The sequence below is a fragment of the Papaver somniferum genome, unplaced genomic scaffold (assembly GCF_003573695.1).
Source record: "Papaver somniferum cultivar HN1 unplaced genomic scaffold, ASM357369v1 unplaced-scaffold_117, whole genome shotgun sequence".
Classification (NCBI taxonomy): domain Eukaryota; kingdom Viridiplantae; phylum Streptophyta; class Magnoliopsida; order Ranunculales; family Papaveraceae; genus Papaver; species Papaver somniferum.
This window is the reverse complement of record NW_020620714.1, coordinates 11,172,360-11,244,448: the sequence shown is the minus strand read 5'-3', so window position 1 is coordinate 11,244,448 and position 72,089 is coordinate 11,172,360. Positions and strand designations below refer to the sequence as shown.

The 72,089-nt window shown below is 37.9% G+C and overlaps 5 protein-coding genes and 1 pseudogene across 5 annotated transcripts; 3 read left to right on the top strand and 3 right to left on the bottom strand.

Annotated features, from left to right (window-relative positions):
• The first annotated feature begins 20,466 nt into the window (after nucleotides 1-20,466).
• On the top strand, nucleotides 20,467-21,273 carry LOC113329863. The gene is made up of 2 exons (XM_026576686.1): nucleotides 20,467-20,569; nucleotides 20,669-21,273. The coding sequence occupies exons 1-2, from the start codon at nucleotides 20,467-20,469 to the stop codon at nucleotides 21,271-21,273; spliced, it is 708 nt and encodes a 235-aa protein (XP_026432471.1).
• Nucleotides 21,274-22,503: 1,230 nt separating this feature from the next.
• On the top strand, nucleotides 22,504-25,339 carry LOC113329517 (gamma-secretase subunit APH1-like). The gene is made up of 6 exons (XM_026576382.1): nucleotides 22,504-22,676; nucleotides 23,013-23,168; nucleotides 23,739-23,824; nucleotides 24,357-24,482; nucleotides 24,666-24,793; nucleotides 25,023-25,339. Exons 1-6 carry the CDS (start codon nucleotides 22,564-22,566, stop codon nucleotides 25,161-25,163), a joined length of 750 nt encoding a protein of 249 aa, XP_026432167.1. The 5' UTR covers nucleotides 22,504-22,563; the 3' UTR covers nucleotides 25,164-25,339.
• Nucleotides 25,340-27,192: 1,853 nt separating this feature from the next.
• Nucleotides 27,193-28,844, top strand: LOC113329862 (probable LRR receptor-like serine/threonine-protein kinase At4g36180). Its single transcript, XM_026576685.1, has 2 exons — nucleotides 27,193-27,496; nucleotides 27,661-28,844. Exons 1-2 carry the CDS (start codon nucleotides 27,193-27,195, stop codon nucleotides 28,842-28,844), a joined length of 1,488 nt encoding a protein of 495 aa, XP_026432470.1.
• Nucleotides 28,845-29,416: 572 nt separating this feature from the next.
• Nucleotides 29,417-34,800, bottom strand: LOC113329498 (annotated as a pseudogene).
• Nucleotides 32,343-33,551, bottom strand: LOC113329860 (pentatricopeptide repeat-containing protein At1g20230-like). Its single transcript, XM_026576684.1, has one exon. It carries the CDS (start codon nucleotides 33,549-33,551, stop codon nucleotides 32,343-32,345), a length of 1,209 nt encoding a protein of 402 aa, XP_026432469.1.
• LOC113329859 (pentatricopeptide repeat-containing protein At1g20230-like) lies at nucleotides 33,558-34,306 on the bottom strand. Its single transcript, XM_026576683.1, has 2 exons — nucleotides 33,949-34,306; nucleotides 33,558-33,838 (listed from the first exon to the last, which is right to left on the bottom strand). Exons 1-2 carry the CDS (start codon nucleotides 34,304-34,306, stop codon nucleotides 33,558-33,560), a joined length of 639 nt encoding a protein of 212 aa, XP_026432468.1.
• Nucleotides 34,801-72,089: the final 37,289 nt, after the last annotated feature.

The window sequence follows — 72,089 nt, the reverse complement described above, 5'->3', positions numbered from 1 at the left end:
AAATTATACATATAAAAAGAAAACGGCGATCCATTCCATGGAAGTTTCTTGTTCTTGGGGACACCAGAACAAGAAACACACAAAAAAAAAGTTATACAAAAAATGACCCTAAGACTGGTAATCAACGAAGATCAACTTTCTATACGAAACACATAACTCTGCTTAAGCTCTCCCCCCAGGGGACTCGACGGGACCAGCGACATCCATCTTCTGAGACGAAGGTACACTCCCACCCGAAGAAGGATCATAGGAATACTGAAAGGGCCCAGGCATAGGACGACGAGTGTAGTTCTTCACGATGCCATGCTCCTTCAAAAGAGATTGCTCTATCGTAGTTAAAGTCTTATTGACTACCTCAGCAAGTTGGCAGCGATCCTTATGCGCGATGACAATGGCTTTGAGCTCGGATTGAGATAACGAAGACTTCAGCTGACTAATTTCATTTACTGCCTCTTTTGCTGCAACATCCCGAGAACCAGCTAGCGCTTCAAAATATTTGGTTTCACCTTGCTGCTTCACTAAGTCAGATTGAGCCTCTTTAAGCTTTTCATTTGCAAGGCTAAGCTGTCCCTAGAGCTCTGCAATAAAGGAAAACAAAAATGATTAACATAATGGAATTATGAAGCTATCCACGATCGGACAAGCATATAACTTCGACTTTATCCGAAGCTATCTAAAATTCATAAATTACAGCGTCCCGATCTTCGCCAAGATAGTCGAACTCATCATAAATTTTCTCATAATCCATTTGAAGAATTTTTAGAGAGAACTGGCACTCATCCAACTCTACCTTCTTCATAGAATCTAAATGATGAAGGCGGTTAACTTCACTAGACATCTCCTCGATCCCTTTGGTTAAACGATATAAGTTCACTTCAACATCTTTTTCTGATTCCACCAGACGAGCAACATCGGCACGATAGGCAGACAAAGCATTACTAAGAGCATGTGACTCTGCCCTGGCATCGTCTCTTTCTCGAACAAGCCGCTGTATATACTCCCGAACATCAGGGTCATGGGATGATCGTGCTTGACGAAGCTCTAATTCAAGGTCCACCACTTTAGCTGATAAGCGAGAAGCCTCATCCCGAGCATCATGGAAAGGATCTCGAGTCCATTCTAAAGTACCTTTAAAATGATCACGAGCCGACGATAGAATGTTTCGCATTTTAAATAGCAGGTCCTCCTGTTCCTTATGCTTTACCAAAAACTTGTTATGTTGAACAACATGACCATTCCACTTGTCAGCTTCCTTTATGATCTTTGTAACTAATTCCTTAATTCGAGAAGCTTGGCGAGTCCTCTCACCACGGAGCCATGACAGTTCCCTGGGATCGACCGCTGGAGACATGGTCGGCTGACTCAGAATGAACATTAAAAAGACGAAGAATAAGACAGGATGAAGAAACAAACCTTTAGACGATGTGCCAGCAGATCACGCCTCTGCACGAGCCTTATCCAATTCATCCTTAAGAGAAGCCACCTCTTGACAAAGCCCATCCTCGGTAGCAGAGAGTTGCTGCTTCGCTTTCAACTGCTCCTCCAACTTCAGTATCTCCTTATCCTTAGCACCAATGAGTGCTTCAGCGGAATTCATCTCCTCTTCTCTGTGACGAAGCTTCCCTTCTAACTTGAGGGCCTTCACTTTGAAGAACTGATACAGGGTATGATTGCAATGTTCAATCCTGACCATCTATTTTTTCAAAGGGGCAGATGAAGACCATTAGAAAAACACATCGAATAAGAAATTATAAAAAGAATTTACGATGACCTACCTCAAGAACACGCTTTTGGGGATACCCATACTGATACCCATCAACTATGGCCATCATATCAGCAATGGTAGAAGGCAGGTCAACCAAAAGACTAGACGAAGTAGCTCCCAAATTCTTCTCCCACATCTCCGCAACATCATCCTGAGAAGACAACTGCATTCTTCGACGATTAAAGGCGTCGGAATCCTTCTCACCAGGAACTATAGGGGCAGGATTCGGCACACACATTAGACCCATCTTCATCAACCATTCAAGGGTTACATCGTCTCCGTCGTGCATCACGGTCTTCTCAAAACTTGCAGAAGATTCATCAGCGGTGGTATCATCGCCTACGATGGATCATCGTTTCTCAGAAGCCTTCTTGCCACCGTCCTCTTTAGCAGCAAGCTTTTCGGCATCATCCCCATCAGAACTTTCATTGTCAGTCATCTTTTCTTCTTCGCCTTCGGAAACAACATCCCATTCGTAATTTGGGGAAATAAGGGAAAATTCCGAAGCTATTACCATAACATCGTCCATATCTACTTGACCCCCAGTAGAATAGATTTTACCAAAAGAAAACTCCTGGTTGGGGTTCGATGATTGAAGATCAGGATCTTCATCTTCGGCGGTAGGATTACTTAGTGGGACCTCAAAAGTGAGTTTCTTTCCGTCGTTCTTCCCACCGCCGCTCTTCTCACCCTCATCTCCATTTCCCTCTTGGCCTGGAGTAGAAGTATCAATACGCTCTTCGTCATCGGAAAGCTCCTCCCCGGAATGCTCAGCTTCATTCAAGGGGCTATTAATTTCAGGAATATCCTTCTCTACCTCCTCATCACCAACATTAGAGGACTGAACGGCCCCGATCCTCTTCTTCCTCGAAACCTGAAACCAACATAACATCAATGTCTGGTTCTAGGGGAAGATACACATAAAACTACATTATAATAAATCATACCTTGACAGTAACAGCAGCCTTCGTTAGAAGAACCGCATCGTAAACCTCCTCTTCGTCAACCTCAGCGACATCAATGGCATACTCAAAGCTCATGCCAGCAAAATTCAGCTGCCAAGGACAGAAATCACCATAGTGTTATGGAGGGTCTTCACGAGGCTGACTATCAGCAACAGGACGCCATCCATGCTGACCAGGCACCCAACCATATGCCCAAGGACCAATAATCTCGATGACGGTGGCGTGCCATTCGTAATCATGATCACGCTTGAGGCGCTCGCTTTTAGGAAAAGGCTTAGGCTTTTCAGAACCTTCGGTGCCAGGAACAAACCGAAGCTTCGAATCACTTACCTCATAGGGAAGAAGAACCTCACCAGGGGCACCAGGAAGACTACGAATACCTACGCTCCAAGGCTTTCGGTTTCTACCATTGACATAGTCTCCAAAGGAAGCATTAAAGTTCTCAGGAGTATACCATTCCCTCTCTGCAGGGTTAGGAGTATAACAGGTCATCATCGTTTCTCCTTTACTCCGAAGATAGCACTCTTTAAACGAAGATAATTTCCTCTCATCTGAACCACTGAACGACAATGTGAAGCCGGACCCTCACGATGAGATAGAAAATCGTAGTACAAGGAATCTTCTGATTTATACAAAGGCAGCATCAAGCCAGCTTCGAAGGCACCCACAGTAGTCAACAAATGGTTGGCATCATACTTATAATTCACGATCATGTCATAAGTAAGATCATCATCGGGAGCGTAAAATTTTACGTCGAAGGCTTCAAGACCATGCTTCGTCTTAAAGAACTCAAGATCAATGTGACTATAAGTAACCTTATTTTTCTTCCCAGGCACAACGTCGCTTCGAATAACTGGAACATATTCAGAAGGATAGGAGCGGCTTCATCAGAAGGATTCTTCGAGAACTCATCTTCGAAGCTTTCCTCTTGGCCGCTGCATTCATGGACAAATCAGCCTTCGGAACGCTAGCCTTCGGCGGAGCATCTTTCGACGAAGACTCTTTCCCCGAGGCCGTAGCAGGAGAAGTCTTGGGTCTCTGGGAAGACGTTGTAGAATGAGGAGCTATAGAACGAAGAGGCTGAATATTTAACGGCTCTGAACGTGTAGGAGGTGGATTCGGCAGATAAAGTTTGATGGAATATCGAGAAACCTTAGATGGATCTCCCTTTTTCGAGAAGGAACCCTAGAACCCGACGAAGATGAGATCCTATGAGAACGCGGATCTGTCTGAGGAGACTTAAACGGACCACCCTTCGGTGAAGATTTATCAGAGCTTCTAGGAGGATGAGGAGGAGGAGATCTTTAAGGGCTCAATGGAGGTGTCCTGTAAGGGACACGCGGACAATCACTCATACCTGCAACAGTCAAGAAAAACGAAGATTTCAAGATAAGGGAAACGAAGGTTCCCCCATTAATGGAGCCTGAATACGAGAAATCAAACTCATCACCATGGAGAAATTTCTCTGAGAAACTTTCGCTATCAAAACCTAGAAAAAAGCAATGACTGACCTAGAATTTGTGAAGAAGAACTAGGGTCAAGGGGTCAAGTATATATACTTTCATATGAATTAGTTCTTCATCACAAACCCTAAGATCATCAGAAAAAGATCAGAAATCTTAAAAAGATTAATAGAAACAAATAAATCACCTGAGTCAGAAGTAAAACAAGGACACGAAGATGATCAACTGTACTAGGACAGCGACAACAACAGAGTTCGGACTTTGGAGATCTTGTCAGGAACATTTCGAAGAAGAGTTGAGAGCTAGAGAACAAAAGAAGAAGATGAACAAAAGAGGAAGATGAATAAGGAAGAGATAAGAACTGACAAGGGAATGAAAGAGAAGAATAAAATTTATTTCACCAGGTAATTACCTAGTATTTATAGCAAGAAGTGTGAAACCATCCTACCTCCCAAGGAGAAGTTATTGCGAAAGTGGGAAGCGTGCCCTAAGAAGTATGAGGAGTTACTGCAAGAAGACCAAGAGAGATGAAGACATTTTTCTTCAAATTTTGACAAACCTCATAATAAGAAGAAAAGGGCAAATTGTAAGTACATAATCTGGCACTAACCACGTGTCATGAAGAATACGCGTGTGTGGTCTAGAAACAAGGGGAACGGAAGAAAGGGATACCACGACACACCATAACTAACCTAAAAGGTAGCCATTTATTATCTCGAGGGAGATCCGCATCGAATGGATGGGAGCAAAGCTAGCTGACACGCACATCAAAAGCTGTCAAGAGTGTGCAGACAACCCCAACCACCCGCATTAAATGTCCTAGACTTAGGACACGTATCGAACATCTTGTGGAGAAGGAGGAGGTTCGTCTTCATTAGAAGACGAAAAGGTCGTCGGAATGGCAGAGAAATCGAGAAGATAAAGATATCAGTCTCCTAAGTGGGGGACCCATCTGTAAACTCTATAAAAACCCTCCTCCATTATGAGAGAAGGGAGTCGACCAATTGGTAACTAGAGAAAGAAAAAAGATAGGTAATTAGGGTAAGTAAGTATACAAAAATGTGAGAATCCCACCTTCGTTTTCTACTCAGAATCTTCGAACTAGCCATGTAACCTTCATATCATAGTGAAACAACTATCCCCATGGATGTAAGCCTTAGTGCTGAACCACGTAAATAATTGTCTCATTTACTTTCCTGCACTTACTCTACGTATTACGTCTATGTTGCTCATATTTGGAACTATATCCACGTCTCCTCACTGATACGAGACGATGAAGAGCCTAAAGGCTCTGAGTCTTCTTTATGAACTTGCATAATCAACCATATTTCTGTCTCCATCTGCATTTTTGTTACAATGCGAATACTGTTTGTGGACACAATAATACCATCGTTATTTTAGTGTTCACAGGTGTGCAACTATGTACACTGCAAAGTACATAAATTCAACGTCTCATATATGGACTAAATTGACATCGTCTCTGCTTGGACATGGTTCACAGCTGCTAAACCACGTATTGCGAACCATGTCCTTGTAGTTGATCTTCAAGGTAACAGACTGCTTTTGCAATAAAAGTTTTAATTTCTTTGTTGCGACGTCCAGGATGTAACTTCATAAATATCACAGGAGCTTGAATTGCCGATGCAGTGCATTCCACATATCTGTACAGAAATAACACCATTAATACCAAGTACACAACTAACCAAAATGTAAATAGAGAAGTTAACTAAGATAAATATTCTTAATCATGCTCCACAAAAATGTCATAAAAGAACTCAGTTGGATTGAGAACCTCCAACCACTCATGTGATGTTTCCGGCTCCCATGCTGCCAAGCCACCTTTTGGACCCTATAACCCGTGCATAATAGATGAAAAATAGAAGCGAAAAGCTTCCTCTAAAAATTATTTTTCAATGAAATAAGTATAACAAAGAAAGGCAAACAACAAAATAAGAGTATAATGCTTTTCATAACCCTGAACCGTTTCGACTAGTATGTACAGACCTACCCATATTGACTAAGCATAACATGGAAACTCAGATGGATTTGAACCATCAATCCCCACAAACCTTGTGATAGGCTTGGGTTCTCTACCATTTTAAGCTTATGAGTCCCTAAATTTAATTCCTAAAACCAAAATAGAAAACAATTGATGTCAAAGGTGCATAAGGTATACAGTTCTATACACATTCACAATCAGCAGGCGTACAACTATGTACACGGTAATAATCAACGAGTGTACAACTACATACACTTTAATAATCAACATGTGTATAACCATGCACTCAATAAGTATGAACATGTTATAAATATGTGAATACTAACAGAATAAAATAAAATAAAATGAATGTTTTATAGATGAACTTTAGAACATGGGTTAAATGGTTAAAGTCGGTCTAGTAAACCTTTCATTAGGAACCTTTCCGTACACAATACATTCCATATGTGTTAAATAAAATGCAAACTTACCCGAATAATGTCAGAAGTAGGGAGGAAATCCACTCTGTAACTTACAAGAAGGGCAGTCTTTCATGATAAAGCTCCAATTCTGAAGTCCTGAAAAACCCAAAGTTAGTGCTCCCTAGCATGAGTCAAAGGATACATAGACATAATAATTGCAAGTACAAGGAAATCGTGACATCGCATCGAATACACTTATTCAAAGACCGAGGGTGCCAGATTCAGGGATAAACAGTCCACGGCATTATATGAAATAGTAAAAGTGCTCCCACTTAGCATATTATCTTGTAATGACACATCCAGGTCCTTGCTCCCCCCTTGTCTTTGACTTCGCCACTATTATGCTTGTCTTGTAATTTAAACATAATCATAATACCTATTTTTCCTTACTGCGCTTTTCCTTGTCAGCTGCTCCATCATTTATTTTTTTTCTCACTCTCAGCTTCCCAAGCCTCCTATTCCTCACGAATGATCTCAAGTTGCCTCTTTAAAGCAACAACCTCTTGATATGCTACTTCAATTCTATTACTGTAAAATGAAATAAAAGAGAGGGTTGGTGACTATATCCCTATTAAAACAAGATACACAATGATCAACATGTGTACAACTATGTACACATTTAAAATCTATGTGTACAATTATGTATACACTAAGAATCAATATGTGTACAACTATGTACACATTAACAATCAACATTTGTATAGTTATGTATATATTAATATTCAGCACATCAACATTCAGATGTGTATAATGGTGTATACATTAATATTCAGCATTTCCATGTATAAGGATTCTAAAAGTTTAACCAACAAACCTGAATAAGTACCATTTGTACCTTGGATGGACCAAGATTGTACACCAAGACGCTTGCTTAGACACCCTTAATTAGTTGTATTTCATACCCTAACTGCTGCTACTGCATTAGGATCAACTTGTGTACAATTATGTACACATTGAGAATCAAGATACGTATAACATGAAAAGAGGGTATGAATTATCTACGGGCCTACGAATTAGGTATGCGTCAAGAGATACATATACATAAAAATTGTAATTACAAGAGAATTTCGATATCCAATTAAATGCACTTACTCAAGGCTAACAGTCCCTTCTCAGCATAGTTCTTGGCATGGTCAATTAAAAGATAACTATAGTACTTGTTTTTTCATAACGCGCTTTTCCTTATTAGAAGCTCCACCATTTACTTTTCTCTCACTCTCAGCTTTCCAAGTCTCCTCTACCACACGAATGAGGTCGTCTTGCCTCTTCAAAGAAAAAACCTCTTGATATGGTACTTCAATTCTATTACTGTGAAATGTAAAGCAAGGCAAATAATGATCAACAAGTGTACAATTATATACACATTAAGAACCAACATGGGCACAATTAGTACACATTAAGAACCAACATGTGTACAACTACGTACACATACAAAGAATAAACAGAAATGACCCAAATGATCCAATCGCAAATATGTTTCAATAGAAGTAGACGTCCCTTCACCATTATCATTAAATTCCAGTACCATAAAAACATATTTCTCAAATGGAAGAAAATAATTAGTGTACATAATTAACATAAAGCTCCCAAGATAACACCTCTTCCATTTTATGTGCATCTTACTGAAAACATCAGCGAAGACATATAATGGACTTCTACTTGTGTCCATATCTACGTAAACCATATGAAGTGTCTGAAATGCCATAGCAAGTGTGCTCCAAAATGGAGATATCTCGAGTGATACATGTTTAACAAAATACTTCCATTAAGAACTGACATTCAATGAGTAACTACTGCAATACTCAATTCTACAATCCATAGCTACTACCTGATTGATAATAAAACCTACCAATACTCAAATACTACAGTAATTAACTATAACTGATGTACAAGCATATACACCTCTGTACTAAGCACAAACAACACAGTGCACTTTTATGTGCACCGTGTAAAACTGGTGTACAAGAAAATACACCTATCTCATATGGCCTAGTAGTTTAGAAGTTTTTACAGCAGAGTGGAGCTTCTCCAACATTTGTTTAGCAAATTTGAACGGATCATATTCAAAACCTAAGCCATATAAATCCTTCTTTAGATTTAGTACAAACACATGCAAGGAAGAAAATGATAAGTACCCATATCCACTTGAACTCTATACTCCGTCGACGACTCGTGATGTTTACAACAATGGTGATTTTCAACGCCAAAGACATGAGGATTACTGAAAAATTTACAAACAGTATTGAAGAAAATTCCAGATATTAGTGAGTATCCTGTGAAAAATTGAAAACCACTTGAATCAACAAAATAAATGTTAGTAAGCAGTTTGTCGATTGTTGTTATTCGGTTTTGTGTGAGTTTTAATTATCTTCTATCTATGGGTGAATAGCTTGAACTGCCTGTGTTCATATTAATTTATTCAGTTTTTCTATCAGTGTGTTCATATGTGACACACTGACAAATAATTATAGGATACCAAATTGCAATATTTGAACTAATATTCATAATTAGAGTACAGTGTCACTAAATTAAAAGAGAATAATAAAGTACGAAGCATGAACTGCCACATTGAGAAATTAGCCAATTACAAGTAACTACTGGTCCATACCAGTTTGTAATGGTCTATCAGATCAGTTCCAACTATACTGATACAATACACTAATTTGGTTGTAATATAAGTGTACATTGTTGTACACATGTGACAGAAAAAATGACCATCTTATCTCATTTTAAACTGCCAAATATAGTGAAGGTTCAAAATATCAAAGATATGTTACCTCAATTTTCTCCTGCTCCATTTCAATAGTTTCTTTGTTGGAGTTCTCACGCTGCAAGGATAGACATCTTTTTCATTTCCTTGTACAATTGAGCAAAATTGTATTAGTTGAAATTCTTGCATCCGAATTTTCCATAGAAAATTACTGAACGGGGAGGAAGATAAAATCATAAAAACTACAAGATATGGTTCCACATATTCTGACAAACAGTATACACTGCAATTAACCTAGTACCACCATATATTTTCCCAACAAATCACAAAAATGAAACTGAAATTAACCTAGCACCACTATATATGTCCATAGCTTATGGAATTCTCAATTACCATCATTCCATAGTTGTACACATTTATCAGAAATGAGTAGATTACAGCCAGAGAAAAGAGAGGGGAAAATAAGGAGAAGAAAACCTTAGCTTAATCTAATATTTGAGCTTAACCAAGGACCGATTAGAAAACTTTAACATTGATGATGGGACCATTCCAGTGTGCAATAATGTCACCTGATTCCCCAGTTGTAACGACATAATACACAAATTTATTATGCAGTAGGCTTTCTATTGCATCTTTCATGTGCCCAACCAAGAGATAAGTTCGATACTGCAGAACACATTTTGAGTGGAAACGCAAGGACTGATACTACAGGTCCACTTGTACGTTCTACCATGCATCTTCATCAGGCGTACATATACATATTCTAAGTTGGTTTCATTAGAAAAATATATGTTCAAATTCCTACGTCGATTATGCAACAAGTTTCCCATGAATATTTCTTTCTTCTCTGATTGTAGTATTTTTTTTCTTCAGATTCTCAAGTTTAACCCCTCAAGTTCCATTCATAGCCAACTAATACCATAACTCATCAGTAGAAAGTTAAAAAAACATTTTGCTAAGCATACATAACAATATAGAAATCACCTACATGAAGTAAAATTATCGTTAGCTAACGATAAAAATAAGATTACAAACAACAATTCAAATGGATGTATTAAATTGCATAACCAACAATTATTAAGAGACGGAAATTCTAGAGTCTAGACAAGTTGTGTAGAGTATCTATAAAGACAGTATACTAGTCATAATTTCCCAAAGGTCATATAATGGTTACTAAATGTCTAATCTGGTGACCAACATGTTCACCCACAAATCTAGGCTCCAAGTAATTCAGAGAAGTGCTGGATAATCTAGTGACATCGTCTTTATCGATTTTGAATTGAAATCTCAGTGCTTCTGTTACTAAACATTTAGACATTTAAAGTAATTTTTGATTGGATCTACAAAAATCGATCAAGAACATATATAAATTCAGATGAGATCAAGCAATTAGGTTTTTAAAACCGTAAAATTTTTCTGAAATCGATAAATTAACTTATCAAATTAAATGATATCAATAGATTAATTTAAACTAACCTTTCAATCGCCGATGAAACTTCGATTTCAATTGCTGATGAAATCTTAAATTTGGTTTGATCAATTGATTCTCCTAAACATTTTATTTCATTTCTGAATACATTTTCATGCACTGATACTAATGTTGGTATCCCTACATTTTCAATTTGACATGAACTGAACCTACTGTTTGCTCGATTCTCATATTTATTTGGTTGAAGGATTTGAGAGATGTATTGACAGGGAATACAAAGAAATGGAAACGGAATCATGAGCTGGGTATTTTTTTCATTGATAAAATCCATTTTGGATTAAATCGTCTAAGAAAGGACTGACTCGTCCTAAAAATCGTCTATTTGGACCTCCCATTACTAGGCCTTAGATGCCAGGACTAGACAATCCAAAGCCCAGTAAAAATGGGATTAAACGTTAATTTCTACTTTCCACATCCATCCAATGGGGTGTCTAAATTTGCTGAAACTACCAATTTACCCTCTAAAAATGTTAATATTACAAATTTACCTCATTAACTCTTAATAATAAAACCTAAAACTAAAAATCAGTTCAATTTCATTTCTAGAAACCAATTCTCTCGTCTTCTTCTCCCTCTTTTTTCATCTTTTTGAAACCAAAACATCGTCGATCATCGACGATCCAAAAACGATTAATCGTTTTTTTCTTCTATAAAATGTTGAAACGACCAAGATTCAAACAAGCCACTGGAATTACTTATCCTAGTGAGAGTAATCCCGGAATTTTTGAAGCGATTCAAACAAAATGAAGAAAACGATTGAAGAAGTTGAACCATCTTTGATCGCGCAAGAGGAGGAAATGGGTCGAATCAGGTACTTTTCTATCAACCCAATCCTCTAAACTAGGTTTTAGTAACATGCAATCGCTCAAAAATCGCTAATTATGATTTCAAATTTATCCGGGTATACCAGAATCGGTTTATGTTAGTGTACATGTGAACCAATTGTTTTAGGAATCGGTTGTTGTTCATGCCCACATACCCCGATTGTGTTGCATGTGTTTTCTGGTTCGAGAAATTTGAACCAGAATCGGTAAATGTTAATACCAATATAGCCCGATTATATAACCGTAGGGATAATTGTTTTCATGTATCTTTTTTCGCTAGAATTGGATTACTTATGTGTCCACATCGACCGATTGTATAGCCACTGCTTAGCCATAATCAGATTTCATTTGCATATATATAAACCGATTGTTGATGTGTAATGTTACAATCGGGTTTTATAAAAGTATCGAGTAAATCGATTAGTGTAAGAAAGAATGCCCAATGTTTCTGTAACTTTTTATTTTTTTAGAATCGGATTACACTAACACTTATATAAACCGATTGTTTATGTGTTATGTTAGGAATCGGTCTTTATATGTATATTGAGTAAACCGATTGTATACCTTGAATTCAAAAATATGCATTGAATTACATTGTTGTTTGTTGCTTATCTCCGTATTTTACATGCCAAACAAGGGCAAACAACAACGCCAAGTCGAAAAGAGATATAAGAGGAAAAATGACTTTGATACTCCTCAGAGTTTGAGACCTCATCGAGAGGGTGGTCAAAATTTAAATGCTTCCCATCGAAGGGGCTCTGGGAGTAAATCCAAAGCGATCCACATCAATGACCCACCACCTCAAGCAGAGAAACCAGCATAAAAAGAATCTGATTCTGATACACCTACTAAAGAAGGAGGTGGTGATAGAGAAGTTGTTGAAGAAGAAAGTGGCGAGGAGGAGATCAATGAAGAAGAAACTGGTGGCAAGGATGGTGATGAAGAAGAAACTGGTGGCAAGGAGGTGATGGAAAAGAAACTAAGGATGAGGCTGATTGAGAAGAAAGTGAGGATGAAGGTGATGAAGAAGAAAGTGAGGATGAAGGTGATGAAGAGATATGAGAAGTTAAAAAACAATTCCAAGGAGGAGAAGTTCAACAACAAGTCCAAGGAGGAGACACTCAATAACGAGTGCAAGAACAAGTCCAATGAGGATAAATTCAACAACAAGTATAAGGAGGAGACACTCAAGAACAAGGTAATACGGATGGAAAGAAAGATAGTCCAAAGAAGAAGAAAGGGGACCACATGCCCGACCCGGAGAAGATGTTTCCTCACGTCCCTAATAATCGTGTTTACAGGTTACCCGGTGATGGAGGATGGGTGTTATGGGGGTACAAAGTGAGTTGGTCCGCGGTCGTCTGTCATACCATAGTAACTACAAAAACCTTATGTTATGTAACATAAACCTTATTATCCCTATAGTGTTTTGATTATTGTCCATCGGATTTGTTTTGTTTTATAGGATCACAAGGATGTCGTTCGGAGCCAGGAACGTCAGGGACTATGATGAAGAGATGGCCACTGCAAGCAATAGAATCTACCATCGGAGAAGTTAAGGAAGTAATCGATCTAGTCCAATCTATGGGGATGTTGCATGCGGTCGAGAATTTGGATCTTGGTTACGACAAACCTCTTTGTTCCGCCTTTTCCTAGAGATATTACGAGGAAACGAATACTTTTCATCTTTCGTTTGGAGAAATGAAGATGACTCCAAATGATGCAAAGTTCATTACAAGGCTAAGCATATATGGTAAAGACGTGAATCACAAAGAATATACGCAAGAGCTTGAGTGGGACAAGATTTAAGCGTTCACCAAGGAAGTGTTCTAATGGGATGAGGAGTTGACCAAGTCACAAATGCTAGTAGGCAAAACAAAGCATAGGATATTCCATCTCTCGAAGTTGAAAACACTCTTCAGTGGAACAAAGAAACTTCGTGCTGAGGGGAAAGAGGTGACCAAGGAACGTATCTTCGCCACAGCCAATGTGTATGTAATGACCCGTCCTTCCATTGATACTGTCCCCACTTAGGCACTACGGTTATCCGGCAGTGTGGGGTTTTCAATGGCATCGCTGCGGTCATCCAGCAGTAACTTCCCAGGAGGTCACACATCCCTGGATTTCTCTTGCCCGTGCACGTTTAACTACAGAGTTTTCTGCCAACTCTGGAACCAATTGTGTTGTAAAGGCCTCGGGTTAGGAAAAGACAAATCATTACTTATATTTTATTCGGCCAACCACTGCCAAATTCGGGTTAGAACAATACCACCACCTTAAATTGGAGTCGAGGAACAATACCACCACATTAAATTGGAGCCGTCCTTGGCACCAGAATATATTCGCAAGCCCAGATCTCCGACGTTTCCTGCCCCTCATGAGAAGCACTTGGACCAATCCCGCCAGCGTACCTTCTCACCTTCCGCGGGTGACCCGTCGTCGGCTCTGATACCATTTGTAATGACCCGTACCTCCACCGATACTGTCCCCACTTAGCCACTACGGTTATCCGGCAGTGTGACGGGGATCCCTGCGGTCATCCAGTAGCATCTTCCCAGGAGGTCACCCATCCCTGGATTTCTCCCTCCCGAGCACGCTTAACTGTAGAGTTTTCTGCCAACTCTGGAACCAATTGTGCTGAAAAGTTATCGGTGTTAGGAAAGGACAAATCATTACTTATATTCCATTCGGCCAACCACTATCGAATATCGGGTTATTATAGTGTATGTCCTCTACGTCCTGGGATCTATTATCTTTTCTGACGTTTCTGGTGCCCCTGTGAACGCCAACTTTATTCAGCTATTGCAACCATTTGAAAAGATTCTCAAATACTCTTGGGGCACCGCCATCCTTACACACTCGTTGAACGAGCTGAGAAAGGCTTCCAGGGCTGACAGGAACCAAATCAGAGGGAACATAGCTTTTCTGCAGGCGTGGATATATTTGCACTTCCCAATATTTGCTGCAAGGGCTTTTGAGAACAAGGAATGGGGCGTTAACTCTTATGTAGGCATGTATATCTACAAGAGTAAGTAAAAGTACCAAGATGCGGTTTATCTGAAGTTGAGACGCCAGTTGGACAACTTGACGACGAAAGATGTTGTCTTTGACCTTACAAGGGAGGTTTATCCAAAGGAAAAGGAAAGATGGTTGGGTACGCCAAGAAAAATAGTTATTTTGGGCCATTGTTTACCCAAGAGGATATGTAATGTACAACCCGAAGAGAGTCGCAAGACAATGCAGATACATACAAAAAACACCATAGGAGCACAAGAAGTTTAAAATCGATGAGAAAAAAGCCAAGGCATATGATAATGATATTGAGATTTTTCACCACCATTTACCATCATGTAAATATTGGGATTAGAGAAGGTACAACGGACATGCTATGGATGGTCGATTGAAAACATATGATGAGGCAATTCGGGGTTATTACATGCCGTGGTACCTCAATATTTCTCATACTCGAGTGATACGAGTAGATGAGAGGCTCCGTATAGAGGACAAAGATACATTTCTGGATCTTGTTTTAGAATTATTTTTTTAATGTTTGTTGTTTCTCAAATGGAAACAGAGAAGACGAGTCAGGCACTTGATAACCCAATCACAGATAGCTATCAGGGGAGGGAAAATGTTAAGGCCAATGAAAAGTTGATTGATGAATTGAACAATCTCGAATATGTGGAAGCGGGTGAAAAGTTTGGGGCACTGGTGGAGGAGAGAAAAATAGGAAGAGAGTCCCCCCAAAAAAGTATTCTGAAGGTGCATCGAGGAGCGCCCAACATGCTAAACGAGGACGAGGTGGTCGTGGTCATGGACGTGGTCGTGGTGGGGATGTTGATGAATGAATGGTTTCAAACTTATGTTTTAAGTATGGATAATTATGGTCTCAAAACTTATGTCTAAAACTTATTGTCGAATTATGTTTGGTTATATTCCTAGTTTATAAATGACTGAATCTGGTTTCTTTTGAAAATTGTTTGTGTATGTCTAAGACGCGACAAAAGAACCAACTACAATATATGTGTGCAGAAAATGCATAACTCCGGAAGATTTTTTTCTGTCACAATCGGGTTTTGAATGTGCACCACATAGACTGATTTGGAAAATTTTGTTCACCTGGTTTTTAAGTTTTCTGAATCAGTTTATAATGATACTTTTCAAGTCCGATTCTGACAAAACAAAAAATCTGGAGTTTAGGAATCGGTTTATGTGGGTACCACATGTAATCCGATTCTTGTGAGGAAAAGTGACAATGATCTTGTATCTTTTTTTTGACAATAATCGGATTACAAGTGACATATTAAAGATCGATTATTGAGAGGCATATTTTGAAAACCTTCATAATCGGTCTATGTTGGCATCACATGTAATCCGATTCTTGCAAGGAAAAATGACAGTTCTTCTGTAATGTTTTTTGCCGAGAATCAGATTACATGTGCAATATTAAAATCTGATTATTGAGAGGCACATTTTATATGATTTTGCAAGGACGAAATGGGACTATGTGGACATACCTAAACTCCGATTGTTTGAATTGAATTTGAAAAAAATAGTTGTTGAGTCCTTTTCTATATAAGGACAACCTCTTTGAGCCACTTCCATATCACACACCTAGCCTAGAAAATGGAATGGAAACCGTCTGAAGATTTGTATCTCGTTAAATCGTTTGCTAATACGTTCTGTGAACGTCCGAATGAAATCTATTCAATATTTTGGAAGAGAGTTAAAGAGTTCTTTTACGGGCGTACCGGGAATTCAATAACCGCAAATGGAGAAACTTGGCATTCCGGTTCAACTACATAAAAAGTGCAATGCGAGAGTACGTAAAAGTTATAAATATGGTGTACGACTATCATCCACGAGCTCCTATTAGGAAAAAATTAAGTAATCTGATAATATTTATACTTATATCATCGTTAAAAGTTCGCACTAACATTTAAGAATTCATTGAATTTCAGCTTGAACGTTTCAATGAGCTATAGAGAATTCGTAATGGGGAAACTAAGTTCATTCACCACAAAGAATATATGACTTGTACCTATGTGCTCGGAGGTTCATTGATGAACATTTGATGTGTCAAATTCTAGAATACCCATACTAAATCCTATATATGTAATGCGCTAATTTCCTAAACTATGTAATGAATATTTTGTTTCTGAAAGTAAGGTATAATCGGATTATGTGGGCATGTATAAACACCGATTCCTACAATCGGTTTATTTGGGTATAAAAAAAAACCGATTCTGGGTTTAGTTCGTCCTTTGAAAAAAAACTCAACCCAAAATCGGTTTACAAGTGCACTAACATCAGGGGTAGTTTTTCCATTTAGTAAAATAATTGGATAAGGGGTTATCCATTTTACTTCAAATTATTCTTTTTTGTCTTGTAGTCACAGGCCCAAATTAATCATAGTAGGCCCCAATTTAGCCAGGTTTTATAGTTAACTTGAATGTTTTATTTTACTAGTGATTACGAAATTGTGTTAGTAAACTAAGTTCTGATTTTAGGATGAAGCGACACTTCTTGATAAATCTAATTGGTATCTTTATTAGTAGCCATGGATTTACCAAATTTCCATGTAATCTATCATATATCCAGATAGCCGATTATATAGGGTGCCTTTATCCGTTATGTCCTAGCGTTAGGGCGTAGTAATAATTCTGTTAATAGTTTAGGATTTGCAACACATTTCTCTCCGTAAGTAGTCGATCTTAGGGTTGAGTATGAGTGGATATTTAATGTGTAGGAAAGATCAATTATGGTTAAGGATTAATTAAACTCTTATTAAGGTTAAGGATTAATGAAGTTCTTTGAACCAGACCTTCGTCTACCTCCTGCATCTATTTAGTTCGTCTCATTTCTTTCTTAATCCCTTCAGTCCTCCCATGTTCTTCCAATTATTCCTTTATCTCTTTCTTTATTTCATGGATTTGATAATAATTGTATTAAGTATAGTGCATTTGTCATCAGAGCCGTTCCATTTCACCACACATGGGTACCAATAACTTCACACTCAAAGAGTTATCTGATTTTCATAGACAAAATTTACATAAATTCACAGATCTAGACACTAAAGTAACAAAAGTGAGTCAAATTAGATGAACAATCAACCAGTATGCATACCTATCAAGAACAGACGAACGACAGTTTGAAATTACTGTTTAGCCAAATGGCAGAACTAATTCAAGCTTCTCATTCTACACAACACAACAATGGATATCCATGAATTTTGGGTACACCTAGGTTCACACCAATAGTAATAATAACCACTTTGGTCATACTTTTGTAGGAGAGACATCTTATAATCGGCATCAGAGTGCTCCAAAGCTTGTTTTTCCTATATTCGATGAAGAGAATTTGCGTGGTTGGGTTCAAAAGAGTGAGAGGTATTTCCATATCCACAACATATAAGAGAATTAGAAGGTCAGTGTTTCTTCCATCTACTTAGAAGGTAAGGCTGATAAGTTGTTTCTTAATTTTCAAATTGGAAAACCCTTTTTATCGTGGAGAGAGTTAGCTGATGGTGTTTGTGCTATATTTGAAAACCCAGTGGATGATAATTTTATTGGGAGTTTTAACAAATTATGTCAAGTTACTACTGTAGAAGATTTGAACAATTTGAATCTCTTATGATGAATATTAACCCTAATTTAACTGAACAATACTTTGTAATGAGCTTCATCAGATGGTTGAAAGATGAAATTAAAAACTATATGTTGATGTTTGACACTTCTACGCTGTTACAAGCCTTTTCCCTAGCTAGGATGTAATAACAAAAGTGTGTGCTATAAGATAAAGCTTCAAGGCCATACCAGAGATCATTTGCCAATTCATTTGACAACAGTAGGCCATACCAGCCCTCAACATCTCAATTACCCTCTAAGCCTATTCAAACTACTACCACAACTTCTATTCCCTTTACACCAAAATCAGGCAATAACACTCCAAATCCAGCCTACTAATACCACCCATCAAGAGGTTAACACAAGACCAGATGAGGATAAGGATCCAAGCACCCACTAGAAGCTTAGATCATTCCATTCTATTAAAACCCAACTCAGAACCAGTCAATCTCAGACCCTACAAATTCCTTTATATATAAAAGGGAGTTGTATAATAGTTGGTTAAGGAGATGTTGCATACTGGAATTATACAACCCATCAGCATTCCTTTTTCCTCACCAATATTATTAGTTAAAAAGAAGGATAACTCATGGGGGTTCGGTGTGGATTGTAAGAGGCTTAATGATACTACTGTTAGGGATGAATTCCCCATACCCATTATTGATGAGTTATTAGATGAACTTCATGGGTCCTTCATATTTTCAAAGATTGATCTCAGGGATGGATATCCCTAAATCATAATTTATGGACCAGATGTGTACAAGACTGCAATCAGAACCTACCAGGGACATTATGAGTTCAAAGTGATGCAAAATGCTCTAGCTACATTCAAGCTATAATAAATGAGATTTTCCAACCTTACTTGAGGAAGTTTGTTCTGGTAGATTTTGATGACATCCTGATCTATAGCTCCTCAATGCAAAAACATCTAGAACATCTTCACATTGTCTTTTCTCTATTAAGGAGGCACCAATTGTATGTTAAATTATCTAAGTGTTTCTTTGGCCAAACATAACTGGAGTATTTAGGCCATATTGTTACAGTAGAAGGAGTAACTGCAGATCCTAACATGATTGCAAGTATGAAGGATTTGCCACTCCCAACTAAACTTAAAGCTAGAGCTGAGGGGATTTCTTGGTCTCACTGGATACTAAAGAAAAGAAATTCCAAGGTTATGGAGCCATCTGCAGACCACTCACAAACCATTTAAAGAAAAACTCATTCATATGGACAGATGAAGCAACTAAAGCATTTGAACAGTTGCAACTTTCTATGGCCAAAACTCCAATTTTAGCTTAACCAGACTTTACCGAACAATTTACTATGAGACTGATGCAAGTAATGTTTGTATTGGAGCTATCTTAACTGAAGAGGGTTAGACTCATTGCCTATTACAACAAACCATTAGGGCCTAAAGAAGTGGCCCTAACTACTTATGATAATGAGTTATTGGTTGTAGTAATGACAGTTACAAGGTGGAGGCATTACTTACAAGGCGGGAAAGTCATCATATAAACAGACCACCAAAGCATTAAGTATTTTTGGAACACAAAATTACTATAGTACTTCAACAAAGGTGGTTGATGAAATTTCTAGGCTTTGGTTATGAAATCAAGTACAAGAAGGGAGCAGAGAATGTTGTTGCAGATGTCTTATCAAGAATACCACATCTAGAAGCTAGTTGTAATGCCCTGACACTATCAAGGCCAAACTGGACACAAGGATTGGTAAAAAACTACTCTCAAGATACTAGGGCTCAACATCTAATTTCCCCGATGAAGTGATGAGATACAAGAACAAATTATATGTAGGAAACAACAACAACAACAGAAACATTATTTTGCGATTTCTTCATGCTTCTGTAATAGGTGGCCACTCCGGAATTCAAGCCACTTACATGAGAATTAAAAGCTATTTTTATTGACCAGGTATGAAAAATTATATGCTCTCTTATGTCTCTTCCTGTGATATACGCCAAAGGAATTAATTGGAGGTCTTCTTCATCCATTACTTGTTCCAGACCAAGCATGACAGCATATCACTATGGATTTTTATTGAAGGGATCCAAATGAGTGAAAGAAAAACTATCATTCTAGTAGTGATGGATAGACTGACTAAGTATAGCCACTTTATCGGTTTACAACATCCTTATACAGTAGCAACTATGGCCAAAGTTTTCTTAAATCAAGTGTTTAAGCTGCATGCGTTACTGGCTTTTGACAAGGTGTTCACAAGTAATTTCTGGAAGGACCTCTTCAAGGAATTAGGTATAAGCTTAAACCTAAGTACAACCTACCACCCCAAAACTAATTGACAGACACAGAGGGTGAATGCTTGTTTGGAGAATTATCTGAAATGTATTACAGATCATCTACCAAAGAAGTGGTTCCAGTGGATATCCTTAGCAAAATGGTGGTATAAAAACAATTTGAAGATGAAACCCTTCAAGGTCCTATATGGATACAATCCACCACACCTAGTATTTTCAGCTATAGTAGTCACTTTAGTTGCTGCAGTAGAGGATTACCTAAAGGAAAGGGATGTTATGCTTGATATCCTTAAGGAGACATTACATAAGGCTCAGGAAAGAATGAAATTCTTTAATGACAAGAGAAGGATGGATAGAGTTTTTGAAGTTGGCGACAGAGTTTATTTAAAGCTACAACATTACAAACAAGCATCTGTAGCATTGCGCAAGAACTTCAAACTATCTGTTAAATACTATAGTCCATTAACTGTCCTACAAAAGATTGGATCACTATCTTACAATCTTGATTTACTAGCAAGTGCCAGAATTCACCTAGTATTCCATGTCTCCCAGTTGAAGAAACATATTAGTCAAGCTCATCTCCCTTCATTATCTCTACCCATAGTGGATTATGCAGGACAAATTATAATGCAACCTGGACGCATCTTGGAGTCTAGAACAGTTATTAGAAATGGAAGTGGGGTATTGCAGTTGCTCATTTAGTGGACTAACTCATCTCCAGAGAAGGAGTTAGTCAGTAAGATGAAGCATGATTTCAACTGTCCAACCTAAAAAGAATACTAATCGTGCTTTGTCCAAGCTAAATATCGTTCTTTTCGTAGGACGAGTCTAAGAGTTATGCAAGTTCAAGCCAAAACATTAAATACTTGAATTGCGGACTAAGTTTTATAATTTTGCTTGATTTTATTCCAGCACATTGCGCCTAATGGTTTGGCATGGTTGCGTCTAACGATATAATGTGAAAAATAGAGCCGTTGGATCACCCACGGATGTGTTAATCTGACAGATCATACTTTTTTTGTCCTATGATGATAGAGTGCAATATAATTTCTCTGAGCCAAATTTTTGGGCACAGAGAGCTTGATCCAATTTTGCATCCGAACAATTGCTTAATCCACCACTTGAATTTGGACTTTTAGCTTTTCAAGCTTGAGTGTTGAAATTGGAAAAACATAAAACTTAACCACATAATATAGATTGGCCTATTACACTTGAAACCTAAGAAACTTGTTGTGCGATATCATTTTTGTGCAGTAAAGACGCACGTCAATTTTTTTTCTGGAACTGACTCGTTTGGATCTGACTCGTTTGGATCTGACTGAGATCGTCTAGCTCATATGGATCAGACTGAATGTATTTATTTTTTAAGTTAGATCCGACTCAACTTACTCAAAAATATATGAATCTTTAGTTTGGTTTCATAAGGCATAGGTGTTTTTTTTCCAGACTCAATCATGACCCAATCAAAAATTAGATCTGGATACTGTAACGAGTCAGATCTGACAAAAACTAAGAACAAACGATCTACCTCTGATATGTGCCGAGTCAGGGACAGACTTAGAGTCAGATCACGAATGAAATGCAAACAAACATGTTGATAATGCCCCTTTACGACACATACATGCACCTAGGGCTGTACATGGTTCAGTTCGGTTTTTGACGAAAATAAGACATAAACAGAACTACTCAGTTTTTCAAAACTGACAACCATAACTATACCCGACTAATATGGTTTCAGTTCGGTTCGGTTTAAAATGTGCGGTTTCGGTTCACAGTTTAAGTTCGATTTTGTGCAGCCCGCACCTATTATTGCAAGTTATCAGATCCGACACCAACTGGGGTTGAATTAAAGAAAACAATCCGGCTGAAATATCCTTTGCCTAGAAGAGAAAAATTCGATCCTTTTTAGCGTCAAACAGGAAGAAGAAACAACTAACAAGCAAAGCAAGAAGACCATCTGAGAGAGAGAGAGAGAGAGAGAGTAAAGCAAGCATGACAGTGGCAGCAGGGCTAGGCTACGCGTTGTTAGCCCTAGGACCTTCTCTTTCACTCTTCGTTTTTGTCATCGCTAGAAAACCATTCTTAGTTCTCACTGTCTTATCTAGGTATATCTCCTTTTCTTTCTCTCTTTTCATTCTTTTATTGGTTGCATTTCTCTTAAATTTTGGGTAATTTCTTTTCTAATTTGATCATTTAGTTGACATTTGATGATAAATAACCAGTTTCAAAATCTGGGTTCTTCTCAGAAATGTGGATAATGGATAAAATGAGGAGTTCTAATTGATGTGAAGTAAAACCTAGAAACCCCCAAATTGATTGAATTTATGATTTCGTTAGTGAAATTGAAACACCCCTTTTCACGATTTTGATTGTATTACAGTTTGCACTACATATTATTGTTTATTGAAGCTAATGGGTTTTGATGGAATTGATTGTTGCAGTACATTGTTATGGCTTGTAAGTTTGATTATACTTTCTGCAACATGGAGGGCTTTTCTTCCTCTGAAAACAACAGCGTGGTGGCCGTTTGCGATTCTCTTAGTCACGTCTGTTGGGTTTCAAGAAATTCTGAGGGTTTTCTTCTGGATGGCTTACAAGTATGTCGAAATTTATGCAATTCTGTATCATCTAGTGTTTCAATAAAAGTTGTTTTTATTGGTTACCTTAAAATGCTAGTCTTGGCATACTTGAATTTTCCAAATAAGGATACATGTAAATTTGACTTAGGGAGGTGTTCTACCTAGATTGTAGAGTTAGCTGTTTGATGCTTCCCAACCAATAGCTTGACATGTATAGTTTCCAATAAACATTAAACAGCATGGTGGCCATCTGCGATCCTCTCAGTCACGTCTGCCGGTTTTCAAGAAATTCTGAGGGTTTTCTTCTGAGTATGTTGAAATTTATCCAATTTCGTATTAGTGAATGTTTACTAGAAAAAGTCGTTTTTATCAGTAAATCTCAGGATGTCTTTTCAAATTCCTTCTAGGCAGACCTCAGTTTTTCAATTAAGGAGACATGTAGGAAGGCATTCTACGTAGAAATTATTGTAGAGTTAGCCGGTCAATGCTTACCAACCAATAGCTTGAAATAAAAAGTTTTTATGTTCTTCTCTTGTTACTTGCAGTAGGAAATACTAAGAATACTGCTGTTAACTTTATTCTGTGCAGGAAGTTGGAAGATATCCTGGATACTTTTGCTGACCGAGTTTCTAAACCACGCCTTTATCTGACTGATAAGATGCAAATTGCCCTTGGTAAGATCTGTAGATAGTTTTCTTTTGATCTCCTATTTCCCCATAAGAAACTTTATCGCTATCGCTAATCTGAGATCTTACTACCTATTTCAGCATTAGGACCAAACATTTGTTAGCTTTTTTGGAGTTTGACTTGGCGAGTATGTAAAGATACGAAGCAGACTATCCACATGACGTTGCACTTTGTTCTTAAATGATTAGCCCTATTCAAATCATATTGTAGTTTTATTTACAATTTGCCGTCTAGTTTAATCCAAATTTGAGGATGTGTTCAAAATGCAGTTTTGGGCACATCTGTTTGATAACGCAAATTCTTTGGTCATTTCACTTGTTCAGCTTGTGCCGTCATAACTAGCTCTGCAATGTTGGGCATTCCTAAGTACTGATGTCCTGTACCCCGGCATTGCTTTCTCTAAGAGTTACCCAGTAGCTCTGCAATGTTGGGTGTTGCTGCAATGCTTTCATACTCTTGAACCTCAGTTTTCTTCTTGTTATCTGTGTGCTTACTCCATTGTATTTGCTGATATTGCAGCTGGTGGTTTGGGTCATGGTGTGGCCCATGCTGTCTTTTTCTGTCTAAGCCTTTTGACACCTGCGTTTGGTAAGGCAACATTTTACGTTGAGAGGTGCTCATCGATGCCATTTTTTCTCGTCTCTGGTGAGTCACTTCCTTACCAGTTTTTTTTTTTCCTGGTTTTCGTACATAATTGTCGATTCCTTAAACTTCATCGATAAAGAGAATAGTCACGGATCAAAAGGTAAATTTGTCAAAATGGACTTTTGAAAATACAAGGAGTCCACGTGAATTTTGTATCTTACTGTTCTCCATTTCACTTTGCAGCTATCATTTGTCTAGCATTCGTTACCATCCACACGTTCTCCATGGTTATAGCTTTCAATGGGTACGCAGAAGGGAACAAATCAGACCAAATATTCGTCCCAGCAGTTCATCTAATTGCAGCATCAATGGTTAGTATGAGAATGAGTGCATAATACCTTGATACGACCAGTTGGTCAAGATATAAGCCTGAATTGGCAATGCTGTGAAAATGACCGGAAGACCAACTGTCTGTACGATTCTGTAGTGCCTCTTTCTTAGTAGTTATTAGGTGGCTCAATCATGAATATAGATGGAGATAAAAATTGCATATTTTCATCGTTTTGCTTGACTGATTTCTTGCTTGTTTTCCAATTTCAGACGCTGATTAATTTTGCATCTGGAGGTTGCATGGTTGGAATCCCTTTAATCTATTTCATGGCAATCTTGACCCTAGTACACTGTGGACGGATGGTATGGAGAAGACTCACTGAAACTCGAAGCAGGTCCGTTGTTTCATGACAACTTGGTAATGTTTCTTCAATTGTACTACTACTTCCCATTGTGCAGTTATTCCATTTCTCAGATGACAAAGTTGTGTCACATGATAAATTTCGGTTCAGTTTTATATGTAACAGCTTACGTAACTGATACAAAGATTTTACCTTACTTCGACGCAAAGATTTTACCTTGACTTTGCGATTTCTAACACAAGAGGACAGGAGTGGTGTAGGGGAATCTCCCCCTGAGAACAGCAGATTCATAGTTCATCTAGAATCACTGATGTTATTATTTACACTCAACCACGACCATTAAGACTCGACCTTTAGTATAAAAAGAAAATACAAAGGTTTGCTTGGTAAAAAGAGTCTTAGCGGATTTAAATTAGTCTTGTAATATTCCAAGAAAGTTAGTCTTTAGCGTGTGGAGACAGACACTTGTACTCAATGGAATGTCACTCAGGAGCCTAGTTAGCAATTCGGGATTCGGCAAACGTACGGAACGGCAAACGTACGAGTATTATACGGTTTTGTAAAATCCAGATTCGGTCCAAAATTCGGTCAACGGGACGTGATTCGTCAGTAATTCGGAACGGCATACGTACGTGTATAATTCGATTTATAAATGTGAGTTCGGCTCTGAAAATTCGGTATCTATATATAACAAATAATTTGTATTTATAAGGTCATAGACCAATTTTTATGCATATGTGTGAGTTATTTAAAGAAAAAATAAACTTAATATGATGATATTAATAATATATACAACATTAGTTATCCAAGAGGACGTCGTATGGTGGTTTAGATGCTTGGTTAGTGAGTTTGAGATCTCTCTCACCTTCACCTTCAAATCTCTTCAGTCGTTTTTGTTTCATAAAAATTACAACACTTTTAATATTCGGTCGTGTATGCTCGGGAGGTAGTAAAGCCCAAAAAGTGGAGTCTTTAAAAAGTAAAAGCTAAAGAATTTATGCGAATTAAGCGGACGTATCATTCGGGATACGTAAAATTCGTGAACGGTTCGCGAATAATCCGGGAATGCCACATAATACGCGACTTGGGTTCGGAGTTGCAAACGTACGCGAATAAGACGGTAAAATTCGTGATACGGAAAAATTCGCGCGAATCATTCGCGAACTTACTAACTAGGATCAGGAGTTTGGTAATTGAGCAATGGATTTGAGTGACAGCCAGAACATTTATTTTTCCTAGTTTTTGCATCTCCGGTATAACCTCTTGAGTACTTCCTCTTTCTTGTTCCCTTCAAGTGAAAAATAAAAAATAAAAAAAATCATTAAAACGGTGAAAATGGGACAGGTTGCCATCAAAACCGCATCAGTGCTGGTTTTCTCGTCTACTATACTTTTGTTTCGGGTTCTTCAATTCATACGAAACAAATACAAGTAAATGAAGAAGCAGAAGCCCTTCTGAAATGGAAATCAACTCTTATTAACGGAACATCATTTCTCCTTCCATCTTGGAAGAGAAATACTACTATAAGTCCATGCAAATGGTATGGCATCACTTGCAACAAACATGGGAGTGTCACAGAATTAAACGTATCGAGTTTGGGTTTGCAAGGTATGCTCCATGATCTCAGCTTCTCAACTTTCTCCAACTTTGCTAGTCTTGACTTGAGCCAAAACAGACTCTTTGGATTAATTCCCTCCAAAATTGGTAATCTTTCAAAACTCACTTACCTTGATCTTTCTTATAATCAAATCAGTGGACTATTACATTTTCTCTCCGTTTTATGGTTGTACGAAAACAAACTTATCGGTTCGATCCCTACTTCTATCTGCAATCTAACAAATTTGATTAGCTTATCAGTTGGTGCAAATCACCTTTCGGGCATCATTCCTCTAGAAATCGGAAATCTAAGATCTCTTACCTACTTAGAATTGACTTCATGTAATCTTACTGGTTTAATTCCAGTTTCTTTAAGCAATCTGAGTAACCTAGAGTACCTAGAGCTTTCTCACAATCAAATTTCCGGTCCAATCCCTCGAGATATAGGTAGACTAAGGTCCCTTGCTGCCTTACATTTGTCCATGAACAATCTTACCAGTTCAATCCCTCAAGATGTAGGAGTGCTGACGTCTCTAAATGTCATTGCTTTGAATACGAATAATTTAACTGGTCATATTCCTGTTTCTTTATGCAACCTGACCAACTTAGACCGACTATTTCTTCAAGGAAATCAACTCACTGGTCCTATTCCTCAAGATATAGGAAACCTGAGGTCTCTAAGTTTGTTAGGATTGTCTCTGAACAATCTCAGCGGTTCAATCCCTGCTTCCCTCACAAACTTGACTAGTCTGGAACTCTTTAATGTTGGTGTGAATCAGCTCTCAGGTATCATTCCTTGAGATATTGGAAATCTAAAATCTCTTGCCAACTTATTTTTGGCAACCAATAATTTTATTGGTTCCATTCCAGTTTCCTTGAGCAATCTGAGCACCTAAATACACTAGCACTTTATCAAAATTGACTATCTGGTCGGATCCCTAGAGATATAGGAACCCTGAAATCTCTTACTTCGATATATTTGTCTAAGAACAAACTAACTGCTTTAATCCCCACTTCCGTGGGTAATTTAACAATTTTAACTGATTTACTTGTCGATGACAATCAATTATCTGGATCATTACCAACAGAACTCAGCAATCTAACCCAGATGATAATACTTTCTTTGGATGGTAACTCTCTTTCCGGAAGTATACCAACTAGTATAGGATCTTGCAACAAGCTTACATATATAAACCTTGGCAACAACAATCTCTCGGGAAACATTCCGAATGAGCTTGAAAGAGTGGGATTGCTGGAATATCTTCAACTAAGTGACAACAACCTCAGTGGTACTCTTTCCAGTTCAATAGCTAAACTTCAACACTTGAAAGTTCTAAATTTAGCGAATATCAATTTTGGAGGCTCTATACCCGCTGAGCTTGGTTCACTTCCCAACCTTCAAATCCTTTCGTTAAGGTCCAACAATTTCACTGGGTCTATCCCTGAAGAGATCCTTTATTTGTATCAACTCCGTATTCTGGATTTATCTCAAAATAATCTCACAGGTCAAATTTCAAGAAAAGTAGGAAACCTGAAGAACCTTACAAGTAGACCTAGTGGCACATTTATGATAAACTATGGCAACGGCGCGGATGTGCAATTGAAGTTGGTGGTTAAAGGGATCAACTTCGAGGTTCAGATATCCTCAAGTTATACCTCGGCAATTGATCTATCGTGCAACAATCTTGATGGAAATATACCAGAAGAGTTTGGTTTATTAAAAGGACTTTATATGCTTAATTTGTCTCACAATCATTTCTCGGATAGTATCCCTGCGAATGTTGGAGACATGTCTAGTTTAGAAGCTTTGGATTTAAGTTGGAATAGATTGAATGGAAATATTCCACATTCCTTGACATCAATCGACTCTCTTGGGTTTCTAAATTTATCTTACAATAACTTGAGCGGCAAGATTCCGGTTGGAATTCACTTTGAGACTTTGAGTTGGGATGGATCAGCTTTTCTTGACAACAATTTATTGTGCGGACCACCGACAAATAAAGTTTGCCAAGGTGAACACAGAATTTTAACCCTGGATATGACATTCAGACAGATGATCAAGAAGAAGCGAATGAGAGATTCATATTTTATGGTATCACTGCTTTGGGCTTTGGAGTTGGATTCTGGGGTTTGATCATTGTTTTACTTCTTAAAAAAGAGAAATGGTGGTCTGGGTATTGGAGATTTATTGATTCAGTTGCAGTTGGAATAATAAATTGTATTCACAAATATTATTGATAGTAGTAAAATGTCATTGTATGTGGTGAAAATTGATAGTGGTAAATTCTTTGTTAATGTAAATTTGATGAACGTATTGAACTCTGGCATGCAGAGCAGCTTAGGAAAACCGAGTAGTTGTGGACTTAGCACTCGATCTTTCTGAAGTTCAGAACGCTGGCTGGAGATTTGGATCATTGCTAACCACAACGGAAAAGAGTAAAGATGCAACTTTGGGGACAATTTGTGTTATTATTCTGGCTAAGACTTGCAATGTGAAGGCTCAGCTCATGCAGTATGTGCAAGATAATAAAAGCTTAAGAGAAAAAAAAATGAAAAAAACTGAATCAATAGCTATCTAGCGTAAGCAAACCGGAGGACCAATTGCTATGTTGCCAACAGTAAGGCGAGTTGAGTTGTAATCTTCCATCCAAGTTACGAAGAACCAAGTTAACAAATTGAGAACACGAGAAAACGTCTACATGTTCTTTTTATAGACTGATTGATAATTAACTTATAAAGCTAATTAGATTACACAAAAGTAATTCATATCATGGCTTAATCAAACATATTAGGATGGGGTCTGACATCCATGAATGCATCAACCATTGCATCAGTCACTGAAGCTCGGGCTTTACAATGCTTTTCGACCAGCTCCGTCAAAACTTCAATAACACGCGTTTTAATCCCACGCGGTCCACCGCTCAACATCCTTCCAGACCCATATTCCTTTTCTATATATTCTAGCTCAGCATCGTCATCCAGGAAAAACTGTACATACTTGAATGGTATATCTGTTTTCAAATTTGCTCCATTTTGCCGATGTTCCGTTTCCGATTCACCCCCACCAGTGTGAGCATGCCTGTTTATCTTGCGTTTAATGTCATTGGCGGAGTCGGTAACATATATAGCAGAATTCGGATCACTAGCAGACATTTTCCCTGTGTCCCCCTGAAGAGCAGGGAAGAAAGAAGACTCGATCAGCGCAGGCTTCTGATATCCAATTTTAGGAGCAACATCTCGTGTCATTCTGAAATACGGATCCTGGTCAATCGCACAAGGAATCAAGCAGCGTAAATTATCTTTGCCAGTGAACAAATGAGGCAACGAACTCGGGAAGGATGGAACTGCCTGCGCAGCTGGAAAACTGATCTTGGCAGCAGGATCTTCAAGAGTGATACCAAATATACCACGAAGCTGATTGCCAGTGATGTTACTTGAAAATTTAATCATACTTTCATAGAAGGGTCCGCCAACATGGCCAAAATCTGAGAAAATGAAGGTTCTGGTAATATCAAAGCCACATGCAATGATGTCCTTGGCATTTTCACGAGCAAGTCTCTTAGCCTCTTCCACTGGGAGCTTCTTCCAAATGCTCTTCTCATCATCTGTTAGTTGTATCACAAGGGGAACTTTGAAAGCATCCTGTAAGTATCTACAAGAGCAATACAAAAACAAAGGTCACAAAAATATATCACATGAAAAAATTTGGTTTGCGACATGAAATATATAAGCATCAGCCAATTGAGTAAAATTTTTGCTAGATGTTTTAAGGTGGATTGTTGTTCTGTCAAGGCACTTGTGCTTCCTACTGTAAAACTAAATAACAGCATAAAGGGGATAAAAAAAACTTACTTTGTAAACATAAAGGGGATAAGATGTCCCAAATGCAAGGCTTCAGATGATGGTCCTCTTCCTGTATAAAGATAAAATTTCTCCCCATTCTCATATGCATCAAGAACCACATTCAGGTCTCTATGAGCAAAGAATTTGCCGCGACGCAGAAAGACATGAGCAGGGCGGTTAGTAATCGTTCGAATCTTTCAATGAGAGATTCATCTATTCTTTGACAACCAAATTTATCAATGAGTTTGTCATAGTCAACTCCCCTATCGCATGCTACTTCAAAAGGAGTTGCTACTTGTTTTTTGTCTTCTTCCTTGTTTCTCTGCTGGATCAAGAAGAAATAGTAAAATTAAGATTTGCAGAAAATATCTAAGAAAAACCCTAACAGCATCAAAAAAATTAATATGATAGAAGAAAAACTTACACTGGTAGACGTTTCAGCATGGACATCTTGATTTTGTACACCCAGCACTGTGTTTTTAATATCTTGTAAACGTCTGGTGAGATGATCAATATTTGTGCAAAACTCATTTGGATTCGATCGTTTAGAACTATGCGTGATAGAGGTTAAAAATTCATGAACACCAGTTATTGTAAGATTAACAATTTCATGCGTCAATTTCTTTTGCTGCCATTGTGATAGGAAGAACTAAGCTGCTGTGATGCTAAAACCCTAGAAGAAACCTTGTATTTTATATAATAGAAGTCCTAACCAAATAAGGAAACCAGATTAAAAGAGCACCTAAAATTACATCCAGCCAGCTAGTATTTTAATAGAGTCTGACTGCTGACTCGGCACGAGTCAGGGGTTGACTCAGACCCCAAACGTCGAGTCAGCTGCAAACAAACAAGGCCTACTGGCCTGCAACATTAATGCAGGGTTTACCATCTAATTTTGTTTTCTGTGCACGGTCTGGATAAAGGTATGGGAGTAAAAGTAAAGAATAGGAAGAGAGACCCATTGTATTCCGACAAGAAGAAAAGAACAAGAGGAGAAATCTTTAACTAATTATTTCATCATGAGGAGTAACGGAGACAGGAAAATGCAGAATAGAAGGAAAATCAATTCTTTGAGATCATAACCTAGAGATCACAACAGAGTTCAAGCAGGTTAGTAGTAAAGAAGAAATATTTAACGTTGATATATTGAACGAGATAATAACCTTGAGATACTGGCAAGGACAAATAATTCTTGTTTCATAGATGCCCAGTCTTCACGAATATCAAAAGTGTAGTCGATTTCTATGCAACAGTACTTGAAGAACATCAACATACCTTACATGAACTGAGTAAAAGTGGCTCTGGCCAGGAGAATTATATACCTTTCTTCTTGCAGAATATTATCCCCTAGCAAATGTACCTGACGGTGTAGTTTCTTCAGGCATTTCATGTTTATAAGGGTCTTCCTGTGGACTGAAAGTCCCAAGCATCTCTTTTGTGCTGTCCACTGAAAACAAAAAAGATACTTGAGTGAATAAAATGAGTCGATCTTAGCTTACATGGACAGAAAACTGATATGCACAAGTGTAAATGCGGACTAATGTCACCCAGATGTCTTATAGCAAATCCATAATATGTAATACACTATTTGACGTGGAAATGAATGCTGCAGGAAGGATATCCTCCCCACAGCAGCGTAGTTGTTAACTCAAGAGACATTAGCAAATAGTAATAGGAAAAAACGTGTACCTTTTTGAGCTGGTACACTTCTGCTAGTTTCAGAAGCAGCTCCTCTCAAAAAATATTGAGGATCAGCACAAAATCCAGCCCTCAATACGTTTCCCAAGTCTCACCAGAGATCCCCACATGAGCAAACCCCATTTTTGAAATGATGAAATCGGTTGGTATCTCTAACAAATATCTCTCTTCTTTCAAAGTTGGATAAAAACTTTATGATAACATGGCAATCGCCACAGATGCGAAGGTTCTTAATAACTCGGAGAGTGGTACCCGGAGGAGTATTAAGAAGTCCTAACCCTACTGCTAACTTCTCACTGTGGCCACACAGGAAATTTTCCTTGTCCTGTTCTTCCACATCTTTCAAAACCAAAGAAGTGTCTGGAAGGTATCCTGACTTGACCATCTCCATTTTTAATTTATCTAGTCGCTCAAGTATTTGGACCGATTGCGGATGTGTTCTATCCCCTGCTAAGAGCGTGTGAACCTTGTCCTTCAATTCAATCCAACTATAGCCCGGATTCTTCCTTAAACCCAATCTTTTCATTGCGTCTCTGACTCGATTTACTTCTTTCCAAAGACCCTTTGTCGCATAAATATTGGATAGAAGAACATAGTTTCCAGGATTATCAGGCTCCAACTTGAAGAGTTTATTCGCTGCAATTTCTCCCAATCTCACATTACCATGAACTTTACAAAAGCTGAGCAAAGCTCCCCAAATACAAGCATCGGGTTCAAATGGTATTGTCTTCACCACACTATATGCCTCTTCTATTCTTCCTGACCGACCCAGGAGTGTTATCATGCATGCATAATGCTCTATTCTAGCATCAATGCCATAATCAATCGACATACTCTTAAAGTAATTCCACCCTTCTTCTGCGAACCCACTTTGGCTACAAGCTGATAAAATACATGTAAAGCTGATAAAGTTGGGCGTTTGGCCGTCCTTCTTCATCAATTCAAATATCTCAATTGCTTCCTTACCCTTCCCATGCATTGCATATCCACCCATCATTGCGTTCCAAGATACAAGATTTCTAGTTGTCATTCTATCAAAACAAATTCGGGCATCTCCGAGTTTTCCACACTTTGCGTACATATCAATCAAAGCAGTTCCCACATAAACATCATAGAAAATATCCCTTCTAAGAGAAAAGCAATGTGCTGCCTTACCACGCATCAAGACCGCGATATTTGCACAAGCTGGTAATATACACGGAATTGTTACAGAGTTAGGTTTCACCCCTGCAACCTGCATCTCTCCAAACAGTTCTAAAGCCTCAACATCTTTCCCATTTTGTGTACAACTAGCAATCATAGATGTTCAAGACACGACATTTAATTTTATCCCTTGGTTGTTGAACTGTCTAAACATCTTTAGTGCATCATCAACACGGCCATTTCGAGAGAGTCCAGAAACCAGCGCATTACAGGAGACCACATCCATATGAGCCATCTCTTTAAACACTTGCAGCAATTTTGTTGCACAACCACACTTCCCATACATGTCAATTAGTGCACTAACGACCCAATTGTCCGGCCCAAGACCTTGCTTGATCACATAAGAGTGAACTTGAATTCCCACCTTCAGATCTTCGAGCTGACCTATCATAGGCAGGACGCTAGAGATACTAGTGCCGTCAGGCTTAAATCCTTCTGAATGCATCCTATATAACAATGCCACCGACTCCGAAGCCAATCCATTATAATTAAACCCGCAATCAAACCATTCCGAGTTATCAGATTAGGCTCAACCCCCGAATCCCTCATCTCATTAAACAACTTTTTTGCCTCATCGACGTATCCTTGCCGAGCATAACCCGCAATTAAAACACTTGAACTAACCACATTTCTGTGACTCATTCTGTCAAACAGAATATGAGCATACTTAATTTCACCACATTTTACATACACATCAATCAAAGAAGATTGAACAAATGAATCCGATTCAAACCCACAAACTTTAACCAAGCTATGAATCTGTCTACCAATTTTCAGTGCCAACAGCCCAGCACAAGCTTTTAGTGCACTTGGAGTAACAACATTATCAGGTAAGATACCATGATTAAGCATTTGGCGAAAAAGTAAAAGGGCTTCATTAAAATGCCGAGAGATTGAACAAGATGAAATCAGAGTTGAAAAAGGATAAAATGTCAGGATCAGTGATTGAATTTAAAAGATGGGTTGCATCAGAAATGCGATGATTTTTCGAGTAAAGCGAAAGAAGATTAGTAATGAGATGGGTATAGTTAGAATGTCCTGTTTTGAGAATTTGTCCATGGGTTTGTTGAATTCTAAAGAGAGAAATTGGGTTTGATTTTAATTGAATAAGAATGGTTCTGTATGAATCGTTTATCAGAGTTTGAGCTTGTTTTGTTGCCATCATTATTCACTTGAGCTGCTATGTGCCTTCATATGGTGAGCGGAAAATAAAATCTAGACAAGGCAACAACTCTTGTGTTGGCCGAATGCCGCCGCCTCCCTTGCTGAATTCTGCAATTCTTGCTTTGTAGTCCCCCTGTGCCCCTCTCGGAACGTTTACTTTTTCATTGCTTCCTAGGGTGGAGTTAAGTAAGGGCAATTGGCCCTCAATCGTCCACTGAGTCGGAAGAGCCCCCAGTATGCGTACCTACCTAAGTTCCAGAACTCATATGTCTAGGTACGCCTACGCATACCTACCTACCTTCTGTCCAGATTTCAGTCGTTCTCAAAAATTATATTTGATGTTTTAAAATATTTCCAATCATTATAGATATGAAATATTATTATTTGGGCAATCTACAAATGATTAATTTGAAACAAAAACAGTTATTGAACAATAAATTGTTGTTAATTAAGATTCTTAAGAATCTATGAACATCTATTGTTATCATTGAAATCATATGATATAGTCACATAAAGATACAATGATAATGTCGTGACTAGATAAGATGGTTTAGTAATCAAAAAAAAGAAGAGTCTATAGGAGCTTGCATTTTTAAAAGGAAAAAAAGAAGGGGAAATCTCATTAATTGGATGAATTTAGTAATCAATAAGAAAATAAAAATAGAAATGAGGAGAGTATGAAAAACAAAGAAGAGGAAAATATCAAATGTAACTTTCTTCCTGATTGTGACATTGTATTTCGAAAAGAAAAAAGTTCTTAAATATTGAAACCATGTATATCAAGATAATTTTTTTCCAGAACGAGAAAATATGCTAGACTAAGATTACAGAGTCTCATTAAAACATGTGCAAAAACATGATAATATGAATGGAAATATGTCGTCTTGTTAATTGAGCATCCATAGACTAAGGAAGACCGTACCTTTTGAGAAAGGGAGAGGGTACCCAGTATAACACCAACTTTTTTGTTCGGAAATATGTATGTACAAAACGTAGTATTATTGCAAGTAGAACTAATTAAAGATCCTTGAACAATATGTATATAGAGTTTTCTCTTATCTCTTCCACAATCAATATAAATAGATAATAAAGTCCGTGAACCTGATTTTGTTCAACAGTTCTTGGAAGATCTCACAAATCAATATCCAAGATCAATCTACAAGAGGATATGCATTCTGCCAAATACGAAACGTATTGTCTATCTTTCAATATACGAATTCTACAAGAACAAGTCTCATAATTGATTACAAATAATAAGGACTTATGTACTAGAATAGAATACGTGCTACTTGTGTTATTCCTATTAATTTTAAAGATAAACAACATAATGCGAAAAAGGAAAATAAAAAAGATACCAGAAGGCTTGTTAACGAGGAAACCAACCGCAGAAAACTCCTGGAACATCGTCCATATTTGAACAACGAACTGTATTAAGCCGCTACAGACACTATCCAACTATCAGAGTTCGTACTGGAATGTTGGTACTCAACATTATTGGTTCTTATATGTTTTATTCTATGTTGGCATAGGTGTGGGCGTATGAACACTTCTCAGCACTTCCCTATCAACTTCAATAACCTTTCTTACAGTCATAATTCGAAAGAAAAATTTCTCAAGATCAACATCATGAATATTATCCTAGAATACTCTTCTGAGAATGTCAAATCCTTCATGAATCCCTGAGTGAAGTCTTTTAAGTCGTAAACCTAATTATGTTTCTCATAGGAAATCTAGGTTAATAGAGGACGACTCTAGCATAAAACTAGGACAAAGAAGTGTCAGGGATTAAAATTCCTAGTTGTTTAGATCTCTCTACTTATAGACTATCAAGACTATCGGTAGCTTTTAACTCAAGCTAAGATAACTTGAGATTCAAGGAAAAAATTTCTCAGTTTAGATGAAACTCTTGTAAGGGGTTCATGGAAGCATGTGATAAGTTCATCTTGAAATTACATAAAAGAATATACATTATGGTCCAGGTTACTGAAATCGTGTATAATGATCATTCATGGCAAGTATTCCATATGAACATAAAAGCATAATCATGTTCATTTAACACTCAATACTTAAATCATTGTTCACAAACACTAAGTGATTTGGTGATCAAAGATGCCTTAGAAGTGTTTGCGAGAGTTGTATCAATGTCAAACATATCTGCAAAAATAGTTTGCAAGCATCTTCTTATTTCGTACTGGGTAGGTAAGTGTTGGGGTACATGTACCTATGGACTAGTTCGTGAATTTAGGGTGATAGGGTACTATTGCGTATAGTGCCCTTAGAAGTTCACGAATTAAGTACGCATACCTCCCCTCTTTACAAATATTCAGAACCTCAGGGTACACGTACTGAATATGCGTATTACCTACGTTCCAGAACTCATATGTCTAGGTACGCTTACGCATACCTACCTTGTGTCCAAATTTTAGTTGTTCTTAAAAATTCTATTTCATGTTTTTAAACATTCCCAATCGTCATAGATATGAAATACCATTGCTTGGGAAAAATAGTTCTTGAAAAATAAATTTTTGTTAATTAAGATTGCTAAGGATCTATGAACATCTATTGGTAGCATCATATTATACTTTTTCTTTGCAATATGAAACTACTAAAATCATACGACTTAGTCATATAAAGATACAATAGTAATATTGTGACTTAAAAGGATGGTTCAGTCTTCACATGCCTCTTTGTCGATGAAGTTTTCCAAATGTTTTCGTGTGGTCGTCAATCTTTAATCTTAAAGGGTTATTCAGTGATGTCTGATGCTCAACTACCATATTTTAATCCTAGTCCGAGACTTGACTATAGTAGACTAGAAATCAAGATATAGTTTTTTTACATATAACAATGATAATAAGCTTGAGATAGTAAAACTTGCGAGTTCGACCGAGCATTTCTCTAACATTATGTACCAAAAAAATCGTGTTAATACAAGTATCTAACGAATATCAGGACAAGGACTAATAACGAAAACTCGGACCGGGTTGAAAAGTAAGAATGGTTAAGAACCTAACTGTTCATTACTCAAGCACATTGAAGGGTCTTGGCAACGTATTGACTATGTAAAATCCAAGAAGGCAGGCAAAAGCCATGCAAAGAAAATAAGATTCAAAGATGATTCCCCAGCTTCGTCCATCCATTGTTCTTGGAATTAAAGGCGCGAGACAGAATAAGGGAAACTTCACCGTGCTTGGTAGAGTCAAACCCTGAAGTATTATATTTTAATCTTCTCACTAGCTTATAATCCATTTTTTGATAAATGAATGAGTAACTACAATAAATTAAAGGTCGACCAGATTGAGCACCTACGATCCTTGGTAACATAGGTAAACATAGTGTGAGCGAATAAGATGAAGAAGTTGATCAATCATATGTTGATGACATGGGAAGGACTGTGCTAGTTGTAAGAAAGGTTCTACAACGTGAAGGTAAGAACGTGAAGGTACTTCTCGCTCCAAAAATAAAGGAAGATAATCAAAGAACAAACTATTTGAATTCAAAGGTATTATCCTGGAAAAAGTTTGTGATTTCATTATTTATCGCGGGAGCATTGAAAATATTGTATCGTGGAAACTGGTTCGAGAACCTGGCTTGCCGACGGAACCGCACCCTCATCCTTATCCATTTGGATGGATCAAAACCGGGTTAGAAACAAGAATTGAAAGAGTCTGCAAAGTTCCATTGCTTTTGGAAAGGTTTACCGCGATACAATTGTGTGTGAAGTGATAGACATGGATTTATGCGACGTTCTTCTGGTACGACCATGGCAGTATGTTGTGGATGCACTATTTCGCGGTAAGGAGAACACCTATGAGTTTTATTTGGAGGGGAACAAAAATGTTTTTTCTACCAACCAAGAGACAACATGTAAGGTAGGAAAAAGGAATGCTTCATAACAAAGCTTTATCTGTTATCACTATTGGCTCTTGTGATTATCATATGTTAGTTGCTGAGCAAGGTAAACTAGTGGTGAGTTTTTTCGCAGTGGAGGAACCTGATACATGGCGTATATAGAAGACTTATTATGCTATTCCAGTGGCTAGTCTATATCTCTTAATTAGTTCCATTTGTTAGGATTTGCTTAAATTTTGGTAGACGGTTAAGTTAATGAGTCCAATAACTTTAGAGATAAGTCAGTGGATCAGTCAGTAGGATATTTAGGAGTTGAGTTATTAGGATAAACTATACCTACGCGTAGTTCAGTTCAGTTTAAGGTTATAAGTAATTTTTGTTTCTGTTTTTCAAGGAAGCTTGGATTAGCTCATCCTATAAGCGTATTATTGAATATGTTTCGTTATAAAACCACTGTTTCTTCCTACGTAAGTTGACTCTTGAATTAGAGTTTCTTTGTTTGTTGGGTCCTGGATTGGAATTGTATTGCTGAACTTGGAGTGGATTCTCCTTGTGTTACGATTATTCTTTACTGCTTCCACTTGTGAGAGCAGGTTTTCTCTTGTTGATCATCTTTGATATCTGTCTTAGAAGGTTGAGGAGTCCCGTATTATCTAGTGTTTCATAGAAGATGACGATTACCAAATACGTTAATGGAGAAAAGAATGATGCTAAAGATACTTTGTTGGTGATGATTGAAGCTCAAGACAAAATCATTGCTGGACTATGGGACACTTTCTCTCGCATATAAAAATATTGAAGGATATTCAAGATTCAATGAAGGATTTGAAGTTTGAGAAGCCGGACCTTGTCGAGTATAACCATGAAAGAGAACGACAACCTTATAATTTTTTTAGAACCTATTGAACCACAAATTTAATGCTAGAGGCTATGAGAGTGGAAATCCACAAGGATCGAGAAGAAACTTCAGAGGGGGTCCAAGTCGAGCAATTAATCTCTTCGAAAAGGCTGGTTGTTGGATTGAGTAAGAGAGAGGAGAGCATAAGCGGAAGCAAATAAACGATTACATTGATAATCATTTTGGTATACATTCTCTCATGGCTTACTAGCCTACTTATTGTCTCACAAACCTGACGATCACTCAAAGTACTTTCCTAATAAAAAAAAAACTATAAATAAATCACACTTCTAGAAACACAAAGAAACTCTAAATATAGTAAAACTCTAAAACAAGCAACCGACACCACTTGCTCTTCTAGTTAACTCCAACTTCCAAATATCGCACAGTGTGTCAACAACATATGTTGATCCAACTTGACTGCGTCAACTGCAGCGGTTGATCCACTTGGACTGGATCAACATCATATGTTTATCCACGAACCAAATCGCCATATCTTGGTTTAGCTATCAACATCCTCCCTTACAACAAGATATCATTTAACGAGAATTCCGTAACCCTCTTCTTCCATTGATAAACGTTTCCACGTCCTTGTGTTTTATCATTTACCATTCCTCTTCTTCCATTGATAAACGTTAACACGTTATTGTCTTTTATCATATCAGAATTTCGTCATCACTATCAAACTCAATTCACAAACCGTAACACAGGCTGCAACTTGGCTAACAAATAAATCTTTCTCATTTGCTTAACAGCAATCAGCAAACACTCACTGCTATCATACCATAGCAACAATCACAGACTTCTTTCACATTCTTCATCTTCATCGCAGCGGAACACCATCTTTAACAAGCTAGAAACACCTCATTATGCTCTATACAACTTTCTAATCAAACACATAAACAAACTCATTACCAAGCATTGTAGGTCATTCACTAAACACTTGTTTACCTACTTTTCCGGCAGGATTTCCACACTCTTCAAATTACACACTTGAATTTCTTCACTCTTCTAGAAAATTCCCCACTGGGATTACTTCACACAACTCTAGCCAAATCCCCACTGGGATTTCTTCACAACTCTAGCCAAATCCCCACTGGGATTGCTTCACAATTCATGATCACAACCTTGTGAAGTCTCTTCTCTTCACTCTCTTATCACCACCTGGTGATTAATTTCTCTTTCTTCATAACCTTGTTGTTGTTTCTTCTTCTCTTGTTCCAGCCACGCTATTGTTGCGAAACCTTCACACTTATTTGTTCTTCAAGATTCTCTCACAATCTTTCTTTTGTTACGCTTCTACCACAAGCAATAACTAACACATATTCTGCCACACTTTGTAAGACTTCCAAGTTTCTGCCACAAACTCTTCAATCATCATGTTTGAGCTTAACATGATACCATCCTCCCTTAAGCTCAAACATAACCACCTAACATACCTTGTCATTCTAAGTTTCTGAATTCTAGTCAACTTAATCAAACTGTACCATTCCTTTTTTACCGAAATACTTTTGATCCGCCATCAAACTGTACCAATCCTTTTTGACCGAAATACAAGCTTTGATCCCCCATCCTCATTAATTTCGAATTCATGACTTAACCCTTTGAATCAACCACTCACCCAAAGCTTCTTCAAACTCAACCAACATCAAAACTATTTTCTTTAACGCCTCTGCCAGAAAACTGTCACACTCATTCACTATTATAAAACTTTTGTCACGCTTACTGGCACACTTTCTTCTATAACTGTTCAACTGCAACAGTTCCCCTCCAACTGCAACACTAAACTTTGTAACACCAAAATTGTTACAAACTTTCAGTAACACTTTCAATAACCTTTTTTTATTTTTCTTTTGTTGTCGCAACAATAGTAATAGTAACACTAACCTTTTTTTTTTTGCTACCTTACTGGGCCATTCCCCCATGCCCCTACCAACTGCTCCTTCCTGGCACCGACCTCCTGCTGTGAACCAGGGTCATGCCAGCTCCCATGGGAGATCTTCTGGACGTAATCATAGCCAAGCTTACATTACTCCATCGACTGAACTTCTGCAACCCACAGACATTGCTGAGGGGTATAGCACTATGCATTTACAACCACCTGATGATGCTTTCTATATGGATACTGATGCTACCTCACACCTTACTGCCGATACAGGTACTTTACATAAGTTCTCAATTCCAGCAATGTACGGTCTATTTTAGTTGGAAATGGCAATAGTATTCCAGTTACTGCTAGTGACATTAAGTTCATAACCCCCCCTTCTCGTACTCTTCAACTCAAAAATACCCTTGTTGTTCCTGATATTATCAAAAACTTGGTTTCCGTTCGTAAATTCACTACTGACAATCATGTGTCTGTTGAGTTTGACCCCTATGGTTTTTCTGTGAAGGATCTGAGTTCGAGGAAGATTATTCTTCGATGTAATAGTTCCGGGGAGCTCTACCCCATCACCAACTCTGCCGTGCCACCACAAACACCGTCCCAGTCCTCCCCTATTTCTCTTGCTGTTTTTTCGCCAGATATTTGGCACAACCGCCTTGGTCACCCCCGGCAAGGCTATTCTAGATGTTCTTCGTAGAAATAATTCTATTCAACATTCTAAACTTTGTCATTCATGTCAATTTAGTAAACATGTTCGATTACCTTTTTATGAATCAAATTCCAATACTTTTGCTCCATTTGATATCATTCACAGTGATTTATGGACCTCTCCATTACATGTTGATACCGGTTTTCGGTATTATCTTATATTACTGGATGATTTCACCAACTATCTTTGGCTTTATCCTTTAAAATTTAAATCCCAAGTCTATGACAAGTTTTTGGAATTTCGTTCTCTTGTTCAAACCCAATTTGAGCGTCAAATAAAAAGTTTTCAATGCGACATGGGACGTGAATTTGACAACTCTTCTTTTCACACATTTGATCGTAATAATGGTCTAGTTTTTCGCTTCTATTTCCCCCAAACCTCCTCTCAAAATGGAAAGGCTGAACGCATGATTCGTCGTGTCAATGATATCACCCGCATCCTTATGTCTCACGCTTCCGTTCCACCAAAATTTTGGGTCTATTCTCTCCTTATGACTGTTTATCTTCATAATATTCTTCCCACAAAAATCCTAAATTTTTCCTCTCCTATGTCTATTCTCTATCAACGCCAACCAACATATGACCATCTTCGTACGTTTGGTTGTCTTTGCTATCCTAATCTCTCCTCTACAACTCCTCACAAACTTGCCCCCCGCTCCACTAAATGTGTCTTCCTTGGCTTTCCTCCCAACCACTGTGGATACCGCTGCCTTGATCTTACCACAAACAAAATCATCATTTCCCGTCATGTAACTTTTTACGAGAACATTTTTCCCTTTACTGATACTCCAACACCATTCGAAAATGAATCCTCTTCTTCCCCTCTTAATTCCCCCTACATTTCCTACAATCTGCCTCCTACCAATCCTACTCCACAGACTTACACACCACCTCACGGACGCCTTAATTCTCTCCAAACCTGCACCACAACAGTCCCTCTATCTTCCGCCTCTTCACCTTCCCCACTACAGTCCTTACAACTGCCACCTCCTGCTCCCACTATTCCCCTTAAAGAACCCTGTCGCCACCTACAGTCTTCCTCTCCACCTTCCTCACTACAAAACCCTCTTCACTTTCCCCACTACAGTCCGCCTCTTCACCTTCCCCACCACAGAACCATGTCGCCACCTCCTTCTTCCAAACTCCCTTCTACAGAAAATCGTAAAACTTCCTCACCTCCAACTATCACTCCCAGTGTCACCCTCAGCCACAGCACCTTCGGATCCTCCCATACCTGCAGCTCCTTCTTGACCTACCACTCGTACCTCTCGTGGTATTTACCGCCCTGTAAATCGTCTTAACCTTCATGTCCAAACCCTTCGTCATATCTCTCCTCTTCCTCGTTCCCACTTGTATGCTCTTAGGGACATAAACTGGAATACTACCATGAAAGACGAGTACAATGCTATGTTGAAAACTAATACTTGAGAACTTGTACCACGACCACGTGATAATCATGTTATTCGTTCCATGTAGCTGTTTCGTCATAAATATAATGCTGATGGATCCTTACAACGATACAAGGCTCGTCTTGTTTCCAATGACAAATCTCAACAAGTTGGAGTTGACTCTTTTGAAACGTTTAGTCCGGTTGTTAAACCTGCTACTATTTGTACTGTTCTCACTATTGATACATCAGGATCTTGGCCCATACATCAACTAGACGTCAAGAATGCTTTTCTTCATGGTGATTTAACCGAGACAGTATATATGCATCAGCCTCCAGGATTTGTTGACCCTGATCACCCGGATTACGTAGATCACTCTATGGCCTCAACAGGCTCCCCGGGTGTGGTTTCAGAGATTTTCCAAGTTTATAACAGGTTGTGGTTTCCGCGGTAGTGTATGTGATCCCTCACTTTTTGTTTATCAATCAGGATCCGAAATGGCATACTTACTTTTATATGTTGATGACATTATTTTGACTGCCTCTACTGATGCTCTCCTATGCCAATTCATTGATTTGATGAAGAGAGAGTTCGCTATGTCTGACCTTGGTCCACTACATCATTTTCTGGGCATCACTGTTACTCGTTCATCCACAGGATTATTTTTGTCTCAGTCATTATATCCACAGGACATCATTGCGCGTGCCTCCATGACAAAATGTAATCCAATGGATACTCCGTTCGACACCGATTCCAAGCTCAGTGCTACCTATGACCCAGCTTTTTCGGATCCCACTCTATACAGAAGCCTAGCAGGTGCTCTTCAGTACCTCACCTTTACTCGGCCAGATATTGCATACACAGTTCAGCAGGTATGTCTATTCATGCATGACCCTCGTGAGCCTCACATGCATGCCCTCAAGCGAATCCTTCGCTATCTTCAGGGCAACATCAACCACTATTTCTGGCTTAATAGCATACTCTGATGCTGAATGGGCGGGTTGTCCTGACTATCGACGATCGACATCGGGTTTTTGTATCTTTCTTGGTAACAATCTCATCTCCTGGTCCTCCAAGCGACAAGCAACAGTCTCTCGATCCAGTGCTGAAGTTGAATACCGGGGAGTAGCAAATGTGGTTGCTGAGACAACATGGCTTCGCAACCTTCTTCTATAGCTCCATCTACCTCTATGACGTGCTACCATTGTTTACCAGTGACAATATAAGTGCGATATATATGTCTGGAGATCCTGTTCAACATCAGCGCACCAAACATGTGGAGATTGATATACATTTTGCTCGTGAACGAGTTCGTATTGGTGCCATTCAAGTCTTACACGTCACCTCTGAGAACCAGTATGCTGACATCTTCACCAAGGGGCTACCTCGACAGTTATTCGTTCGTTTTCGTTCTAGTCTCAGCATTTGTTCCTCGCCCGCTCAGACTAAGGGGGTGTAATAGACTCCATATTATCCTGTTACCTTATTTACCTTTAGGAGATTATCTCCCTTTACTTTGGCTGTAATGACAAAAGATATTATTGAGGTTTTATTATATATTGAGGTCCTGAAGAACATTTCTCTGCAAGGGAATTATCATCAAATCCAAGAAATAGCAACACCATCCCTGGACAACAACAAACCCACATGTCACAGCACCGATCATCATCAATCGCTACTGCCAACTCCTCGGACTCGTGTTACAGACAAACCCATCCATCCATCCATATTACTCGTGATTGCCATCAATCATCCCATGTGTTCATCTCGAGCTCTTCCGCTAATGGCAGCAACGCCTTGTTCATCCCTTTTTTTCATTTTTCTAAGCAACAATTCTCTCTCTCTGTTTAGGAAACACAAAGTTCCAACTCCGAGTAAATCATTCGAGACTCTTTCTATGTTTTACTTCGCAGCATCACATCACAGCGTCCATCTCCCATCTGTTCGCACTTTACAGCATCATCTTCCTCTACACCTTCACAGCATCATCATCTTATCTCGTGTTCACGGTTCACCTCCTCTTCTTAAATCACCATCAATCTCGGGCAGACACAACCTTCTCAGATTAGAAATCTAAGAATGGCATCCTTCAAATTACGGCAGTTAACTCTTTTTTTTTTTTACGCTTCTCCCTGACTTTCATTGTCGATAATCAATCACCACCATTAATGAATCCAACCAGCTCGAGCAAATCCTTATGATTTCAACTTCGCCACCAACTCATCACCATGATTTCAATTCCGCTTGATTTCTTCTCTCGGAGAGAATAGCAGCTGCCAGCATCGTCTCTACACAACTTGTTGTATAACCAGCTGCAAGTTATAACAACAGGAAACGAACCACAATAACCATAGCATGCACGACATCAGTTTCTCCCTTCTCGATGAACCTTTGTATCAACCACGTCTGCCATGTTTCTCTCCTCATCAATAACACGCCCTAAACTCTATGAATTCAGACGGCATCAGGCTTCTCCTTCTTCTTAGCTCGCTATTATTATTATTTTTTTTTTACAGCATCAAAAGACACAAGGATCGCCTCTTCGTCCTTGTTCTTCTTGACCTCAAGGTTGTTGTAGCAACGGCAGCAACAATTTCTTCTTCTTAGCTTCGCAGAAACCACCGTGTCCTTTTCCTGATTTCTTTGAAATCACCAGCAGCAGTAAACCTTCCTCGTTGTTTATCTCAACTTCTAAATCAAACCCTGTTAGATTTTGTAAAACACATATATCAAAATAGTTTCGTATTCCATTCATTCATTCAATCTGCCTCTTATACAAGATATACAACCCTAGAGTTCGACCTTACAATGGACTGTCCATAACAGTTGAATCATTGGACTGTCCATCACAGTTGAACCATTGGACTGTCCATAACAGTGGTGATAACTGTGAACTGAGACTGTGGTCTTGGGTCTCAAACTGAGACTGTGAAGATGGGTCTCAATCCAAGAGTCTCGAACCCATAAATATAACTCTCCTAATACCCTCCCTCAAGACGGAGCATGGAGGTCACACATGCCCATCTTGGACATAAGAAACTGAAACTGAGCTTTCCCTAAAGATTTAGTAAAAATGTCCGCCAATTGCACTGTTGTAGGAGTATAAGAAGGCGTAATAAGCTTCTGCACGATAGCATCTCTAACCAGATGACAATGAACTTCAATATGCTTTGTTCGTTCATGAAAAACTGGATTCTGAGCAATATACAAAGCCGATTGACTATCACAGTGAAGACGCATTCCATGTGGATGATGAACTCCCAAATCACCCAGTAATTTTTTCAACCATTTTAATTCACACGTCGCCGCTGCCATAGATCTATATTCCGCTTCAGCTGACGAACGAGAAACGGTATGTTGCTTCTTAGTTTTCCAGGATATTGGAGAATACCCAAGAAGAACAAACCAACCCGTCAACGAGCGTCTAGTTAAGGGACAACCAGCCCAATCAGAGTCACACCATCCTTTCAAATTAACACCACTATCAGAGCGCAACAGAATTCCTTGCCCAGGATTCTTCTTCAAATATCGAACCACACGAAGAGCCGCTTCCCAATGTGCTATTCTCGGCAGTTGCATGAATTGAGACAAAATATGAACAGAATATGCTAGGTCTGGCCGAGTCACGGACAAATAGATTAAACGCCCAATCAATCTTCGATATTTTTCCACATCCGTGAACAAATCTCCTTTGTCCAAAGAAAGACGGTGATTAGTTTCCATTGGAAATTCTGCAGGTTTTGCACCTAATAAACCTGCTTCCATGATGATATCCAACGCATATTTGCGTTGACACATATAAAAACCTTGTGCACTCCGTGCCACCTCCAAACCCAGAAAATACTTCAATTTTCCCAAATCTTTCATCTTGAAGCATTGTCCCAAGTAACGTTTGAATTGATCAAGCGCAACCAAATCATTACCCGCAACAATCAAATCATCCACATAGACCAAAACATTAAGTTGGGTTTTTCCCTTAGTCATGATAAAAAGAGAATAATCAGAATATGATTGCCGAAACCCATAATTCTTCAAAGCTGCAGACAATTTTGCAAACCAACACCGAGGAGCCTGCTTTAAACCATATAAAGATTTTTTCATCCTACACACCATATTAGACTTACCTTGAGAAAATCCAGGTGGTATTTTCATATACACTTCTTCTTCCAAGTCTCCATGAAGAAATGCATTATGTACATCCATCTGATGTACTTCCCAATTCTGAATTGCTGCCACAGCTAGGAAAGTCCGCACTGTCGTCATTTTCCACTGGTGCAAATGTCTCATTGTAATCCAACCCTTCTACTTGATGATTCCCAAAGATCACCAGTCTAGCTTTGAGCCGCACCAACTGTCCATTCTCATCATACTTCTCTGTGTAAATCCATTTACTACCAAGAGCTTTCTTTCCCGGCGGTAATTCTTCTAATTCCCATGTTCCTTGTTCTTCCAAAGCTCGTATTTCTTCTGCCATTGCCTTACGCCATCCTGGATACTTCATGGCTTCTTTGAAATTTTTAGGCGCAGACCCAGCAGTAATTGCTGCAAGAAACTTTTTATGAACTGTAGAGAATTTATCACAACTAACATAATATGTCAAAGGATACGGCGTACCTGAGGATGACGATTGTGGAGAGTGAGCATGAGATGGACTATTTTGTCGTACAGTGTGCGTTACAAAACCTTTGAGCCTACTAGACGGAATCTTCTGTCTCCTTCCTTTACCCATACTAGCGTCCGTCACTTCCTTCGAGACCATAGGGTTCTCAGTAATATATTCTGGGTTCTCAGTATTATCTTCAGGGTTCTCAGTAATGTCTTCCGGGTTCTCAGTAATGTTTTCTGGGTTCGCAGTAATACCTTCCTGGTTCCCAGTAATATATTCTGGGTTCGCAGTATTGTCTTCTGGGTTCTCAGTAATGTATATTGGGTTCTCAGTAATATCTTCTGGGTTCTCTTGCTGCACTATTTCTTCATCATCACTCCAACACACGTCATTATTAGCCTGAACTGTCTCAGTTGGCTGATCAGGTACCCTAGATATGTAAGGAAACTGATGTTCATGAAACTCTACATCCCTTGAAACTAAAAATTGTCTCTTGTCTAAGTCATATAATTGCCATGCCTTCTTCCCAAAAGGATAACCCAGAAAGACGCATCTTCTTCCTCGACTTGCAAACTTATCCCCTTTACTACTTTGATCATGTGCATAACACAAGCAACCAAATACTTTCAACTGACTATATGGTGCCGTTTTCCCAAATAGAACTTCATATGGAGTTTTGTTATTTAGAACCGGTGTAGGCGTACGATTAATCAAATACGCTGCTGTCAAAGCACATTCTCCCCAAAATCTGATCGGTAAATTTGCTTGAAACCTCAAAGCTCTTGCCACATTCATTATGTGCTGATGTTTTCTCTCAACTCTTCCATTTTGTTGAGGTGTTCCTACACAGGATGTCTCAAAAACTATTCCATTAGTCTTAAAGTAGCCACGCAATGCATTAAATTCGGTTCCATTATCACTTCTGACAATTTTGATTTCTTTACCAAATTGACGTTTCACAAGCGCAATAAAGTTAAGAAATATTGTTGCAACCTCAGTTTTGCTTTGAATTAAATAAATCCACACACCTCTTGAAAAATCATCTACTATTGTCAAAAAATATTGTGCTCCAGAAGACGAGCACGTCTTATAAGGACCCCATAAATCTATATGAACCAAATCAAAACTACAACTGGATTTGCTCAAACTACTAGCAAAACTACTTCTACGATGTTTTGCACGTGGACAAATATCACACGCATCATTATTTTTCTTCAATAATCTACCCAGACCTGGTAACTGTTGTAACACTTTCTCTGATGGATGTCCCAATCGCTGATGCCACAGCTCATACGTATCTTCACTCACCGTAAGCACTTTAACTGGAGGCACACAACAGAACATATATAGTCCACCTCGTCGCTCACCCACTCCAATCACCTTCCTCGTCAACCGGTCCTGTATAAGACATAAAGTGTTAGTACATTGAACATTACATACTACCTCATCAATGAGTTGTGTAACCGAAATCAAGTTACAAGTTATCTGTGGCACATAAAGCACATTGTCCAATCTCAAACCACCAGGAAGAATAACTGTTCCTATTTTCTCAGAGTGAGCATATTTTCCGTCCGGCAGTCCCACTGAACATGCTCTAATATCTTTTACATTTATCATATCATCTCTTTTACACGTGACATGATTTGTAGCTCCTGTGTCTATAATCCAGGATGTTTGATTTGTCTTACCTTGGAGTTGGGAACTGATTTTTCTTGAATTTAAATATTCAAGAACCTGCTGAACTTGACTTGCAGTCACGCCTGTCAGTCCTGATGCATCTCCTGAAGATCCAGTGGCAGGATGAGATGATGTTGTTGCTCCCGAGATGTTCAAATTATGCGCACGTATATTGTCTTGTCCTCTACCTCCTCTGCTGTTCACAAAACCGGCACCAGCACGTCCTCTACCACCAGTTCGGCCTCCTCGACCATATCCTCTTCCACCTCTTTGTCTGTCACCCCACCATTCCGGGTATCCAATCAGCTGAAAACACCCTTCCTGTGAGTGCCCTTCTCGGCTACAATGCTTGCAAAATTTGTTAGGATCATACATATTATTGTATGGACGCTGATCTGACTGAACCTTGAACGCCATAATATTTTCCTGTGTCTGAGACGACACAACTCCTTCCCCCAATTTTAGACGTTCCGAATTAACCACAGCTTGATAAGACACATCTATAGATGGCAGTGGTTCTCTTGCCAGTAATTGTTCACGCAGGGAGCTATACATAGTATCCAAACCAATCAAAAAATAGTGTAAGGAATCTTCTTCTCTCAACGTACTAACCTGTGTTGCAATGTTACACGTGCACTGGCCACAACTACACTTTGGTATCTTCATGTACGTCACCATCTCATCCCATAACTTGTTCAATCTCCCATAGTACACTGCAACCTCCTCAGTTTTCTTCTGTTTGCATTCACTTAAGGCAGCTTTCAACTGGCAGATCCGAGTTCCACTTACAACACAAAATATCCTCTTCAAGTGCATCCATAACATGCTCGCATCATCATAATCCCCCAACGTTGATCTAATATTTGTCTCCAATGTATTGCTGATCCAAGAGACCAGCATCGAATGCACTGCAATCCACTCCTCTAACTCCTCAGGTTCTGTTGGTTCTTTGATGGTTCCATCAACAAAACCAAATTTTCGTTTGGCTATCAATGATCTTCTCACTGCTCTAGCCCATTCATCATAGTTTGCTCCCTTTAAGACAATAGGTGTGATGATAATCCCTGGTCCATCACTTGATCCCAGGTGATATTCTGGTTTCTTCTTTTGCATGTTGTTTTCTACCTCTTTTCCTCTTTTAGATGATTCTGTATCATCCGCCATGTTTACTGTTCTAGGGTTTATTCGTGTTAATCAACTCCGGCTCGTGATGCCATGTTAGATTTTGTAAAACACATATATCAAAATAGTTTCGTATTCCATTCATTCATTCAATCTGCCTCTTATACAAGATATACAACCCTAGAGTTCGACCTTACAATGGACTGTCCATAACAGTTGAATCATTGGACTGTCCATCACAGTTGAACCATTGGACTGTCCATAACAGTGGTGATAACTGTGAACTGAGACTGTGGTCTTGGGTCTCAAACTGAGACTGTGAAGATGGGTCTCAATCCAAGAGTCTCGAGCCCATAAATATAACTCTCCTAATAAACCCTAATCATTCGCAACCAGTCACACAAACCATGGGAATAACACGCTTCTAGTTTCTCTCCTTCTTTATAGAACTCTCAACTGTTGGTCAACAATGAGCAGCAACATAAGACTATGAGCTACGCCTTCTTCTCATCTCTACAATCAAACTTCGCACAATTGTTTTTTTGTTTTTAACTTCGTTACCTGTACCTTGACGAAAAAAAAATCTATGAAACTTCTCTAACTTTCTCCTTTTCCTCTCCCTTCCTCTCACCTTGCTCTGATACCAAATGTAGGATCGAGCAAGAGAGAGAAGAGCACACGCGGAAACAATTAAACGATTACATTGATAATCATTTTGGTGTACATTCTTTCATGGCTTACCAACCTATTTATCATCTCACAAACTTGACAACCACTCAAAGTACTTTCCTAATAAAAACAAACTATAAATAAAGCACACTTCTAGAAACACAAAGAAACTCTAAATATAGTAAAACTCTAAAACAAGCAACCGACACAACTTGATCTTCTAGTTAACTCCAACTTCCAAATATCGCACAATGTGTCAACAACATATGTTGATCCAACTTAACTGCGTCAACTGCAGCCGTTGATCCACTGGGACTAATGTTGATCCACGAACCAAATCACCATATCTTGGTTTAACTTCCAACACTGGTGAATCTGGTTTTAAAAAGGTAAATCCTATATTGATAGTTCCATGGAACAAGCAAGACATCGGTGAATATCGAAGAAGAACCATTCTATATGAGCGAGGGTTTTCAGAACATGACTTTGCTCCTGATAGCTTTATGGATTTTGTGGAGGTGAAAAATGTTAAGCAAAGAAATTCCATGCAGGATCGAATCACTATGAAAACCGATTTCCACAATCATGCCCAGGAAAACCAAAATCTCATGCAGGGTCGTCTTAGGTATGAAGGACCGAGGAAGAAAGTACAACCATCCATGACCGAGTGGTAGGAATAATGTCTCAATGCTAAGTTTCTTTTTGATGAGGTCTCTCAAACCGATGCAATTCGATGCCAAACCCTCATACAAGATGATGTTAGAAGTGCCAACCTATAACGGTAAGATCGATGTAGAAGCTTTTTAGATGATATTGCTGCTGTTGAGGATTTTTTTGGATGTATGAAAATTTCAGAATCCCAACAAGTCAAGTTGGTCTCATATAAGTTAAAGGGGGGAGGTTCTTCGTGGAAGCGACAAACCGTGCACAATAGAAGGCTTAGGGGTGATACTGAAATCACTTCTTGGTCCCCAATGCGATGCCTAATGAAGGATCGATTTCTTCTTTTTGACTATGCTCAAAAAAATTTCCTAATCTATCAACAATGTTCACAGAAAAGGAGGCCGGTTGATGATTATACATAAGAATTTTATTGACTAGGTTCAAGGGTTAGATTACCAGAGACTCAAGCGCAACAAATCTCAATTTTTCTTAGTGGTTTAGATCCTGAAATCAAAGAATTTTTGTACCTCCATCCAATATCCACGGTGACTGAAGCGGTAAGTCTGGCTCAGAAGATTGAGTTGCAACAGAAGGTTTTATCGAAGACTAGTGAGTCCAAGAGAAATAAATCAGTAGTACTGGAAACACCAACAGAGACACCGACAACAACATCCACTTTTCAGCCTCTATCACCACCCTCAAGGGTGCCTACAGTCGATGCTTCTGCTGTGATAAAAAATAATAATCTTTATGCTAAGCCAATGAATGATATGTGTTAGTTTGAGGTCATAAGTAGTTTTTGTTTCTGTTCTTCAAGGCAGCTTGGATTAGCTCATCTTATGAACATATTATTGAATCTGTTTGGTTATAACACCATTCTTTCTTCCTTCTTAAATTGACTCTTGGTTATGCCAGACAAGACTAGTTGAGGGCGAGGAGAACAAGAGCGAATAAGATGAAAAACTTGATCAAGTATATGCTGATGATATGAGAAGGACTATGCTTGTTGTAAGGAAGGTTCTACAACGTGAAGGTAAGAACAAGAAGGTACTTCTCGCTCCAAAAATAAAGGAAGATAATCAAAGGAAAAAACTATTTGAATTCAAAGGTATTATCCTAGAAAAAGTTTGTGATTTCATTATTAAAGTTTGTGATTTCATTATGGGCTTTTTGATAAAATATCCCTACTTTTCACATTACATAAAAAAAAATGCCCCCGTTTTTTTGAAATTTGTTAAAGTATCCCGTTTTATTCAAAAGGCAAATTCCATTCAGTTAAGTGTTAGGTGGCAGTTATTTTTCCGATTAAAAGTCCTATTTATCCCTGAACTACATCTCCTTGTAGGGGGGTAAATGTTCCGACGATCCTGAAAACGGTGTAACGATCCTGAACGGGGCTCGACGAACCAGAAAGCGTTGTCACGATCCTGAACCGGGCTCGACCAACCTAAAAATATGTCGTAGACGGTCGATTTGTTCCAACCAATAACCCCAAAACACTTGAGATGATGAACCCTTTTTGGGGAATGAGGTAACTGGCCTGAAAGCGGGGTAACGATCCTGAACCGGACTCGAAAAGCATGAAAAATGATGTATAAAATCAATGTGGGAATAAATAAAGGGCAAATATGTAAAGTAAATTAGACTTAACTAACACTAAATGGAAAAACTAACGTGAGAGCACTTTAACAAATTGTAGAAGAATAGGGGCATTTAATTTTTGGATGTCAAAAAACGGGGGTATTTTATTAAAATTAATAGTGGGAGCACAGAAAATCTTGTATTGTGGAAACTTGTTCGACAACTTGGCTTGCCAACGGAACTGCACCCTCATCCTTTTCCAGTTGGATGGATCAAAACCGGGTTAGAAATAAGAATTGAAAGAGTCTGCAAAGTTCTCACTGGTTTTGGAAAGGTTTACCCAGATACTATTGTTTGTGAAATGATAGACATGGATTCATGCGACGTTCTTTTGGTACGACTGTGGCAGTACGATGTGGATGCACTATTTCACGTCAAGGCGTATACTTATGCGTTTTACTGGAGGGGAACAAAATTTTTGCTGCTACCAACCAAGAAACAACAGGTCAGGAAGGAAAAAGGAATGCTTCCTAACAAAGCTTTATGTTTTATCACTGTTGGCTCTTGTGATTATCATATGTTAGTTGCTGAGCAAGGTAAACTAGTGGTGAGTTTGTTTTTTTTTGCAGCGGGGGAGCCTGATACTGGGCGTATCTATAAGACCTGTTATGCAAGTCCAGTGGCTAGTCTATATCTCTTAATTAGTTTCATTTGTTAGGAATTGCTTAAGTTTTGTTAGACGGTTAAGTTAATGAGTCCAGTAAATTTAGAGATAAGTTAGTCGAATCAGTCAGTAGGATATTTAGGAGTTGGGTTATTAGGATAAACTACACTTACGCGTAGTTCATTTTAGATTAAGCTGCCTTGGCTGTTCTTCAAGGCAGCTTGGATTAGCTCATCTTATGAACATATTATTGAATCTGTTTGGTTATAACACCATTCTTTCTTCCTTCTTAAATTGACTCTTGGATCACAGTTTCATTTTTTGTTGGCTCCTTCTTAATTTCCAAAGCTATAAAAATTTTCACAGAAAATGAGGCCAGTTGAAGATTATACAGAAGAATTCTATCGACTAGGTTCAAGGGTTCATTTACCAGAGACTGAAGCGCAACAAGTCTCAAGATGTCTTAGTGGTTTAGATCCTGAAATCAAAGAATTTTTGTACCTCCATCCAATACCCACGGTGACTGAAACGGTAAGTCTGTCTCAGAAGATTGAGTTGCAACATAAGGTTCTAGCGAAGACTAGTGAGTACAAGAGAAATTAATCCGTAGTACTGGAAACACCAACAGAGACACCGTCAGCAACATCCACTTTTCATCCTCTATCACCACCCTCAAGGGTGCCTAAGTCAACGCTTCTACTGTGACAAAAAATAATAATCCTTGTGCTAAGCCAATAAATGATGTGTTATCATTACAGAATGCCGGGACATCACTCAAATTTTTTTCGGGGAAACGCTAGACAAGACTAGTTGAGGGCAAGGAGAACAAGAGCGAATAAGATGAAGAAGTTGATCAAGTATATGCTGATGATATGGGAAGGACTGTGCTAGTTATAAGGAAAGGTTCTACAACGTGAAGGTAAGAACATGAAGCTACTTATCGCTCCAAAAATAAAAGAAGATAATCAAAGAACAAACTATTTGAATTCAAAGGTATTATTCTAAAAAAAGTTTCATTATTGATAGTGGGAGCACTGAAAATCTTGTATCGCGGAAACTGGTTCGATAACTTGGCTTGCCTACGGAACCACACCCTCATCCTTATCCAGTTGGATGGATCAAAACTGGGTTAGACACAATAATTGAAAGAGTCTGTACTCATTGCTTTTGGAAAGGTTTACCACGATACTATTGTTTGTGAAGTGTTAGACATGGATTCTTGGGACATTCTTTTGGGATGACCGTGGCGATATGATGTGAATGCACTATTTCATGGCAAATCGAACACCTATGATTTATATTGGAGGGGAACAAAAATGTTGCTGCTACCAACCAAGAGACAACAGGTCAGGGAGGAAATTAAAAGGAATGCTTCCTAACAAAAGCTTTATGTGTCATCGCTGTTGGCTCTTGTGGTTATCATATGTTACTTGACGTATCTAGAAGATCTATTATGCAAGTCCAGTGGCTAGTCTATATTTCTCAATCAGTTTCATTTGTTAGGATTTGCTTAAATTTTGTTAGACGGTTAAGTTAATGAGTCCAATAACTTTAGAGATAAGTCAGTGGATCAGTGAGTAGGATATTTGGGAGTTGAGTTATTAGGAGAAACTACACTTGCGCATAGTTCACTTCATTTTAAGGTTTTAAGTAGTCTTCGTTTATGTTTTTCAAGGCAGCTTGGATTAGCTCATCTTGTAAACATACTAGGGTATCACCCAGGCCTTCCGCCTGGGCTCAACCGCTCGTGCGCCTTCGGCGCTGTCGTATTCTGGAGTTAGTCGTGTTTTCATCCTATCCGGAAAGTGTCCGCGTCTGATTACCATAATGAACAACATTTTAACCTCCTTTATCGACTAATAATGCAAGCTAATGGTTCTATACCGGATAGGAGGCTAATAGAGATGAGTGATATAGTGCTCTCAATAAATTGTAATAAACCATGGAAACCGAAATTAGTTTACTAATATGGTCAGCACTTTTGTTTAGACCTTACGCTAACATTTTTTTTTAATCCAACACTTAGATGCTCTGACGAACACTTGGTTCCGGCGTTTGACTTGACCAAACTTCAAGAAATTTGCACTATGATTTTTCAAATTTTCGGGAGAACAGGTGCAGGAGATTCAGGGAGGGCATCGTCAAAACTTTCAATTACAATTCAGGCTATTGGAAATGCATTGCGCACGTTCAACAAATGCAGAGAATATATTTCCAAATCATCATGTTACAGCACCCATGAATGATGTTACACGAAAGCTAATGCTAGAAGTAAACCAAATCAGAGACGATGGAAAGGTCATGCTAAAAACCAAGACTTTTGTCATGGTGACATTTAATCTATCAACCTGAGTAGTTAAATAAAACAACAAGAAAAGCAAATGACAAATAAAGATGCTTAACGTATGATCTCCACACAGTATTCATTATTCAATCAAATTAAATCACTGCGACTACAACAACGCAGAACAGGAATGAACATCAGAGCACCATGATGGTATGCTTAATCAAAATTAACCCATCAAAAGATCAACCTAATCAGTAAAGACACAACGGAACAACCAAATTGAGAGGAAGTAAAATATTAAAAAGATAAAAACTATGTCGAGATCAGCCCTTGGGCTAGCAAATTGCGTACTGACTAAGCAATTCTGAACACCAGCTACAAATAAAAACAACAACAGTCGACTATCAAAAGATGATTACGCGAAGAAAATATTAATGCTTCATAAAGAACCCAACAATATTCATTTTGGGATACATAATTCTTGCCGTTCAAACAACACTAAACACACAAAAGAAAAAATGAAAGTTAAGTATGATTGCGATAAATGAGAATCTAGGACACCTAAATCTTTACCGTTTTCATATTCCATTCCTTTCGCTCCTTATTAATGGCTTTCATTCCTTGTCTGTCAAATCTTTATTAATCCATCGGACCAAAGAAGATTTTTTTCTTCATTTATAAAGCATGCAGATGAACATTTATATAAAATCGAAAAAAGGAATACAAACTTTTGAGAAGCGTCCATCATCACCTAAAAACACCCCCCACCCCCCACCCCCCACACACACATCAGTAAATCATCCCCATGCCATGATTCGTGTGCTCCGAAAGTTGGTTTAGTACTATCCAGTATTCCTCCCACCATTTTATTTGAGCGCTTTGCTTAGCAACTGAAGTCTTTTTACAACAAATCAAAAAAAAAAAAAAAAAAAAACTATCCATGACTGCAGAATGAAGAAACAACGATGTCTTCGTGAAAGAGATATACTGAATGTTGGAGTGAAATGTTGGGTGCAATAATCAAAATAAACGAACGAGCTTTCCATATCTCCACAACAACAACAAGGAAATTTTTTGGAAAAACAGAGTGAATCACGTGTTGCCCTTAAGACATTAGCGCCCGGCTACACTCAAGAGTGATGCTATAGCACTCACAGGACGGATATCTTCAGGATAAAACACCCTACTACACCTACTACTAGCATATGTAGTAGATGCTCAACTTGAGCTTGGAAACTCCGAAAAAACCGTTAAGGGAAATCGCGAACGCTTAAGAAACGCTATAAAGTATTTTCCCTTAGAGGTCCCTCGTAAATATAGAGCAACCCCTTTCCCATAGATTTTACAAAAATAGTGAATTTGTTTATATAATTGACAAATACAACTTAAGAAGAAAAACTCCACGATGTGGGACTAAAATACTTATATAGTCTCTTAAAACAACTAAACGTGGAAACTCCACAATGTGGGACTAATAAGTTTTTCATTCACAAAAGAAAACAATAAATTATAATTTTATTAAAACCTTAAAAATCATTTTTTAGTAATCGTTTTCCAACAATCCCCACATGAATGAAAACTCAATAAAACATGAATAACACATATAGCTCTTGGTAAATCAACACCCCAATCCCACGACCATACTGGCTGAACAGACAGACGGATCGTGCAAGTGATGAAATCATACTAGTCATTTCAACGTCCTCTCCCTCACACAAAAGTGTGTTGACCCCAGGGTCATACTATGGATTGCACAAATCATAATAGTATAGAGAGCTTTCATCTTTATTTCCCCCATGGTGAGACTAAAGGTATCTTTCACCAAAGTGAAAAAGCATGAACTAGTGAACCCTTAGTGACCCTGAGGTCCTAAGTTCCAGTAATACCAACATCATCAAAAATGAAAATCATATAAATAAAAAAAACGCAAGAAATACCATTTTAGGTAGAGGTGTCCATGAGGTCTTGAACCTTTGCTTAGTGAGATATTACCGGAATTACTTGCTAGAGACAGTGAACTATGTCTTGAACTGCTAGCGTTTGATGTAATTCGCGATAACAACCACGGATGATATCTCCAAGGTTACTGCCAAGCTCGTGCCGTTTTGTCCAATTTGCCCCTGGATATATCCTGTTTCTCAGAATGCTCTAGAGAATCAAAGATCATATTCTCATAGGAAGCATCCCCACTTTCTCATTCAGATAGGTGAGTTTCCATAAAGAGTGTTACTGCTACAACCCATTTCAATCTTAAATTGAAACTATATAACTAATTAAGACTTCTAAAAAGTCATCCTTCACATGCAGCCACACTATCACGTCTACACCATAGGAAAGGGACAGAGAATGAAATTCTCTGATAGTGTTTACCTTTACCCACCACAAATTAGTTGTCTCATTCGAAACCTTGATCTTGGGATCTCCAGTCAGCAAGGTTGAGTATCCTTCATGGAAAGTTTAATTTATGAGCTTAAGCCCCATTCCCCTTGATGCATTTCTAACTATCTCTTTGGATAAACCTTTCGTCAAAGGTTGCGCGATATTCTCCTTGGACTTTATCCAATCAATGGAAATAACGACGATTGAGATTAGTTATTTTTAGCTTTAGCTATTATAGCTTTGCTAACGCAATGTATAGATATAGCTGGCACAGGCCTATGCCAGAGAGGAATGTCTTCTAAAAATCATCTTAGGCACTCGGCTACCTCTCGTTTGTTATCTAACGCAATGCTCTCAGATTCCATAATGAATTGAGCAATATATGTCTGTTTGAAAATCTTCCAAAAACAAACCCTCATGTTAGAGTGAAACCATATCCACTCGTAGACTTATACTCCTTTGAGTCAACTATCCAGTTTGCATCATAAAGTCCCTCAAGGACAGAAAGATATCTTTCATAAATCAAATAAAAGGTAATATAGTATTTTAGGTACCATAATACTCTACTCAGTGCATCTGAATGCTCTTGCTCTGGACTACAATTATATCTACTTAACTTACTCACAATATAGGCAATGTTTGGACTCTTGCAGTTCATTAAATTCATCAGACATCCTATAACTCTTGAGTATTCATGTTAAGATACTCCATTACCCTTATTTTTCTTGTGTCTACAAGAATAATCGTACGGAGTACAAGCAGGCTTACAATCAGACTGATTGTATCTCTTAAGCACAATTCAACATAATGATAATGACTAAGACTATAAATGTTTTGATTATATTCTAATCCTCATCCCTAAGATTGCATCAAAAGGGCTTAAGTATTTCAAGTCAATGTTCTCATTCAGTGCATGTTTTTACTGGAATTAATCATATATATGTTTGTATCAAGTATAAGCATGTCATCAACATACAAGCATACAATCACACAGGCATCCTTAACAAGTTACTTGTAAATATACTTGTCAGATTCATAAACTTAAATCCACTATAGATTATCACATGATCAAATTTTCCATGTCACTGTTTACGTGCTTATTTTATAAACCATACAAAGATTTGTTCAACTTACAAACTTTGTCTTCATAACCTTTCACTACAAAGTCCTCAGTTTGGTCTATGTAAATTTCTTTATCTGATTCACGATTTTACAAAAGCTGATTTAACATCCATCTGATGTATCTTCAAGTTGTTTATGGAAGAAATATCAATTAGCATCTCAATAGAAGTAATTCTCGTCACAAATGAATAAGAATCAAGGAAATCTACACCTTCTTTTAGTTTATAGACTTTAGATACCAGCTTATCCTAATATTTTTCCACAGTTCCATCTACCCAACGTTTTCTCTTAAAAACTCATTTACATCCCATGGTCTTACTCCCTGGAAGTAAACTAGCAAACTCCCAAGTCTGGTTTCGACGGACTTAGTCCATTTTGCTAAATGAAGCTTCTTATCAGAATGGGGTTTCATTAGATGACAACGCTTCTTTACAAGTCTGGGGCTCAGACTAAGCTAGTAATGTTATAAAGTCGGTTTCATAAGAAGTCTCAAGTCTAATTGTTTTACTCCTCTTAGGTTCAACCTCAACTTCATCTTCCTTTAAGATAAGTTTTGACTATTTGAAAATAAATATAGGGGATCAACAACACATTTCTAAAGAGGTACCGGTTTAAGAATAAACATGTTCAAAGAATTTAGCATCCCCAGATTCCGTAATAATCTTCACACCAAAGTCTGAAAAATCAGAACACACAATCAAAAAATCTACATGTAGAAGTATACTCAGTATACCCTATATGAGGACACAATCAACATTTTTGGTTTCTATCTAGTTCTTTTAGGAAGAGGAATGAAAATCTTAGTCAAACACCCCCACACTTTGACGCATTCATAAGAAGGTCATCTACCTTTCCATAAATCATATGGAGTTTCATATGATCCTTAAAAGGGTACTTTATTCAGGATGTACTAGTTAAGATGACTGCCTCCCTCCACAAGGCCGCAGATAATCCTGAAGTAATAACATGGCAATTATCATCTTCTTAAGGATACAATTGTTATGTTCAAGGATTCTTATGGGTTTTGAACTTCAAGTTCATACATCTTAAGGCTTCTAAGGAATCATCCTTATCCTTAAGCAAGTATACAAGATAGTACCTCGTACAATCATCCACGAAAGTTATAAACCATCTTTTATCATAGTGCTTTTTGGTTGAACTCATGTCAACTAGGCCTAACTGAATTAATTCTAAGGGATTAGAATTACACTGAATATTTGTGCTAATTTTTGTTTTTATAGCATATTGATTTCACTTTTGTGTTCAAAATCCAAACTAAATTTGGGTACGCAGCCTATGCTAGGCAGCTTATGCATTGACTAATAATTTTACGGTTCCAAGTCTACCATGCAAAACATTCAAAGACATACAAAAGAAAGCACAAGAATCAACTATGTTCACTTCATCAGATTTTCCTTTAAGCTTATATAGACCCTAAGTCCTATAACTGTTTCTTAAAAAATCACTGCCGTTGGTTATAACAAGTTTTTCCACATTTAATTAAGATCTTCAATCTTTTATCATCTTCAAGAGAACAAGATACAAGATTCTTGCATATGCTCGGAACATGAAAAATTCATTTAGTGTGAGAATATTACAGATATGAGCTCCCTTTTATGCAACCTCTGTCGCATATGAGTTACTCAACATCCCTTATCCTCTGATAAGAGGTGAACAGGTCTCTGTTTCAACAAACATACTTAGTGGCTCCAGAGTCCACCCACCAGTCTATCACATTGGTTATTAAAATAAATTCCGACATCATGTCAATGAACTCGTTCTAATTTGTTTCAACTAAATTAGCAGTAAATTTCTACTTATTAAGGTTTTATGTTGTCTACACTTTACTGCCGTATGACCAATCACCCTTAATTAAAATAATGCCGGATTAAGTTTTACGAAACATATCTTTCGGATAAGGACTACGCTTAGAGTTGTGTTTGATGTTCTCGCCTTTGTCAGCTTTGGAAGATTTGTGTTCATCCACATGCGCCTGGTAGTCATGTTCCTTTTCAATTTCATGTCAAATCTTCGTTTATACTCTGACCACGGACACGGTAATTTCCCAATCACCTAATACACCACATCTCACAAACCTTAGTTCCGAAGTGGAAGATAAAATATGAGTTTTGAAGATAATATCTATATTTACAAACTTCGTTTGAACCATCGTATCAAAAAACTCATGGTTACCCCATAAAAACTACTTTAGTTAACAACAAATTTCTGCCCATCAGAATTTTTCAGAAACGTTTCTCTGTTTGTAAAATATCAAAAAAATACTTTTACAACTCCAAAAATTATGAAATTTTACATGGGTAACTATCAGGATGTTCACTATGTTTTGTCAAAATAGTTAGTCTAAATTCCTTCTAGGTTGAGAGATAAATTCGAAAATCTACAGCTGACCAAAAATTCGTTTTTTGTTTTTCACTCCATAATTAACATCCATAAGATTATTACAAACTTCTAATGGCTTAAGATTTTTGGGTGCAATAATCAAAATAAAGAAAAATCAAATAAGCAAAAGTTATTGATCCTTAGATCCTTTATAATGGAAGTGATTGATTGACGAAACAAACGAGCTTCCCATATCTCCACAACAACAACAAGACAAAACTTTGGAAAAACAGAGTGAGTCACGTGTTCAACACGTTGCCCTTAATACATTAGCGCCCGACTACACTCAAGAGTGACGCTATAGCCCTTACAGGACGGATATCTCCAGGACAAAACACCCTACTACACCTACTACTAGCATATGTAGTAGATGCTCAACTTGAGCTTGGCAACTCCGAAAAAACCGTTAAGGAAAATCGCGAACGCTTAAGAAACGCTATAAAATATTTTCCCTTAGAGGTGCCCCTAAAATATAGAGCAACCCCTTTCCCATATATTTTACAAAAGTAGTGAATTTATTTATATAATTGACAAATACAACGTAAGAAGAAAAACTCCCCGATGTGGGAATAAAATGCTTATATAGTCTCTTAAAACAACTAAAACGTGGAAACTCCACAATGTGGGACTAATAAGTTTTTCATTCACAAAAGAAAACAATAAATTATAATTTTATTAAAACCTTAAAAATCATTTTTTAGTAATCGTTTTCCAACAATCCCCCACATGAATGAAAATTCAGTAAAACATGAATAACACATATTTCTCTTGGTAAATCAACACCCTAATCCCACGACCGAACTGGCTGAACAGACAGACGGATCGTGCAAGTGTTTTAAAATCATACTAGTCATTTCAACGTCCTCTCCTTCACACAAAAGTGTGTTGACCCCAAGGTCATACTATGGATTGCACAAATCATAATAGTATAAAGAGCTTTCATATTTAATTCTCCCATGGTGAGACTAAAGGTATCTTTCACCAAAGTGAAAAAGCATGAACTAGTGAACCCTTAGTGACCCTTAGGTCCTAAGTTCCATTAATACCAAAATAATCAAAAATAAAAATCATATATAAAAAAAAACGTAGGAAATGCCATTTTAGGCAGATGTGTCCATGAGGTCTTGAACCTTTGCTTAGTGAGATATTACCGGAATTACTTGCTAGAGACAGTGAACTATATCTTGAACTGCTAGCGTTTGATGTAATTCGCGATAACAACCATAGATGATATCTCCAAGGTTGGTGCCAAGCTCGTGCAGTTTTGTCCAATTTGGCCCTGGACATATCCTATTTCTCAGAATGATCAAGAGAATCAAAGATCATATTCTCATAGAAAATGGCCCCACTTCCTCATTCAGAACTCATTAAGACTTCTTAAAATTCATCCTTCACATGCAGTCACACTATCACGTCTACACCGTAGGGAAGGGACATAGAATGAAATTCTCTGATAGCGTTTACCTTTACCCACCACAAATTAGTTGTTTCATTCGAAACCTTGATCTTGAGATCTCCAGTCAGCAAGGTTGAGTATCCTTCATGGAAAGTTTAATTTATGAGCTTAAGCCCCATCCCCCTCGATGTATTTCTAACTATCTCTTTGGATAAATCTATCGTCCTAGGTTGCGCGATTTTCTCCTTGGACTTTATCCAATCAATGGAAATAACACAGATTGAGATTACTTAATTTTTAGATTTAGCTATTATATCTTGGCTAACGCAATGTATAGATATAGCTGGCACAGGCCTGTGCCAGAGAGGAATGTCTTCTAAAAAGCATCTTAGGCACTCGAACCCTTCTCGTTCTTTATCTAATGCAATACTCTCAGATTCCATAATGAATTGAGCAATATATGTTTGTTTGGAAATCTTCCAAAAGCAAACCCTCATGCTAGAGTGAAACCATATCCACTAGTAGACTTATACTCCTCTGAGTCAACTATCCAGTTTGCATCATAAAGTCCCTCAAGGACAACAAGATATCTTTCATAAATCAAATAAAAGGTAATATAGTATTTTAGGTACCATAATACTCTACTCAGTGCATCTGAATACTCTTGCTCTGGGCTACAATTATATCTACCTAACTTAATCACAATATGAGAAATTTCAGGAATCTTACAGTTCATTAAATTCATCAGACATCCTATAACTCTTGCGTATTCATGTTAAGATACTCCACTAACCTTATTTTTCTTGAGTCTACAAGAATAATCGTTCGGAGTATAAGCAGGGTTACAATCAGACTGATTGTATCTCTTAAGCACAATTCAACATAGTGAGAATGACTAAGACTATGAATGTTTTGATTATCTTCTAATCCTCATCCCTAAGATTACATCAAAACGGTCTAAGTCTTTCAAGTCAATTTTCTCATTTAGTGCATGTTTTTAGTGGAATTAATCACATATATGTTTGTATCAAGTATAAGCATATCATCAACATACAAGCATACAATCACACATGCATCCTTAACCAGTTATTTGTAAATCGCATGATCAAATTTTCCATGTCACTGTTTACGTGCTTATTTTATAAACCATAACCTTTCACTACAAAGTCCTCAGGTTGGTCTATGTAATTTTTTTTATCTGATTCACGATTTTACAAAAGCTACTTTAACATCCATCGGATGTATCTTCAGGTTGTTTATGGAAGAAATATCAATTAGCATCTCGATAGAAGTAATTCTCGTCACAAGTGAATAAGAATCAAGGAAATCTACACCTTCTTTTAGTTTATAGCCTTTAGATACCATCTTATCCTAATATTTTTCCACGATTCCATCTACCTAACGTTTCCTCTTAAAAGTCATTTACATCCCATGGTCTTACTCCCTAGAGGTAAACTAGCAAACTCCCAAGTCTGGTTTCGACGGACTGAGTCCATTTCACTAAATGAAGCTTCTTATCATAATGGGGTTTCAGTAGATGACAAGGCTTATTTACAAGTATGGGGCTCAGACTAAGCTAGGAATGTTATGAAGTCGGCTTCATAAGAAGTCTCAAGTCTAATTGTTTTACTCCTCTTAGGTTCAACCTGAACTTCATCTTCCTTTAAGATAAGTTTTGACTATTTGAAAATAAATCTAGAGGATCAAAAACACATTTCTAAAGAGGTACCAGTTTAAGAATAAACATGTTCAAAGAACTCAGCATCCCCAGATTCCGTAATAATCTTCATACCAAAGTCAGAAAAATCACAGCAAAGTCTGAAAAATCAGAACGCACAACCAAAAAATCTACATGTATAAGTATACTCAGCATACCCTATATGAGGACACAATCAACATTTTTGGTTTCTATCTAGTTCTTTTAGGAAGAGGAATGATAATCTTAGTCAAACACCCCCACACTTTGACGCATTCATAAGAAGGTCATCTACCTTTCTATAAATCATATGGAGTTTCATATGATCCTTAAACCGTCACAAATAACAAATAACCGTCACAAATATTAAAAAGACCGTCACAAAAACATATTTGTGACGGCCCACAATCCGTCGTTACTACTGGGGTCACAAATGTTTTTTGTGATGGTTTGAGATCATTTGTGACGTTTAGTCAACCGTCAGGAATAGTTATTCTATTTGTGGCGTTTGGTCAAACCGTCAATAAAGTGTTTCCCTGCCGCCGTCGGAAATTTCCGACAACCGCAGCCGTCGCCGGGTTTTTATGCCGACATTGATACCAGTCGCCGGTTACTGTTCTCCGATGCCGGATTTCACATACTCGGAATTACAGAATTCTCAAAAATCTTAAGTATTCATACAAAAATAAAAAAACTTATACCATTCACACTGAACTAGAAACTCGCCTCATTCACAATGAACCAAAATATTATACCATTCATAACAAAGTTTTACATTGATGCACCATATAAACTTACATATCTGACAATAACATGTTTAACTGTTTAAAAAAGATAAATCTGGGCTACAGAACAAGACCCAAAAAGTTCAAAAAGCTGGTAACTAAGATTATCAACATCCAAAATTCCCGTGGAAAGTTTGGGACATATGTTAATAACACACCTAATAACATGAAAAAAAAGACCATCCCGTTCCCTTATATTCAAAAAAAAAAAGCACCTGAGTCGCCAGAGTTATATCTATGTGCACCAAGATCTTTCATTCATGGACTGTTCATGATCTCTGCATTAGTCGATGGGGTAACAGTCTTGTATTTTCTGTAACATATAAATCCATTAAGCATTAGTGTCACAAAAATTTACATGGCAGGTTCAAAGTTTTAAAGAAATAACTTAGTGAAGCAACTCAGTTTACCTTAGTTCTGCCTCTCTCCAATCCTAATCAAGGCTGCCTCATAAGCTGTGTTGGTAGTTCCTAGTTCATCATGCGCAAGAAGTGCCTCCAAATCAGTTATCCATTGCATTGCTGCTTGATGTTCTGCAACAGAATTCTCCGGAAGTTGTCTAAGGTTCAAAACTTCAGCATTTGGGTCAGTGGTAGGATTGGTGGATGATTCTTCACTCCAATATTTCTTTGGCTTTATACAATTGCCTAGGCAACAAACACAACTCCATTTATCTCTTCCTTGCACTTGGGAAAAAGCATTATGTCGTCCTTGTAGCACAATATCAAAACCTAGTCGTCTAGCTTGGATCTCTACTCCCTCCATTTCCTCCTACAGAAATATCAAAAAGAATAAATGGTATTGCAAAAAACGAAAAGAAACTTTTCCCTGATACTGAGAAAAAAAATAAGTAAATCACATTCAGATTTGTATCAGTCACAGTCCCTATCCAATTCATTATGTAGACAAAATATATGCGTCAACATACATTGCATGGCCGATAAAAAACCCCATGGATTCTTGAATTTGTGGTGTTCAAAATCAACAACCAATGAGAACCTAGCATAAGATATTCATGGATAGATATATCTGTGTCAACATACATTGCGTGGCCGAGAAAAAATCCCACATGTTCTATTCGTAATACCGCATTGTCCTGAAACGGACCCAATTTTATTAAGCAAGTCATAAGCCACCGTCTCATCTAGATACCATTCAACCCAAGTAAACACGAGTTTTTAAATCTTAAAGGGAGGTCTTACAGATTTATTGTGCCCACTACCACCAGGACACTAAAAATACTAGCAAAGATCACCACCAGTTAGACACTATACAAATCTTAGACTTACAAACTCAAATACCAAGAGAGTCTTTTAAATTGTAATTACAGGTATTGACAACACAAATTAAGGTTACTCCATATACCAAGTGACCAACGATCTTAAGAAAAAGGGTAAGCTTATGAGTTTGTTATTATGTAAATGAAAATGAGATTTCCTTTAAATGATTGGACATAATCATAACCAAATCAATGAAGCATTCAATGGAAATTTAGTTCCTAACTTCTCATGTGCTGCTATCTAATGACCTTCGCATACAATGTCTGGCACAACTGGAACTTCATAATAAAACATTTCGGATGTTTATCTAAGAAACAAATGGATATCCCCAGTAGCCAGAGTGCAACAGTGCAACCCTAATTCACACATCCGTTAGGTATATTGCATTTTATCGTATTTAACATACAACCACTTGGATGAGTGGGTACAAAAAAACTTAAAATATCGAATCCATTGTTTCATCGTTAAAACTAAAGGATAATACTTAATACTACTCATCTAGTCAGTACAACCAATGAAATGCTATATTTTATCAACACCAGACACAATATACACAGGCATACATTTGAGATTAGACCAAAACCCCTTTGTATACTTCCTTTATTGTGTTTCATTTCCAAGCATACTTCGACACAGGCCAGTTCCAAAACATGATGCATACAGAGCTCAGACAAGCCTCATAAATTCATTTTCATTTCTAACAAGATCTATATGCTCGCACACCGGCATACAGTACCCAGCGACTGCTACAAACAAAATCCAGCACATATAACCCTAGTCCATATTAACAAACAAATATAATTTTTTTTTTTATTTTTTTTTTGCTTTTTATTAATAAAAAGAAATAAAAAGTCAAGCTGAATTTACAGGACTGACTTAATAAAGAGCTTACAAAGAAAGCAACAATCAAACATACTCATTACAAAGCCTAATAACAAAATAATGAGGCTCATCAAACAAATATAATCAAATGGCATGATTTTGAGCTTAATATAGATGGTTCCGTGAAATAAAACTACCTACCACTAGATACACAAAAAATAATAACTTTATTGCACACGATCCATATTTATCTCCTGGCATAACAAATTTTGGAATTCCAATTTAGTGATAGTGTTTTACCAGTAAAAGGATTAAACAACACGTCCAAGTCCAATTGCCTTCTTCTTTACATCTTCCTACCTTTCAATGATCCAAGCTCCACTGCTCTAAGCCACAACACAAAAATAAAACCATACATAGGTCAAAAAACTTGGTAAGAATCTAATCAGAGTTAAATGGTAAGGTACCCACTGGTAGAGAATCTAGTGGGCATATCAAACATGCTTAACGCGACAAAGGTAAAGGGAATTAAGGGTGTTATCAACATATACAACCAAGAGAGTCTAAAACAAGCTGAGTAATCCGAGCCAGATGAACAAAATTGACATTAAAGAAAAGAATTAAGATTACATACAGCATGTTCCTCCACTTCATTTAAGGGCATTACCCTTTTAAAGCATCACTAAGGAATTAGCGCCCACACTACAGTAAGATACTCCCTCCGTCCTAGTTTAGATGCTAAAATTAGGGATTTTTTTGGTCCTAAAATACTTGCTATATTTCATATTTTTCCACCTTTTATCCTGATTTGCCCCTAACTTAGAATCATGCCATAACATGGAGAATTGTGTATTTCAATTTTCAAGACACATTCTTAAATACTTTTCTCTATATATTTCCTCTAATTTGAATTTTTCCAACTAAACAACAAAAACCTAGATATAAAAAAAACTGGGAACATTAAATACTAAACTAGGGTAATTATGGAAAAAAAAACTATTTTCTTTGTGTTTCTTAATCTTTGTGCAAAATCCTATTTTGGCATCTAAACTAGGACGGAGGGAGTATAATTTTTCACAAACTTAATATATAGATTATTAAAAGTTTGTTACCTCGAGCAGGTTACATCTAGTCTACTAGATTTTGTTGTTTGTTGTTCAAATGGGAAAGTTGTTTTACCGTTTGTTCCATCCCCTATTGAGCTTTTGGAGATGTATGAAGATCAAACGGAAGTAGGGAAACACTTTCGGAGGTACATATGTCGCTACAATCAGTGTTTCTCATTAACATCAATTGGGGTGAATTATGACAGAGAATTAGCTGATAATAGAGAAGGCGTGTATACATTTCGTGTCAAGGTGATATCTACCATAGAATAGGCAGTCTTCTACCTCATGTGGTTGAAAATGAAACATATCCTCCAACAATAGTTCGTCCCAGATATATACAAATGTATATTTATGATACAGATAACGAGATTGATTAGAGGATGGAAGTAGGTGGTAACGATATAAGAAGAGAAGTGATGGAGAAGTTGAGGATAATTCTGGATACACATAATAGGTTCATGCATGTAATCAGGACGCTTGCAGAACGATAATACATCCAAAGGTGCAGGTCGGTGATTAAAGAGCAACCTGCAACCGAGAAGCAGTACACGCTTCCAACTGTTTCACAAGTCGCTGCAATTGTAGCTGAAGGAGATGGGTCTGCCAAACCTAGAGAGCGAGACATTGTAATCTGAACAACGGAAGGAAAGCTACTATTTATCAATGAAACATCGGGTTGTTATGATCCTCTCCAATATCCGCTTTTGCTACCATATGGGAGTTATGGATGGGATCAGAATAGTATGGATGAAAACGGCAGACAATTTACATGCCTCGAGTACTACTCCTACATGCTACAGGTATATATGATATAAATGTTTAATAACTACGCTTTACAATTGGATTTACACATATTATGTTGACACAAATAATATAAATAATTTATATATTTGTTGTTGCTATTGTTTGACAGATTCAAAGGGACGACGCGTCGCTTCTTCTTCGAGGTGGAAGACTACTACAACAATATGCTGTGGATAACTGGGTGAAGATTTATTCGTGTAGACTTAGATGGTTATGGGATCATCAAAAGGAGATAAGAGTTGAATTACATCAAGGTCTACAAGATGCACGAATGGCCGGCGAAACCAGTGCAAGTAAGTTAATAGATAATCACTTTCTTTTTTGGCCCATTTCCAATTAAGCCTTGCTACATTCATATTATTCTTCATTAAGCCCTGTGAAATTTTATAGGATAATGAAAAACAGTTAAAAGGAAAGTACTTCCTTGAAATCTGAAATATGTTTTGTTTGTTTCATGACAGAGAATCTTGGTCAAAGGAAAGTGCTTCCTTCCTCATACATGGGCAGCCCCCATGACATGTACCAGCGGTATCAGGATGCAATGGCGCTGGTACAAAAGTATGGGAAGCCTGATTTGTTCATTACAATGACTTTCAACCAACTTTGGGATGAAATCGTGTCTAACCTGGGGCCGGGTCAATGTGCAGCGGATAGACCTGATCTTACTACAAGGGTGTTTGGCGCAAAGCTTGAAGAGCTAAAGGTAGATCTTTTTACCAAGTCAATATTTGGCAGAGTAGCTGCCCATGTGCATGTTGTTGAGTTTCAAAAAAGAGGTCTGCCTCATGTTCATATGTTAATTATTTTGAGTGAGTAAGACAAACTACAAGGTCCCGATGATTATGATAAGATAGTGAGAGCAGAAATACCAAACCCTAACGAAGAGCCAGAACTACACGAGTGTGTGAAAAAGTGGATGATTCACGGTCCATGTGGTAGTAAGTGCATGAGAGATGGTAAATGTAATAGAAACTTTACGAAACAGTTTTCAGAGTGTATTGTGCAAGGAAAAGATGCCTTACCCTGTTTAGAAGAGACGTAATGATAGACGACGCATACGCAAGAGTGAGAGTTTTGAAGTAGATAATAGGATGGTTGTGCCTTATAACCCTTGGCTATTACAAAAGTATGATTGTCATATAAACGTGGAAATTTATAGCAGTGTGTAGAGTGTTAAGTATCTTTATAAGTATGTGTATAAGGGTCCGGATTATGTGTCTTTTGGAGTACAACCAGTGGACCATGCCGAGATAACAAGGTATAAAAATGCAAGATGGGTTTGTGCACAAGAGGCAATGTGGAAGATCTTTAGATTTCCTCTTTCCAAGGTATATCCTTCGGTAGTGATATTACAAATACACCATCCCAATCAACAAAGCGTTAGTACTATGATTACCAAACATTAGATGAAATTTTTTCTGATGAAAGGAATTGAAAACAACTTTGATAGAGTTCTTTGTGACAAATGCTCGCGATCCTCGAGCGAGAAATTTGTTTTACCGTGAATTTCCTGAATTCTACTATTGGGATACAACAACAAAAGAGTGGAGAAGGAGACGAGGTACACAGAAGGCGATAGGGAAGGTTTATACAATACCTTCATGTGCAGGAGAGGTGTAGTTCTTAAGGCACATTCTGAACCACGTAAGAGGTCTGACTTCTTTTGATGATATATTGT

What these genes read in the sequence shown, in the direction of transcription:
- LOC113329859 (XM_026576683.1), bottom strand. Translation starts at nt 34,306, where the DNA reads ATGCTTAATCATGGTATCTTACCTGATAATGTTGTTACTCCAAGTGCA. An exon ending in TCGGAATGGTTTGATTGCGG is followed by an intron (nt 33,839 to 33,948) that starts GTTTAATTATAA and finishes TGCCTATGATAG; the next exon opens with GTCAGCTCGAAGATCTGAAG.
- LOC113329517 (XM_026576382.1), top strand. Translation starts at nt 22,564, where the DNA reads ATGACAGTGGCAGCAGGGCTAGGCTACGCGTTGTTAGCCCTAGGACCT. An exon ending in TTCTTCTGGATGGCTTACAA is followed by an intron (nt 23,169 to 23,738) that starts GTATGTCGAAAT and finishes TATTCTGTGCAG; the next exon opens with GAAGTTGGAAGATATCCTGG. An exon ending in GCCATTTTTTCTCGTCTCTG is followed by an intron (nt 24,483 to 24,665) that starts GTGAGTCACTTC and finishes TTCACTTTGCAG; the next exon opens with CTATCATTTGTCTAGCATTC.
- LOC113329862 (XM_026576685.1), top strand. Translation starts at nt 27,193, where the DNA reads ATGAACAATCTTACCAGTTCAATCCCTCAAGATGTAGGAGTGCTGACG. An exon ending in TGGTGTGAATCAGCTCTCAG is followed by an intron (nt 27,497 to 27,660) that starts GTATCATTCCTT and finishes CTAGAGATATAG; the next exon opens with GAACCCTGAAATCTCTTACT.
- LOC113329860 (XM_026576684.1), bottom strand. Translation starts at nt 33,551, where the DNA reads ATGATTGCTAGTTGTACACAAAATGGGAAAGATGTTGAGGCTTTAGAA.
- LOC113329863 (XM_026576686.1), top strand. Translation starts at nt 20,467, where the DNA reads ATGGCCAAAGTTTTCTTAAATCAAGTGTTTAAGCTGCATGCGTTACTG. An exon ending in GGACCTCTTCAAGGAATTAG is followed by an intron (nt 20,570 to 20,668) that starts GTATAAGCTTAA and finishes AATGTATTACAG; the next exon opens with ATCATCTACCAAAGAAGTGG.